Below are 72,089 nucleotides of genomic sequence, written 5' to 3' on the forward strand. Positions count from 1 at the left end.
AAAAAAACAAAATTCCCGGTTTTTTCCGGTTTTCCCGGTTTTTTCCGATTTTCAGTCGGTCCGGTTCGAACGGTTTAACGGTTCTGGCCAGTTCACTAGTAGCGGTTCAACCGATTTAGATTGAACCGGGCTAAACAACGGTTCCTGATTGAACCGGCCGGTCCGGTCCGATTTTCAAAACAGAGGTTTTTAATCAAATGTTTTGTATGATTGGGGTGGGGTCGCCTAGTACAATGAGAGGGGGACTAAGTGTTAATAATAATTTTTTAATAGTTTGAAGTGATTATAAGTAAGTAAGAATTTGTTCAGTATTTATTTTAGTTTATGATAACGTGTACACACGTTACAAATATAATTGTTCAAATATGAATCTTTTAAAGAGAATAATATTCTCTAATAATCAACAATGTTCTCAATTATTTAACGATGATCACTCATACATCGATGTAGACATCGTATATGAACTTAGAACCTCAAGAGGTAACGATATTCTCTTAACCACTAAAACGCTTGGTTCATAATTTTTTTTTTTTAACAATAAACTTATGATCTATAAACTAATACGATGATGACTTTATATTTTAACCCAAAACAAATTTATGTAATTTGATTGTGGCCCCAAAAGATTTTTTTAGCTTCACTCTATATAATCACATGTGATGTTTATTTTTTTAACCAACTAAAATATATATTACCAACACCATTTTCCTCTAATTTTATTTATTTATTTTCTTTTCAATCTACATCAATGGAGGCAAAAATAAAGTTTGTTATCTTTTTTACAATATATTTTTATATAAAAGATAATTATCACGTTTATGCTTTCCACTAAACTAGGGTGAGGCAACTAAAAAGATTATCTTTCTTTTCTGTTTCCTCCTTGGTAAAGTTCATCATGGAAAGAAAATGATGAAGTAAAAGTTGTATATATTAAGGGTAAACTACATCATAGTCACAGATTTATTATTGTTTTTCTATTTTGATCATCATATTATTTGTTTTGACAAAGTCATTACTAATACTATGTTTTTTTATTTTAATCATCGATCGTTAAAAAATGAACAACAATTCTAGAGTGGATTTAATTATTTACTCATGCTTTTGACTATCCATGTCGTTAATTGAACTAAACTTAATAAATATTTTCGGACTTAAAAATACATTAAATTTATTTGTTTAGGAAGTTTGAGTATCGAAATTATAAATAATCAATAAATATGAGTCGATGAGGAGAATATATATTTAGTGGCGGAGTCAATTTGTGTAATATTTCTACCTTAAATTTCGAATTTTCTCTTTACAATTATATGTTTTCTTTTTCTATTATACTTGCTCTGAAATTTTATTTAAGTGCACCCCACATATAAAATTTATGTGGGTCGATGAGGAGAATATATATTTAGTGGCGGAGTCAATTTGTGTAATATTTCTACCTTAAATTTTGAATTTTCTCTTTACAATTATATGTTTTCTTTTTCTATTATACTTGCTCTGAAATTTTATTTAAGTACACCCCACATATAAAATTTATGTGTTGTTAATATATGTATGTTCATCCTAAAAACATAATTATTTATGGATCTGCTATTCTCTCTCTCTCTCTTTTTGTATATATATATATATATATATCTTTTTGCACGAACCAATCGACTTCGATGGTAAAAGAATTGTTATAATTCCTTGAGGTTCCAAATTTGAGCACCATGAATGATAGAGATGTGAGCGTTCAAGGTCAAATGATTGAGAGTTATCTTTAAATAGATATTGTCTTGTACTTACTCAAATTAATAATATATATATATATATATATATATATATGTATGTCTTTGTATGCATTTGGATGAAAACAATACATTACGTGCTAAATGATTACTATCATTTTTTAATAATTATCATTCCTCTTATAGGAAAGTCCCAACCACAACACACAAACTTTTTAGGGCAAGGTTTCTTTCTTTCATCAAGTTATACACTTGTCCTATTCTCTTCTTGTAATGCAAATTATATAGATAATTATTTGATAAGTTGGTGATGATTTTTTTATTTCGTAAGTGATTTTTAATTAACCGGTATGTATTTTATTTATTAATTAAAAGCATGTCACGATAAATTAAAATTACTTATAAAAATAAAAAAATACTATTAATATATTGAATGATAATTATATATATGTAAAAAAAATTACGTATATATAAATGGGAAAAAAGTAATATTATCTTTGTAATCGGCGACAACATCAATCTTAGTGTTGATCAATATTCATTATTTTTCTTTATTTTATTATATTATATATTTGTTTTGTTTCTCATTTTTTTAATTTTTAATAACACTGTCTTTGCGGCATGTTTTCCTTTGTCATTTGGCACGTTTTCGGTGGTTTGGTCATTATTTTCGTTTATCGTTTTTTTCAGAGCTAGATTTGACATCGCCACGACTGATCAAGATGGTACTTATTTGTTATCATGTTGATCTTCCCTGCTTTTGATCCTCATATTATATTTGGATATGCGATTTGCGTTTGTGGATAGTTTTCTCACGTCATTCGGTTCTGATTTACGATTTTTCTGTGGCTTTTCAATAATTTGATCCATTTTGTGGTTCATTTGCCGATGCAATCAGATCTATTCGTATCTATCTTTTATTCGAGTTTATTTGGTTAGATTTTTAACTTTTTCCTTATATAGTTCTTGTGTGATCTTAAATGGCTAGTTTCTTGTATTAATAATTATAGGAAAATGTTTTTATTATGTATTTTAGTTTACGGTGTAAACTTTCATTCTAATTTAGATATTTTTTTTATTTTTAATAACACTGACTACTTCTATTTTATAAAAAAAAAAGGGAAAATAGATGCATACACCCTTACTACCCTATTTCAAAGGTAAATTCTGATTAATTTTCCATTAAAATATGAACACCCTCCATCTCAGAATTAATCACATTTATTCATGTGGCACCAAATCTAAATCAATTTTAGCAAAAACTAAAACATGGATCTATCTATATTACAACATTTGAAGGAGAATCTAAAAAATTTGTCAATCAACCTATATTTGAAAATGGTATTTATTCTAGCAGAGTATCGATTCATAATTTTTTTTAGCTAATTGACAATGGACGTACACACATCTTGTAAAAACAACTACTTGAACATGTGATCTTTAAAGAGAACACTTATTTTTACTACTGAAGTCCCTTTTTAACACTCCCTTTTAAATTTGAGTTTTGTAAATAAAATAAATTGTATCGGAAGAACTTTATTTGTGTCCAAAAGTTTGATCTGAGTCAACTTTGAATATAATCAGAATTCATATGATTATCAAAAATCGATAATGTTTAACGAAAACAAATATTTTTCTCATTTTGATCATTGGCGTCCAAAATTAGTTCAATAGAAACTTAAGCTAAATTGTACTCCTTTAGACCAACATTTGAGCCACCAGATAATGATAGAGGGTATACATATACTAAATTTGTTGGCATATTTCCAATGATTAACGTAACCCAACTTTATTACGAATTTGGCTACAATTATACTACGGCCACGATCTTAATTACAATACTTGATTTTTCATTTTTGGTTTATAATTAGCATTCATCGATGTAGATATATAATATGCTGAGATGTCAACATTTTGGCTAATTGTAATATGAATTATGAATGAAAGTAACTGCTTATCTAACATTAATTAATTAGGATGAGTCTAAACATGTTTCACAAGGAGGAATAGACAAAGCTGTTTCATGCACAAGTAGGGATTGGTCCAAAAAAGGACCGAGTCTTGGCTTATTTCGATATTTGTGATTGTCCCTTCTTATAATATCGTCTCTAAGATCCGAATATGAGTTCTCTCCTCGAGAATACAAAACCTACAACTTAGGTTTGCTTATGAAAGGAAAATGTGAAGAAATTAAGAATGAAATGCTTGTGATGGAAGAAAAAGGGGGGGGGAGGGTGAGTCTTGGTTTATTTCAGTATCTTCTATCCATATTCGTTTTACGATTCGTGTTCTGTATTTATAATTGTTCATTCTAATAATATCGTCTGTAAAATTTGAATATGAGTTCTCTCTTCGAGAATACAAAACCTACAACTTATGTTTGCTTGTGAAAGAAAAAGTAAAGAAATTAAGAATGGGATGCTTGTGATGGAAGAAAAAGGACCAAAGGAGATTCTTGACTTAATTGTTGCATGTGCAACCATTAATAGCCATAGCCTCGTTTGCTTTATTTGTTGGGAAAACTTTATTTTCTTTATATTTTCCTCAGAACTCACTGAGCCATCAAAACGAAGTACACTTGAAAGAATGACTGTAATTCTTTGTCCTTTCTTTCAAGAGAATTGATTTTTGGTATGGGTCTTTTTCATTCAATATTAAAGGATTATTACATTTTAACTTCAACCCACGAAAAAGGGTCTTTGCCTTCGTCTCCGAACTAGAATAGTTTAACCGTGTTAACTATTTGAACTAACCGATGACATTATAAAATAAAGTGTTCGAACTATGGCAAATTAAAAGTGTGAGGACTAAATCTTGAAAACCAACATAATAGAGGGACCGTAGAATCATAATTTGAATTAAAATGACAGTAAATTTAGAAATTAGGGGATTTTAGAGAGGTACCAATATCCTATTCCATACTAAAAATGCCCCAAAACCCATGAGAAATGGAGTGTAGATCTTTAGAGTAAATTATAAACTTGTCAACCAAATTTAACTCTTCCTCTTTGTTGTATTCTATTTTCTTTTCTTTTTTTCCTTTTAACATTTCTTTTTTCACTAATAAAACTATTTGATCTTCAATTGGAGTAAACTTACTCTATAAATAGATAGAAGAAGATCCTAAATTAATGAAAATAATAGGACTCGCTCCCTTAAATATGCCAAGATAAAGGGTAATGAACTTAGCTAACTTGTTCATAAATAACAACTTGATTAGTCCTATATAAAGGTTGGAGAGGATGAGAGTTTGCAAAATGTGAAAGAGATTCTCTTTTATACCTATCTAAAAGTAAAAAAAAATACCATCCATGCAAACTAGGTTAAGTTCGAACATATTATAATGGTATTGTTCGAGTTCGGAATTTGAAACTATCATCTCTAAAATCCAGAGACTTGATTTTCGCACAAGGAAGATAATATCGTTAACAAGATAACAATAAAGATTATAAGAGTTCATGTTATGACATTTATTGACATGTAATGTGGGGAATTATGCAAGAAAAATAGGAAGGCTATTAAGACCCCACCAACCCCCACACTGCCTTCCTTCTCTTCATGGCAACCCACCATGAGAGAAAGTCCGCTCGTTTACTCAAATTTGAAGAAACCTAATTTCCCTTTTACATGTTCCCTTTGCTTTTTCTCTATTCCGGTCCTTAATTAAATCGAGAGGTGTTAAATCATGATTTAAAATTATTTTAATATTTTTATTCAAGTTTGAGTATAGAAAAATAATTATAAATGTTAAATTTTAATTTTTAATTTTTTATTTTTTTATTGTATATATCTTTCAGAATATTGTATAAGGAACGGAGTAAACAATTCATATATTTTAAGTCATGGGAGAAAGGGGAGCGATGGAGGTGATGTGTGTGGTCCTATTGAAAATGAGCTTGAATAACGGACCATGGTTTTCACGTGTATTAAGCTTGCAAGCAAATGACTATAATTTTCTTTTAATGATTATAGTGATGGCAATTAACTTCTATTATTTTAATCTCTATCACTAATCAAACGATTTCGGTGGTAAATGAATTATTGTCATTCTCTGATGTTCCGAGTTCGAGCATCATGAATACCATAGATGTAAGCGTTCAATCTCATATGATTGAGAGTTATCCTTGAACAGATATTACCTTCTATTAATCCCAAATTAATCAAAAATTAATTTAATATCTAGAGCAAGTGATTAAAAGCTTTTAGTTGACATATTTTCTCACATCTGTTGTGAGTTCAATATCTATTAGGAGCAAAATTTCTCTTTCCCTACACCTAGATACGAACTGTTAAAAAAATTATTTTTTAATAGCAAACATATTTGACCGATTGATTAATCTACTCATCTTTGTTCATGGATTCTAGACCCACAAGGAGTATTCCCCTTCCTCTCCCCTCTAGGTAGGATTAGATTTAGATTTTTTTTTTAAATCATGTCTTAAAATTATGAATAGATATATTATCTTATAATTTCTCTAGATTATTCAAAAATAAAAATATTTTTCTCTTATCTTATTTATTTAAAAAAAAAAGAGGAATAAGAATATATAGCTTAATTGTTACTAATGGTGTAATTCATGAAGTCTAATGATAAATCAATATATAAAGACAAACGTAAAATTTCATATAAATAATCTGTATTTTTCTCAATTTATACTAGAAATATAAATGCGTACGATTAAATTATTAATAAAAATATATAAATTATATGAAAATTTAATTTTAAAAAAATCATTTGGAGTATTTCACCAGCACTCCTCTCCTCCATCCCTAGCACTGTATATAAAATAAAGTATTTGTTCTTAAAGGTGTTTGCTTTAATTTTGTTTGTTCATTAAAATAGAATAAAGTGGTTAGCTTTTATTGATTGTTGAGAGGAAGGATCAATTAGATTGGTTGAAAGTATGTTTCAAAATCAGTGGTGAGAAAATAAATAAAACTCTTTTTAGCTTTTGAAGATGGTCGGAACTTTCCAACATTCGCCGGAGTTATTGGTATTTGGACCTAAACTAAAGTGTTGCCTTTTAGACTCAAAAGATTCCATCAATATATTCTAGGAAACGACACGTTTAAATCTTAAACTATTTTTTTTTCTCGTTTTGGTATCTAAAATTTAGTTTTTTAAACAATCATACATAATGTTTAGTTTAGGTTTTATTTTGATGCTCGATTTTAAAAACTTAATGGTGATGTTAGCATGTTATCATAAGATAATATCACATCATTATCAAAAAAAAAATTTAAAAATATCACGTCAACAGTTCTATTAATTTTTTAATGGCGGGTACCAAATTGAAACCTAAAATAAAAGTTAGACATGATTTTGAAAAAAATAAAGTTTGAGTATCAAAATGGAATAAAAATAATAATTTAGATACTAAACGTGTAGTTTACTCTATATTGCAATGATCGGATTAGCAATTGAATCCATCATATCCAATTAATAATATGGTAAAATTGCTCTTCGACCCCTTATTTAATAAAATTGTTCTTTTGATCCTTACAGTTTAAAAGTCTTCGATCGATAAAACAATTAAGCTACTCTTTAAACCTTAAAAAAATTAAATTCAATCTCTAATAAGAACAAGAAATCACAATATGTATCCAAAAACAGTGAATAATAACATGCTTCATGCTTATACGTAGGAATATGCATAGGATTTTTTTTGTTAGGATACGACCTTATAAAATTTTAAAAAATAAAAAATAATTTTAATATAAAATATTAAATTATAAAAAAATTAAAATTTTCAAGAAGAAAACGATCGTCCTGCTCATCAACCCCCTCTATCTGTCAATAAGAACAAGAGCAATCGTTTGAGAAGGTGAATGCAATATATATCGATGATACTTAAAGCCCACTCAAATGGCATATGGATCCTTAAAAGTCCATGGATCACACTGTACTGGACATACAAATTCAATTTTTGGCCCGACTGTGTAGCAAAACATCATGTGAGTTTCTGGACATACACATGGGTATAATTTATGGGCTTTCTGACCCATTACGCCATGTACCGTTTTAGTGTTTCAATGGTGAATCCCATCCTTCCACGTCATCAGCAAAATCTAACATTCAAAGACGGCGCAAGTAGATAAACATGAAAAGCTCCCGTTTTGAAACATTGTAAGATCAAATGTCTGATCCTTCAACAAAAAAAAAAAGATCAAATGTCTGAACCAAAACATAATCCGACAGAGACATCCTCAGGTACTATGATCTGGTCTTAATAATTTCTTCTCTTTTCTTTTTCATTTCTCCTCTATGCCCGATTGTTGGACTTTGCCAAAATTGTGTGAATTTATACTTTTGATCCGTGAAGATTCATCCTTTTTTGTTCTGATAGAAAAAATCTTAGCTTTCTGGGGTTTTTTCTTGCATGATTGAGGGTTGTTCATTCTAGTTTTGGAGGTAATTTGAACTGACAATTTGATATATATATATATATATATATATATATATATATATATATATATATATATATATATATATATATATATATATATATATATATATATATATGTTACTTTTGATATGGAAGAAAAAGATGTTAAAGCACCTAATGTGTTTGAGAGAGCTAAGGAAGAAATTGAGGCACTAGTTCACCACCATGATGATGAAAAGCCACACCATCATAGAGAAACGCATGGAAGGAGCAAGGATATCGACGAGGACACCTCCGTCGATGATGTTAAAGCCCCTAATGTGTTTGAAAGAGTGAAGGAAGAAGTGGAGGCCATTGTTGGAGCAATTCATCCCAAGAAAGAATCTAAAGGCTCATAGAGTCATCTTCATCGATACGAGGTGTGTTTAGTATTCTACTTCGAGGATCGTATCGAATTAAGTTAGAATCTTTGTATGATGTTCCATTGCCTTTAATTTGCTCGTTTGAATGAGATGATATGAGATGTTCCTTGTTTGCATTGTGGAATCTGGTTCTTGTGCTGCTTTATCTTGGAAATGCTTTATCTTGGTTTTGCTTGAATGTTATTTGACAGAGTCCATTTGGTGCAATTATATGTACCAATCAGCAGCATCTAACTTTTTGTCCTACTAAAGAATCGCAGATTTAGTTGAAACCTTAATAGATTTCTCGAACCCCGATCTCGTGAGACCTTCATTACGGTCTCGCATTCATGGTTGTTCCACTCTACCTACCCCACTCGTTAATACGACGGTCAAGGAATTGTTTTGAAAAATACTACATGACAGTCGTTACTTTCTCTTAAAAGACATGTCTGAGTGTCTTATGAAATAGTCTGTCGATGTCTTGTTCGGAACGGTTGTTCGTCATACGAAATAAGGTTTGCAGAAATAGTACTTAGAGATCAAAATGTCTAAGAAACTTGATCAGATCCTTATTTCTCTGATAAATTTTATTTAACAGTTTAGGATATTTGTGTTTTATCTATGTGTATATGACTATAGGGGCACTGATAACATCTACAGATCAGTTCTTCATCTGTTCAATATGCATAAGTTCATCCATAGATCAGGGGTAGTTCTCTGTGCGGACGCCTAACCTAAGGTTAATTTACAGTGGCTTTTAACCTTAAAAGTTATACAATTGATGTCATACCCTATCTGTATCGGATCTGTTCAATTTGTATAAGTTATTATAATAATTTAATTTTCAACTATGATGCTAAGGGTCTATTCTAGTTGATAATAGAAACTTACCCCTTGGCCTAAATGGAAGATCAAATAAGGCTATATATGTTATGGTATTAAAATTGATTTGAGGCTTAAAATGAGTAATAAAGTAAATTAGATAGTACAAAATATTTTTCTCGTTTTAATAAATACTAGTCAAATATTTATATATTATTCTTTTAAGCAATAATTTAAAATAAAATAAATATTATTGAGCAATCCATCGAAACTAATAATATTTTGTTTTCTAGTTTTTTTTTGTTATCAGGAGGTGGTTACACGGTAATATATATTCAAAAGATTTTTAATCATTTGATGATAAACGTTTAAATATTTCATTAGACATTGTGTACGAACTTGGGATCATCAGGATAACATTTATTCCTTTAATTACTTAGGTCGTTTAATTTGTGTTCGTTTTCTTGGTTGTTAAGAAATATGGGTCTGTAAATGTACCAAATGAACACAAATGAGAATATGTTAATGTTTGTTCGTTTAACTTTAACCGGATAAATAAATGAACACAAATAACTAAACGAACAAAATTTTATCTCCGTGTTCATTCATTAAGGAATGTAGTTTGTTCGTATTCGTTCATGTTCGTTCATTAAAATGACAAACGAATATAAATGAACACATACGAACAAAATTAATGAACATAAAATGTAACTTTCTTTTAAATCAAACAAAATTTCTTAAAAGAATACAAATAAACGAAAAAATATATAAATTTTGATTAAATAAATAAATATAAACAATGAATTATTAAACGTAAACGAACATAAATGAACGGATTGTTGTACACAAACAAATGAATTATCGAACATTAATTAACGAAAATGAACGGACGAATATTTTGCTCGTGTTCATTCAATTAATTAAACAAAAAAAATTTATTCATGTTCGTTCGTTTAATAAATAAACAAACATAAATAATTTTTTGTTAAACGGGTTATAAATGATTTTTTGAATGTTCGATTCATTTACGGGCCAAATAAAATCTATAGAGGAATAAGAAGGGGAAAAACTTAAAGAGAGACAAATAAAAGGAAATAAAAGAAAAGTATACACTAACAAACCTTTTATAATTGTTTCTTCGTAGTTAAGTTTTTCAAATGAGTTTTTTTTTTATTAATTTAGAATAAATATAAGATAATATTTGTTTAAAAATAATTCATCATCATCATTCAAATGTGTTTCTTGATATGTTCGAAGATGAATGTTTCTCAATAAGTATTGTGTGATTCGGTTAGACTATTTCAATACTCGATTCTTTATTTTTTTTATTTAAAATTAAATTATTATTATTATCATTATTATTATTATTATTATTATTTCAATAAAAAAATATTTATTGTATTCTTAAATTATTGTATTCATATTTCTAAGATATTACGTTTGGTAATGTAATTTAAACTTTTAAAATTTTAAAATTGTCCTTTTTTAATTTATTTAAAAATTCAAAGAAAAAATTAAAATTAAAATTGATATTAGATATTTTGTTATCTTAACTAAAGAATAATTCAGGTTTTACAGGAAAATTCTAGAATGGATGTCAAATATTGATATTCACCATTAATTTTATAAGGTAAAATTTATAAATGGACATTAAACTATATCAAAACGATAATCATAGACACCAAACTTTCAAAAGTTATATAATGGGCAAACTTTAGATTTTGTTATAAAATGGACACAATACTATTATCTATCATTAAAGATGTGATATAGCATGCTAAATTAATAGAAAATATCTCATTTGACCCTTTAATTGTAACTAAAATTTCATTTTACTAATAATTTTTATTATGTTTCTTAAATTGAAAACAAAATTGATATAAATAAATTAAATATTACTTTTTAGTGTCATATTACAAATATTGAATTTATACCATATAAATTACTTGATACATTATTAAAAGTTAAAGATTGGTTGGATTATTTTTATTTAATTTTGGACCTATTTTTCTTATTAATGTGATACTATAATTTTATGGATGTATTTTTAAAATTGTGTTTAAACTTCTTAAACAAAAGATTTAATAAAAAACAATTACATTGTTTGAAAATTCAATTTTTGGATTTCAAAAATTATAAATTTTTAATTTTACAAATACAATCATGATTAATAAATAATTAGTTATCAAATAATTTGATGAATGAATAAATTTCAAAAAATTATAATTTTTAATTTTAAAAATAAATTGTTTTCATATATTTTAAAAAATACTAAATTTTTTAATTTTCTTTTGAAATTATTACCTAAAAATATCAAAAAATCTATCAAAATGAAATTTTAGTTATAATTGAGAGGCCAAATGAGATATTTCCTATTAATTTAGCATGTCATGTCATCCCCTTAACAATATTTCACGATCACGCCCTATTTTTAAATAAAACCTGAAGTTTAATGTTTATTTTATAACTTTTAAAAATCTAATAATAAATTTAATGATCACTTATGAATTTTACCATATTTTTATATTAATAATGCATACCGGTGCATATCATCGATCTAAAATCGTCGTTACAGCTGTCCCAATCCCTAAATTCTCAGTACCCAAATCTTTAACTCTAATCTGTAAACTTTAAAATTACTTCCGATAAGCCAAAGTTTTTTGTTCTTCCATCATTCGTGGATGTTGAAAAATAAAAATGGACAAAATGTGGTTCATGTCTCCACCATTCGTGGATGCAAAGAGCAAAAATGGGGCAAGAAAAACTGCAAGAAACGCAACAAGAAAAGATGTCGTGCTGCAAAAATGATTTGGTGTTTTTTTCTTTGAAATTTTAGAAAATTTTGGGGTTCTTTTGAAAAATAATAAAAATAATATTTTTTAAAAAAAATAAAAATTTCAAAAAATTTATAAATTGGTCTCGTGCCACATTTTGAGTTGTTGACTGTATTTTTTTAACTGTTATTACAGCACATACGCTTGAAATGATAATGTTTGTAATGTTAGACATTTGGGTTGATTGAAAAAAATTTAGTCACTTAAATGAGAAAAATTATATAGTTTGAGCACTTTTTTTATATTAAGCCTTTTAAATTTTAAGTGACGTTTGGGATAGTTTACCCAAAATGGAAACCTTTTGTTTTATTTTTTTAAACACTTAAACATAATTTTTTTCCGAAAAACAGAAATATAAATAAAGGCAGTGCCAGTGAAAACTTGAAAGAGTAAAAAAAAAAATTCATAGACTAACAAAACGTATTTGCGGCAATGGTATGTGACACCGGGAATTGCCGTCATTGCCTCAAAGATCGAAACTTTTTCTATCTTTGAAGCCTAAAACCCTGCCCACTCTCTAGATTTACTCCATTAATTATAATTAACAAAAATGATAATTAATTAAACAAAATCTTCCCCTTCCTTAAGTGATCAGCTAAACACATTTGGCTACTCTTTCTGGAACGGCTCTTTTGCAAATGGAGTTGCTTGTTCATTTCCGTATTGAAGGAACCAGCTTCCAGATTCAAGGTACCTTTTTTTTCTTTTCCCTTTCATAATTATTGCTTCGGGGTTACGTTTTTAGAGGTTTTGTGTATCTGGTTCCTTTCATTTTGGGTTAAATACCAATGAATTTTCAAAGCTTTAGCTGTGCCATTGTCTCCTTTGTTCTTTCATTTTTGTTTTCATTTAGGTGAAAAGTGAAACTGGGTATGTGATTCCCCCCCCCCCCCACAACTATCTAAATTTGATATTTTTACGTTGGGAATGGTCGTATGGAGTATATTTTTTTGTATTAACAGTTTCTTAGGATCTGTTCTTTGAAGGGTCAAATTTGTAAGCTTTCACCAATGTGGATTTGTTCTCATTGGTGTCTTAAGTTATCTATTATTCCTTGACTTCCATAGCTCATAAGACTTTCAAATCTGGGTTATGCAAGAATATTGAATGTACTCTAAATATAACATGTTTTTTCTTCTGAATGTTTGTGCTTTTTGAAGTTTTATTTTCAATTCGTAAATGTTAGTTATGTACTGATATTTAATTTCCACTTGTGTTTGTGAAATCAGGACTTAAAGCTTGGAACCATGAATGACTGGCTGCATTAATGTCCAGCAGTGAAGACTAGATTTGGTGATTCCCTTCGTTTGGCACTTGTCTACTGTTTTTTCTTGAAAGGTTGATTCTCAGAGATGACACGGGGTGGGATTCAAGCAAAGCTTAGGCTGAGTAACCTCTATACATTCACATGTCTTAGGCCAAGAGCTACTGAAGAAGGGGCACATTCTTTTGACGGGCCTGGATACTCGAGAATTGTGCTTTGCAACCAACCTCTTATGCACAAGAAAAAACCTTTTAAATATCGATCAAATTATGTATCCACAACCAAGTATAATGTTTTCACTTTCTTACCAAAAGCTTTGTATGAACAATTCCACCGAGTTGCCAATTTGTATTTCCTTGGAGCTGCAATTGTTTCTGTTTCACCGCTCTCATCATTTTCTCCTGTGAGCATGATTTCTCCCTTGGTTTTTGTTGTAGGGCTTAGCATGGGAAAGGAAACTTTAGAGGATTGGCAAAGGTTTATGCAAGATATAAAAGATAATAATCGGAAGGTAAAATTTCATAATGGGGAAGGTGATTTTGGTAATAGGTCATGGAAGAAGCTTCGGGTTGGAGATGTGGTGAAAGTGGAGAAAGATCAGTTTTTCCCTGCAGATTTGCTACTTCTGTTGTCAAGTTATGAGGATGAGATTTGCTATGTTGAAACTATGAATTTAGATGGTGAAACAAACTTGAAGATGAAGAGAGCTTTGGAGGTTACATTACCTTTGAATGAGGATGAGGCTTTCAAGAACTTCACAGGAACAATTAAATGTGAAGATCCCAACCCTAGCCTTTACACCTTTATTGGTAATTTTGAATATGGTAATGAGGTTTATGCCCTTGACCCTAACCAAATTCTTCTTAGAGATTCAAAGCTGCGTAATACACCTTTTGTATATAGGATCGTGATTTTCACTGGTCATGATAGCAAAGTCATGAAGAATGCTACAAAGACCCCTTAAAAAATGAGCAAAATAGAAAGGAAAATGGATTATATAATATATGTTCTTTTCAGCATTCTCCTGGTGATCTCATTTATCAGCTCTATTGGTTTTGAGTGAAAACAAAGTTTGAGATGCCACACTGGTGGTATCTGCAACCTAAGAATACGGATGATTATTATAATCCTAAAAGGCCTGTATTATCAGGGGTTGGCCATCTTATAACTTCCCTCATGCTTTATGGGTACTTAATACCTATTTCGCTTTATGTTTCAATTGAGGTGGTGAAGGTTTTGCTAGCAACTTATATTAATAAGGACATACAAATGTATGATGAAGAAACTGGGAATCCTGCTCAAGCACGGACATCGAATTTAAATGAGGAGTTGGGCCAGGTAGATACAATCCTTTCAGATAAAACGGGCACTTTGACCTGCAATCAAATGGATTTTCTCAAATGTTCCATCGCCGGTACTTCATATGGTGTGCGCTCTAGTGAAGTTGAACTTGCTGCTGCACAGCAGATGGCTACTGACCTCAAGGATCAAGATGTAGAAAGATCAACTGATTTCAGGCAAAAGGGAAAACAACAAGAAATTGAACTTGAAATTATTATTTCCAAAGATGAAATGGTTCTTCAACCTCCCATAAAAGGGTTTAGCTTTCAGGACAACTGCCTAACGGAAGGGAACTGGTTGAACGAGCCTAATGCAGATGCCATTATGTTATTTTTTCGAATATTAGCAATTTGTCACACTGCTGTACCTGAGCTGAATGAAGAAACCAGCAGTTATACATATGAATCAGAGCCACCTGATGAAGGAGCCTTTCTTGCTGCAGCCAAAGAATTTGGTTTTGAGTTTTTTAAAAGAACTCAATCAAGTGTGTTTGTCCATGAAAGATATTCAGCTTCAGGGCAAGCAATTGACTGGTGGGAAACCTATGCACAATGTTTTTGCTCTTTGCTAATCTCTTCTGAATTCCTATGTTTTAGCATCTTAATGGTCCTCTGGGGCATCTTGTAGGGAGTTCAAAATTCTAAATATGTTGGAATTTACTAGCAAAAGAAAGCGAATGACAGTAATTGTAAGGGATGAAGAGGGGAAGATTCTTCTTCTGTGTAAAGGTGCTGACAGGTTAGTCTCTCTGTTGCCCCTTTGACCCGTTCAAGGTATTAATAGATGCACAAGGTACCCTAGACCAGTTTGTATCTTTAATGAGGTGATGATTTGTGTTTGGCTGATTTATCGTTACTCTGTTTGGTGCAGTATTATTTTTGACAGACTATCAAAGAATGGAAGATTGTATGAGGAAGATACCAGTCGGCATTTGAATGAGTATGCAGAAGCTGGATTGCGAACATTGGCACTGGCTTATAAAAAGCTCGGGGAGTCTGAGTACTCTGCTTGGAACAATGAATTTCAGAAAGCAAAAACTTCAATTGGGGCAGATAGGGAGAAAATGCTTGAAAACGTTGCAGAGATGGAAGACAAATTGCAAAAGGGGGTATGTGTTATTCCTGCTTGCTTTCTCTAGGAAACTTAATTTTTTGGTTTACATCAACCTGATTCAACTTCTCTTCATTTCAGGTACCCCAATGTATAGATAAACTTGCACAGGCTGGTCTGAAGATCTGGGTTTTGACAAGGGACAAGGTGGAAGCTGCTATAAATATAGGGTCTGTCTATTTCCATTCAATATTAGGCTTTCTTCTACCTTTTCTAATCAGAACCTGAAATTGGACTTTTTTAATTGAAAGATGCTCTATGAAAGCAATTTAGTGGAAGTTTATTTTTGTGATGCAGATATGCTTGCAGTCTGCTTAGGCAAGGCATGAAGTAGATCTCTATTACAGCCACTAGTTCAGATGCTAGAGATGTAACACCCCTAACCCATACCCGACCCGGATATGAGTCAGAGATACTACATTGACTTTAAAACACAACTCTTAATAAATAATAGTAAAATATTTGATCTTATATTAAGAAAATACCATAATATACATACTGTAATATAAGTTTACCAAAATATTCAGAGCATACACAACTTAACCCTTTAATTACATGCCAACTGTCATTTACATAACAAAATGACCTACTGATTAAGTTGCTTCTGATCTGATGGTTGCAGGAGTAATACTGTCAAGCTGCTTCACCTGTCTCTTCTATTTTTCCTCGGATCCTACGTGTGAAACACTCACACGCTAAGTCATCGACTTAGTGAGGCAACAATCATAAGGCAATGTAATGTAATGAAAATGTCAGGATCATATGAGATGAGATGCAAACATGTAACTAATCAATGTAGTATACTTCATCAATATCCATACCTGTAAGCGTATGACTGTAACATTCATTATTCTGTATTAATAAGTTTATTGGCCCATGATAGCATATTGAGAACCTAAGGTATTTGAGTAATGTGAGGTTGTGCACTATGCTATCACCACAGCTCGTATAAATGCACCGAAGTGCCCCGTAGAATTACACCGAAGTGCCCGTAGAATTGCACCGAAGTGCCCGTAGAATTATGTCCATAAGGACCACGTAGAATTCCTTAAGAATCATATACATATACTATGGATCAAGTATGTGTCTTTCAAGACTTCACACAGGTTCCAAAGGATATACATATGTCCTAAAGAACCGAGTATACCCTACCCTTGGCATGCCAACTATACCTATAGTTCTCATCTACATAACATGGGCTTATACATTTCCCGTAGTTCATATCGCGTAGACATAGTATTTCCATACCTTTAACACATAGGCATATCATTTACATACCTTTATCACATAGTGCATATAACTTTTTCTGCATATTCATGTCATGTAATACATATAATATGAATTCATGTCATGTAATACATTTAATACAAATTCATGTCATGTATCATAATATGGAATGTAATCATATGTCAAAATATGGAATCTAGACTTATCACAAGTCTAGAACTGAATATACTACTATATTCATGCTATACATATGCACTCACCTATACTTCTTTGCCTTTTCCTCGATCGATCCTACTTGTAGATTGTTCCCGAACTCGAGTAGGCTCGGTATCTACATAAACATAATTTTTAAGATGATCATCAGATGTCTATGTCTTGCAATTAAGCTTTAATAGCTTACTAATTTAAAGAATTTATAGCTTAGTCTTGCTTTCTTTTCTTTCTTCTTCTTTTTCTCATGGGGGAATCGGTTCCCCCTGGGGGTATCGATTCCTCTCAAGCAATCTGGAATTTCATATACGATGAGGGGGTATCGGTTCCCCCCTGGGGTACCGATTCCCCTCTAGCATTCTGGAAATTCATTTCGTTGAGGGGGTATCGGTTCCCCTTGAATGGGTACCGATTCCCCTAACCCAGAAATCCTAATTTGAGCTCGGAAATCATCCCATTTCAGCTCAAACATACATATTTCAATCCCTTTACTACTCTTAGCTCTCATACACTTACTTAAACTAATTATTATCCATTAAATACCTCTAAAACCTAGAAATCCAATTCTCCATGTAGAATTTAAGAATCCAACCCAATTCCAATATGTTCTAATTTGAATTCTAACCCCTCATACTTCTTAATTAGCTTATTGACAAGTCAAAAATCTGATTCAAACATCAAAAACTCATCCATATCAAAATTTCATCTAAAACTCATTTTCCAAATCTATCTCTAAAACACTAATCTTGTTGTTTTAATGTCATATAAGCTTTCCTTTAGCCTATATAACATACAAACTTTCATTTCCAATCTTAACAATCAAAGAAACTACCAAGTTCAGTTTCTTACCTTTAATTGCAAGCCACACGTTGAGAGAAGGAAGAGAAGAAAATGAGGAAGAAGAAGAAGAAATGGGAGGTTCTGGAACCTAAAATCACACGTGGTTCTCATATACCCCATAACATTTTATTTTAATTAGAAATTCCTTGCAAATGACCATTTGGTCCTTACCCCATCTCATATTTACTAACCATACTATTTAAACTATATAATTATTCTACTTTAATCACCAAATGTTGAAACTTTGCAAATTAATCACTAACCCGACATGGAGGATGTTACAAATCTCTCCCCCTTAAGAAAAATTCGTCCTCGAATTTTTCATTGCACGAACAAATGAGGGTATTGATGTCGCATATCCTCTTCACGCTCCCACGTTGCTTCTTCTACTCTGTGATTTCTCCACAATACTTTGACCAAAGGAATAATCTTGTTCCTCAATTGCTTAACTTCATGTGCTAAAATTTGAATCGGTTCTTCCTCATAAGTCAAGTCAGGACGAACCTCAATCTCTTCTGGTGTCACGATATGAGAAGGGTCAGATCTATATCTTCGAAGCATTGAAACGTGAAAAACATCATGTATCTTTTCCATCTCATGTGGTAAAGTTAGCTGATATGCTACAGGTCCTACTCTCTTTACAATCTCATATGGTCCAATAAATCGAGGACTCAATTTTCCTTTCCGACCAAATCTCAACACCTTCTTCCATGGAGACACTTTTAAAAACACCTTATCTCCAACTTGAAATTCAATTTCTTTCCTTTTAAGATCAGAATAGGACTTTTGCCGATCAGAGGCCACTTTGAGGTTATGCTGAATTTCTCGAACTTTCTGTTCTACATCTTGAATTAAATCCGGACCAAGAACACTTCGGTCTTTGAGTTCATACCAATTTAATGGAGTACGACATTTTCTTCCATATAATGCTTCATAGGGGGCCATCTTTATACTAGACTGATAACTATTGTTGTAAGCGAACTCTGCCAGCGGTAAATACTTTTCCCATGATCCTTTAAATTCCATTACGCACGCTCTCAACATATCTTCCAATATCTGAATAGTTCTCTCTGATTGCCCATCAGTCTGAGGATGAAAAGCCGTACTAAAGTTTAAACGAGTCCCCAACGCTCCATGCAAAGATTTCCAGAATCTAGAAGTGATCGAGGGTCTCGATCAGAGACTATGGAAACAGGTACTCCATGCAATCTAATAACTTCTCTAATATACAGCTCTGCATACTTTTCCATAGAGAAATCCGTTCTAACAGGGAGAAAATGCGCGGATTTAGTTAATCGATCAACAATTACCCAGATTGATTCTCTTTTGTTCGGAGTCAAGGGTAACCCCGAAACAAAATCCATCGTAACATTTTCCCATTTCCATTGAGGAATGAACAGCGGTTGCAATAATCCGGAGGGAACTTGATGCTCGGCTTTGACTTGTTGACATATCAAACACTTAGACACAAATTCTGTGATGCTTCGCTTCATCCCTGACCACCAAAATCGATCCTTCAAATCCATATACATCTTGGTTCCACCCAGGTGCATCGTTAACGGACTGCAATGAGCCTCTGTTAATATTTCTTTCTTCAAGTCGTCATTGTCGGGTATTACAATTCTTCCTTTACAATATAGATTTCCATCTGACTTAATCTCAAAGTCTTTAATCTCTTTGTTCTTTACTTGCTCAATTCTTTTCAAACACATTTCATCTTTACCTTGCAATTCTCCTATTCGTTCCAACCATGCTGGTTTAAGGGTTAATTCTGCACAAAGACCATCATCTCCCGTTAAAGATAATCTTGCATCCATAGCTCGTAAAGCTGCAAACGTCTTTCTACTCAGAGCATCTGCTACCACATTAGCCTTTCCGGGATGATAGTCAATTATCACATCATAATCCTTTAAGAACTCTACCCATCTACGTTGTCTCAAATTCAATTCTTTTTGAGTCATCAGGTACTTCAGGCTCTTATGATCCGTATATAAGTAACAACGCTCCCCATAAAGATAATGACGCCAAATCCTGAGAGCGAATACTACAGCAGCCATTTCTAGATCATGTGTGGGGTAATTCCTTTCATGTGGTTTCAACTGTCTCGATGCGTACGCTACCACTTTTCCTTCTTGCATTAGTACACACCCCAACCCGTTATGGGATGCGTCACTGTATACTACAAAATTCTTGCCAGATTCCGGTTGAACCAATATCGGAGTTTCCGTCAGAATTCTCTTTAAAGCTTCGAAGCTTTCTTGACATTCAGAAGTCCAAACAAATGGTACGTTCTTTCTCATTAGCTTTGTTAGAGGCAGCACAATCATCGAAAAATTCTTAACGAATCTTCGATAGTAACCGGCAAGTCCCAGAAAACTCCGAACTTCAGACACATTCTTAGGAACTTCCCAATCCATTATAGCTTTAACTTTCTGATGGTCTACTCTAATCCCAACTGCCGAGATCACATGCCCCAGGAAAATTACTTCCTTTAACCAGAACTCACATTTGGACAATTTGGCATACAACTTTTTATCTCTCAAAATTTGCAAGACGATCCTCAGATGTGTGATATGCTCTTCATGGGATTTCGAGTACACCAGTATGTCATCAATAAAGACAACAACAAACTGGTCCAAGTAGGGCTGAAAAATCCTGTTCATAAGATCCATGAAAGCAGCAGGTGCATTCGTTACTCCGAATGGCATTACGATGAATTCATAATGACCATATCTCGTTCTTAAAGCTGTCTTCGGAATATCTTTCTCCTGGATCTTTAATTGATGATAACCCGAACGTAGATCAATCTTCGAAAATACCGAAGCTCCTTTTAGTTGATCAAACAAATCATCAATGCGCGGAAGGGGATACTTGTTCTTGATGGTCACCTTATTGAGCTGTCGATAGTCAATGCAAAGACGCATTGATCCATCATTCTTTTTAACAAATAACACCGGAGCTCCCCAAGGCGATACACTTGGTCGGATAAATCCCTTCTCTAGCAATTCTTGTAATTGATTTTTTAACTCTTGCAATTCTTTAGGAGCCATTCGATAAGGTGCCATTGCTATCGGAGCTGTTCCCGGCATTATTTCTATTTGAAATTCTACCTCTCTATCCGGAGGTAATCCTGGCAATTCAGCAGGAAAAACATCAGGGAACTCTCGAACTATTGGAATTTCCTCTAACCTTTTCTCTTGAGCTCTTGAATCAATCACATTTGCAAGAAAACTCTGACATCCTTGTAGCAATAATTTCTTGGCAGACATCACTGATATTACATTTGCTAAAGGATTAAACTTTTCACTGCTCACACTTATCTCTATTCCGTCTGGACTTTTCAGAGTTACCTTTTTCAATCTGCAACTAACATCTCCATAATACCGGAACAACCAATCCATTCCCAGAATCACTTCAAACTCGTCAAAGGGTAATTCCATCAGATTAGCAGGGAATTCAATTCCCTGAATCTTTATGGGATACCCCTTACAAACTTTATTCACCCTGACACTTTGGCCTAACGGAGTCGTTACTATAATCTCATTACTCGTAGCTTCTAAGGGAATCCCCAACTCCTTTACTAACTTACTTGTAATATAAGAATAATTAGAACCCGGATCAATCAGTACCAGTACTAATTTATCATACAACTGAAAAGTACCTGCTATAATATCAGGGTCATCACGGTCTTCACTTGTCTTTAGGTTGTATACTCGAGCAGTGGATCGAACTTCAGGTTGAGCAGAGAATTCAGACGGGTTCCTTCCTCTGCCTCTTCCTCGTCCTTTTTGTGAGAAAGAACCAGCTCTTCCAGATGGTGCCGGCTCACCAACAATCAAGGGATAATCCCGGACAAAATGTCCGGCCTCTCCGCATCGAAAACAAGTCCCAGCTGCCATACGACAATCCCCATAATGGTTTTTCCCGCAGTGCTCACACTGTTTCCTTTGACCCGGAGTAGATCTCCCAGCACCAGATTCCACTGACTGCGTCTGTCTAGTTCTTGCCTGACTTGCTCCCCTAGCAGACGATGCAACTGATTCTGATCTAGTTTGTGATCGAAATCCCGAGTCTCTTCCCCTTTTTGTTGGTGTTGAACCAGAATAAGTAGTCGTCCTCTTTGATGTCTGAACTCTCGAGTCCCCAAATCTTTCATTCTGAGCCCTTTCAAGAGCTTTTGCACGATTGATCACCTCCTGGAACGAGGACAAGTTTAATACTATCAACATTTCTTTAAGTCTAGGGCGCAAGCCCTCACGAACCACTCGCAAGCATCTTTTTCAGTAGGCACAAGTTCAGCTGCAAACCTGCTCAGCTTATTAAACTCACATTCGTACTCATATACAGAGCGGCTCATCTGCTTCAAATTCATAAACTCCTGCTTCATTTGTCGGATAAACTGATCTCCAATATACTTGCTTTTAAATTCTTCTAAAAACAAAGACCAAGTCAACTGGTCGGTTGACATCCTCATGGTGACGTTCGTCCACCATATCCTAGCCTGACCCCTTAATAAAGACACAGCTCCATCTAATTTCTCCACTTCGGAACAGTGGAGACCATCTAACATGATTTTCAAATCATTCAACCAAAGATCCGCTGACACCGGACCTTCCTCAGCTTCTCCCTTAAATTCGGGAGCTCCTAAACTTCTCAACTCTTTTGCTACATTAATTCTTGGAGTTAGTGGAACAGGAGGTTGAAGACGCGTCAGAATAGCGTCTAACGTTCTGAAGAACGTATCTTGATCTTGTACAGGCACTCCTTGAGATGCCTGTTCTTCACCTTGTCTGGCCAGGGCAGGTGAATTACTGCTTTCAGCATGCCTATCTTCTCCCGCTTCACTTCGGGAGCTATTATGTCCGGACATCTAATAAGAATAAACACATTATCCTATTAGCAAAACAACATACTCATACTATACCAGATCAGAAGTTCTCACTATTTGTTGGCATGTATTCCATTTAAAGACTCCATAGACTCTGGTTTATGCCTAGAATCGGCTAAACCATAGCTCTGATACCATTAAATGTAACACCCCTAACCCATACCCGACCCGGATATGAGTCAGAGATACTACATTGACTTTAAAACACAACTCTTAATAAATAATAGTAAAATATTTGATCTTATATTAAGAAAATACCATAATATACATACTGTAATATAAGTTTACCAAAATATTCAGAGCATACACAACTTAACCCTTTAATTACATGCCAACTGTCATTTACATAACAAAATGACCTACTGATTAAGTTGCTTCTGATCTGATGGTTGCAGGAGTAATACTGTCAAGCTGCTTCACATGTCTCTTCTATTTTTCCTCGGATCCTACGTGTGAAACACTCACACGCTAAGTCATCAACTTAGTGAGGCAACAATCATAAGGCAATGTAATGTAATGAAAATGTCAGGATCATATGAGATGAGATGCAAACATGTAACTAATCAATGTAGTATACTTCATCAATATCCATACCTGTAAGCGTATGACTGTAACATTCATTATTCTGTATTAATAAGTTTATTGGCCCATGATAGCATATTGAGAACCTAAGGTATTTGAGTAATGTGAGGTTGTGCACTATGCTGTCACCACAGCTCGTATAAATGCACCGAAGTGCCCCGTAGAATTGCACCGAAGTGCCCGTAGAATTATGTCCATAAGGACCACGTAGAATTCCTTAAGAATCATATACATATACTATGGATCAAGTATGTGTCTTTCAAGACTTCACACAGGTTCCAAAGGATATACATATGTCCTAAAGAACCGAGTATACCCTCTACCCTTGGCATGCCAACTATACCTATAGTTCTCATCTACATAACATGGGCTTATACATTTCCCGTAGTTCATATCGCGTAGACATAGTATTTCCATACCTTTAACACATAAACATATCATTTACATACCTTTATCACATAGTGCATATAACTTTTTCTGCATATTCATGTCATGTAATACATATAATATGAATTCATGTCATGTAATACATTTAATACAAATTCATGTCATGTATCATAATATGGAATGTAATCATATGTCAAAATATGGAATCTAGACTTATCACAAGTCTAGAATTGAATATACTACTATATTCATGCTATGCATATGCACTCACCTATACTTCTTTGTCTTTTCCTCGATCGATCCTACTTGTAGATTGTTCCCGAACTCGAGTAGGCTCGGTATCTACATAAACATAATTTTTAAGATGATCATCAGATGTCTATGTCTTGCAATTAAGCTTTAATAGCTTACTAATTTAAAGAATTTATAGCTTAGTCTTGCTTTCTTTTCTTTCTTCTTCTTTTTCTCATGGGGGAATCGGTTCCCCCCTGGGGGTATCGATTCCTCTCAAGCAATCTGGAATTTCATATACGATGAGGGGGTATCGGTTCCCCCCCTGGGGGTACCGATTCCCCTCTAGCATTCTGGAAATTCATTTCGTTGAGGGGGTATCGGTTCCCCTTGAATGGGTACCGATTCCCCTAACCCAGAAATCCTAATTTGAGCTCGGAAATCATCCCATTTCAGCTCAAACATACATATTTCAATCCCTTTACTACTCTTAGCTCTCATACACTTACTTAAACTAATTATTATCCATTAAATACCTCTAAAACCTAGAAATCCAATTCTCCATGTAGAATTTAAGAATCCAACCCAATTCCAATATGTTCTAATTTGAATTCTAACCCCTCATACTTCTTAATTAGCTTATTGACAAGTCAAAAATCTGATTCAAACATCAAAAACTCATCCATATCAAAATTTCATCTAAAAACTCATTTTCCAAATCTATCTCTAAAACACTAATCTTGTTGTTTTAATGTCATATAAGCTTTCCTTTAGCCTATATAACATAAAAACTTTCATTTCCAATCTTAAAAATCAAAGAAACTACCAAGTTCAGTTTCTTACCTTTAATTGCAAGCCACACGTTGAGAGAAGGAAGAGAAGAAAATGAGGAAGAAGGAAGAAGAAATGGGAGGTTCTGGAACCTAAAATCACACGTGGTTCTCATATACCCTATAACATTTTATTTTAATTAGAAATTCCTTGCAAATGACCATTTGGTCCTTACCCCATCTCATATTTACTAACCATACTATTTAAACTATATAATTATTCTACTTTAATCACCAAATGTTGAAACTTTGCAAATTAATCACTAACCCGACATGGAGGATGTTACAAGAGAGGTATGTAATATGTATGTTTTCTCTTGAAAGACAATTTTTTCTTCAGGAAATTGTTTTCATTGATGTCAGACTTCCACTTCGTTATTGGTTAGGTAGTTAAGGAGGACATACTGTTGCAAATTAGCAATGCTTTGCAAATGATCAAACTCGAAAAAGATTCACATGCTGCATTTGCTTTGATCGTTGATGGGAAGACTCTTGCATTTTTCCTTGGAGGATGATATGAAACATCACTTCTTATTGTTAGCTGTTCAGTGTGTCTGTCATATGCTGTCGTGTGTCTCCCAAGCAGAAGGCTCTAGTAAGATATCTTTTTTCCTTTCCTCCCAACCTGTTTCTAAGTTTCTACGGAATCAAATCAGATGATATGGCTGATGCCTGATGGTGGAGATCTTATCATATCTTCGCTTTATTTAGGTAATTTATTTGGTACCAGGTAACAAGATTAGTAAAAGAAGGAACTGGGAAAACCACCTTAGCTATTGGTGATGGTGCAAATGATGTCGGAATGATTAAAGAAGCTGACATTGAAGTTGGCATCAGTGGTGTGGAAGGTATGTGGGTTGGTAACATATCTCACTCTTCTTACAGTTACAATACATTCCTGTAATGCTAGTAGCAAATGAATCTTTTGCGTAGTATTATATTAAGGATATTTATATTTGTGAATTAGTTGTAGTCAAAATTTTGAGCTTCATCATTGTTGTCAGTTGCTCTTCTGTTCAGTTAGTAATAGATATGAACCGTAGCTGTTTATGTGCTTCCATCCTCATTTGGAGATGAAGTTATTGTTAGGGTTCTTTGGACTCTTTTTATTAATGTTTAGGAGCAATGACTTGCAAAAATGTTCGGCATTTGCTTGTCAACTGCTGATAAATGTTTCCTTCCCTATCTTGTAAGATATATTTAATGATTTTTATTTCAGTATTATACTTAGGCTTTTGCTGTTTTTGTCTTCCACATGATGCTTTTTAAGACAACATATTTTTGAATGTTAGTGAATTACCTAACTCGTTCCATTTTTGCAGGCTGTAATGGCCGGTGACTTCTCCATTGCCCAATTTCGTTTCTTGGAAAGACTTCTTGTTGTCCATGGACACTGGTGTTATAAGAGGATCACACAGATGGTAATAATGAGGTATTACCTGCATTTTTCATTTTCTTGCACTCTTTATGCTTGGTCGACCTCTAATTCCGTACCACTTTGACCTTCAGGTATGCTATTTCTTCTACAAGAACATAGCATTTGGCCTCACCCTCTTCTACTTTGAGGCATTTGCAGGATTTTCTGGACAATCAGTTTACGATGACTGGTACATGTTATTATTCAATGTTGTTCTTACATCATTGCCTGTAATCTCACTCGGAGCTTTTGAGCAAGATGTCTCTTCTGAGATCTGCTTAACGGTAAGTCTGTAAGACAAGTTTAACAAAATTCATCCGTACGATTAGTGATTTCATTATAACATTTTGTATGCCTATCTGTGTTGCAGTTTCCTGCATTATATCAGCAAGGACCTAAAAATTTGTTTTTCGACTGGTATAAGATACTTGGGTGGATAGGCAGTGGTCTATATTCCTCTCATTATTTTCTTCCTCAATATTATCATCTTCTACGATCAAGCTTTCCGTGCTGGAGGTCAGACTGCTGATATGGATGCCTTGGGGACAACAATGTTCACTTGCATCATTTGGGCGCTCAATTGCCAGATTGTGTTTACGATGAGCCACTTCACATGGATCCAACACCTCTTCATATGGGGCAGCATCCCCATGTGGTATATGTTTCTCTTTGTTTATGGCATGCTATCACCCACTATGTCTGGTAACGCCTACCAACTTCTAGTGGAAGCTCTCGCTCTGGCACCCATGTATTGGATGGCCACCCTCTTAGTAACCATCACTTGTAATCTCCCGTACTGGGCCCATATATCTTACCAAAGATGTTTCCGCCCATTGGACCATCATATCATCCAAGAGATCAGGTAATACAAGAAAGACATCGAGGATCAACACATGTGGACTAGGGAGCGATCAAAGGCAAGAGAAAAGACCATGATCGGGTTCACAGCAAGGGTAGATGCAAAGATCAGGCAGTTAAAAGTGAAGTTGCAGAGAAAGCAACCGTCTTCCGAAATTCATAGTCCAGCCCGTTCATCATAACAACGCTCATTCAGTCTAGTTTTCTTTTTGAAGTAAGTTTAGGGTTCTTTTTTTCCCGGCCATTTGCATCATCACTTTGTGGCCTCGTTTCTATTATCGGTTAACTATTCATTAGTTGATTACACAAATGTAAAGCTGTGGCCTGTGAAAGTAGTCAGAAGAAACTTTGTAGATGTAAAGGAAAAAGGTAGGATTTGAAGCAACTCCAATCTTTGTCCTTTTTCTACTATTGTGATCCAAATGAGTGTTAGATATGGTACATGTCTAAAACGATAACACCAGCTTGACCTCTGACCTCCGGTCCGTTAGGTGGTGGCAGTTCAGAAGCTATGAATCAAATTTTTTTTTTCTAGTAACAATATGGTTGCCATCAATACTATGTTGGCCTATGAATCAGCAGCTTCTGTGGTAAGCTCAAATATCAGTCAAACTGGACATCAATGCCTGTTTAGGTAAGAATAGGCATCACACTGAGAGATTGCCCACAATTGTTTGTTTTAGCTTGTTCCGAAAGCCTTTTGAAGTGATTAACGCTTCTTGGACGCTTGGTCATGATTTTAAAGAAGCATCAGGAATCACACCCTAATCAACGTCGATGGAGCCTTTTGTATGCCTAACGGAGAAGCGGCTATTGACTTTGTTGCAAGGGACCATTATGGTATGTTCGTGGGCGGGGTTGCTCGGAAGCTTGAAGGACCAGACTTGGCTGAAACACTCGAAGCTCATGCCTTTATTGAAGGACAGAGAATGACTGCTGAAAATGGTTGGCAACACACGATAGTGGAAAGAGATGCATTGTCCGTTGTGAACGGGCTAAATAGCCCACTCTTTGCTCAAATCGAGTGGCACATACGCTTGCCCATTGGGTTTTGTCAAAGATCAATCTTTTCTTTTTTTGGCTTGACGAATTGGAATGTATAAAAAAATTGTAATTTTCAATATATTGGCATATGAATGAATTCGTATTATCTTTTAAAAAAATAGCTTGTAAAAATATATTATTACCTCAAAGGAGATCACATGATTCGGCTGCAAGTGAACTCGGCAGTTGGTGGTGATCCAATTTACTGCATTAGTTGATGGCAGGATTATTATGAAATGAACCCGACGTTTAATCTAGTGTATAATTATGTTTAAAATATGATATTAATGTAATTTTTACTAGATCAGTAGCAATCTAAGAAATCAAAATGTGCATGAATTTTGCCTAAGACCTTATTGTACCAAGAAACACCATTGTCTAAATTCCATAGTTTATGAAAATATTAGATCCAAGATTATTAAATAGAAGGCAAACTCCCCCCCTAGATCTCTAATTCTCCATCATTCACCACATGCTAAGGCACAAACCTCAACCAAAACAAAAACACAAAAGAGAAAGAAACCAAGAGATTGTCCATGGCCATGAATCACTGGCAACCATAGACAGCTTGGGTGTAGGTGTCCTTGATCCACCTGAAACTCTTCCTGAAAGACCCTTTCATCTTGCCTTCAACTGCATAAACCTTTTAGCTAGCAACCCTTTTCTTCCTCTGCAGCTCAGGATCAGTAAAAGTCCAGCTTTTTGAAGAAGACCAATTCCCTTAATCTCTTTTCCAAGCTGGCTTTGTTGAGCAGAATTTGCAGAACTTGCACTGTAAGATCTCAGGTCTTGCATGCTCCTTGTGCCTCCTACATTTCCCTTACTTCCACTGTAACTTTCCATATGCATTTCTTCACCATCCTTGTATGATTTGGATCTAAACTGCTCCATCAAAGTAAATAAAAGAAAATGTATGAAATTGTAGACAAAGATTGTTCAAGGATGAAGGGTTTGGCAGTGGAGGAGAAATAAATTTGTTTAGTTGTTGATTATTGTGAAGAGATGAATGAGTGACATGTAACAGTTTCTACTTAAAGAATCACACTATAAGACAGTTGAGGTCGCAAATTACGGGGCAGTTAAAAGCCAACTTTGAACGTTCATTGATAGGTATTTGCCACGTGGAATGGCTTATATTTGACTATGTGAATGAATGGGGAAAAAAATTGTCTAAACTTTACAGCATTTGATTTTGTGAATTTTAAGGAACTGTTGAATGATAGCTTTTGACAGCAAAATTGTATAGCTGTTGTGGGGTCCTATATCTGCATAACTGAAAATTCATCAACTTTTTGTAAGAATTACAAGTATACTTTCATTGTTGTATTGGATATATAATATAAACTTGGGTGAAGATTTGCAGAGAATAAGGAGGATTTCATAATTTTTATATAACTAAAAGAAAGACGCACAACTAAAAAAACCCTAACTGCTGCAAAAAAGCTTGATATAGCATATTAAACCCACCACAAAGGAGTGGGAAAAACTGGACAATCTTTATGGAGCGATTGTGCAGGACCCATGCCATTAAATGGTCAGATATGTTTAAGAACAACATTAACTTAGGACACTAGATAAGCAAAAAGAAAAAGAAAGGGGGCAAGCTAAATAGGACTTGCCGAAACAACAAAACCACCTTGCCGGAACAATCTTCAAAATGGGTAATCTCTCTTCAAAGGAGATCAGCAACGTTTGATGGAAGCTCCTCGATGATCACATTGTAGAATTTCTGGATGTCGAACAGCATTCTCTCATCATCTGTAGTCACAAAGTTGATGGCCACACCTTTTCTTCCGAACCTTCCACTTCGTCCGATACGATGGAGGTAGTTTTCTGGTTGAGTTGGCAGATCGTAGTTTATTACTAGAGAGACTTGCTGCACATCAATACCACGAGCCAGGAGATCAGTGGTGATGAGAACACGAGAAGAACCAGAGCGGAATTCACGCATAATGATGTCACGAGTATTCTGGTCCATGTCTCCATGGGTGGCAGAAACGGTGTGGTCACGACTTCGCATCTTGTCAGTTAACCAGTCGACCTTGCGCCTTGTGTTCACGAAAATGACACTCTGAGTAATGGCCAGGGTCTCATACAGATCACACAGTGTTTCAAGCTTCCATTCTTCCTTTTCAACATTCACATAGAACTGCTTGATACCCTCAAGGGTTAACTCATCACGCTTAACCAAAATTCTAACAGGTTTATTCATGAATTTCCTAGTAATATCGAGGGCTTCAGGTGGCATTGTAGCAGAAAACACTCCAACCTGAATCTTGGATGGAAGCAACTGGAAGATATCATAGATCTGAAAGACATAACAAACATTATTATAGCAAAAAAAGGATCAAAACCTAAGCTCTTAAAACTTGATATTATTCAAAAGGGAAAATAACATGATGAAATAAATAACCTGGTCCTTAAAACCACGGGAAAGCATCTCATCAGCCTCATCCAAGACAAACATCTTAATGTAATCAGGACGAAGAGACTGCCTTCTCAACATGTCAAAGACACGACCAGGAGTACCAACAACAACATGAACGCCACTTTGAAGTATGCGCTGATCCTCGCGAACACTTGTCCCGCCAACACAAGCATGGACTTTAACACCGAGGTAATCACCAAGTGCTCGCATCACTTTCTCAATCTGTTGTGCCAACTCCCTAGTGGGTGCCAAAACCAGAGCCTGGCATTGGACTACAGCATAGTCAAGTTGCTGGAGAATTCCAGAGCAGAAAGTTGCTGTCTTCCCAGTTCCAGATTGTGCCTGCTGAATCACATCAAGACCTTTACAGAATGGAACAATTCCTCTTTGCTGGATGGCAGAAGGCTTCTCAAAACCTAAATTATTATTTTGGACAAGGGAACAGGGTTTTTTCAGCATAAATTTGCAACAACAGAACATAAATAATTCTGTAATTATGAAAGCAGAATACAGAACTTTTATTTGATGTACAACATACCATATGCATAGATACCCCTCAGAAGGTTCTCTAGAAGTCCCATCGCATCAAAACTGTCATAAACTTCATCATAACTTGTGAAAAAATCATCTCCATCAGTCTGGAGCCTGTAAGTTCCGACCACACAAGTATCGGCAAATGGTAAAGCAAATAGAATTATGTATATGCATGTATAAAGTAAAAAAGAAAGGCATTGGCAAAGAAAAACATCTGTGATCTACAAACAAGAAAATTTACAAGTCACTCATTTTCTGATCATATTGACGAGCATCAAATTGGGATCCTTCTGGTGCCAAACCTGCCATGACTGCAGAGGCAAGAAGAATAAAGCAATTAAACACAGTTCAGCTCACAAAATAAAACTTCCAGTTTAAGAATATAACAAATACCAATAAACAGATCAAGATGTTGCCTACTATACAAGCACCAAAAGATATAATATCAACAATGAAAACATTTAATGCAATTAAGATTTATGCCTCTCCATATTGAGAAAGATGTACAAGAGCCAAACTTGCACTCCATGAGAAGCACAGCACAAGCATTAACTTCTGATTTAATATCTGGAGAAGATGTAAAAGAGGTGATGGCTATCTGATATTTTCATCACAGTCCTGTATCAGATAGCATATTGCCCACCTCTACAATATTCTAACCACAGCCAAACACCTATAAAGCAAACTCTTAACACATTCTTATCACCACTCTTTAAACATCACCACACATGACACATACTGAAGACACTTTTTGGGAACACGTGATCATCACTCTTCAATTAATTACACGTCAACTGATCATAATACAGGTTTATGTTAATTAAACAAGTCACAAGTGTTAACTTAGCCTTTATGGAGAAGGTGTCAACCCTCTCATTTAGAGAAAGATGTAAAAGAATTACCAAACTTGCACTCCATGATAAGTGGTGCACAAGCATTAAATTCTGACTTAATGTCTGGAGAAGAGACGAAGAGGCAGATGGCTATCTGATATTTTGATCACAATCCTCTACCAGACACCACATTGCCCACTTCTCCAACATTCCACCCTGGAACATGCACTAAAATGGAAAACCATTTAACACATTCTTATCTCCAATATACCGAAGATACTTCTAGGGAACACATAATCATCACTCATCAGTTAATTATACATCCATTCTAACGTTAATAGTTTAATACAGTTTATGTTAATTACACAAGTATTAACTTAGCCTGCCTGAAGGTTATGCACAAAAAAAAAACTGTGTTAGATAATCCTGATGCAAGGCAACATGTCAGTCTTAAGCTAATTGTCAGGTTTCAATCCGAAAGCAAAAAAACAGATTACTTGGAAATTTCAATGATATAACTGTTATTTAAAGAACAGAAGCTTGGGTTACTATAAACTTCCCAAGATCCTTCGTTTCCTATCCAAAATCCAACATTTTTTTGTTTACTTTCGATAAACAAATATAGAAAAGCTAGTCTAGCCGAGACTCAACCCGGCTAATCTATCAAATCTCAAACTACAAAGGAAAAAGGAAAGAAAACCCAGAAATCGTGCGCATAAACTGATAAATCTCAAAACAAAACAAAAAACTCATAAACAGAAAGCAGATCAAACCCAAATCCCATACACTAAAACAAATCCAATAAACAACAAACCAAAACCAAAACCAAAAAACATAGATTCAACAGGAAACCAATAAAACACAAACACCCAAACCAAAAGGCAATAAATATAAGAAGTGAGGCAAGGAAAAAGAGCAACCTCGAAGCAGATGAAGTGAGTAAGAGCAAAGGGTAAACTTTTGATCGAGAATCGGATACTCCTCGAATCTGCGCCGTGGAGTTGAAAAGAGGCGGAGCAAAGAGAGAGATGGCGAAGACAAAAACAACAAGGACAAGAACAACAAATCTAAAGTGCTGGGAATTGGCTTCTCTCTTAGGTTTTTATAATATGGGTTATTCAGCTTTTTCGACTAACCCTTGGCCTACTAGTCTTACATCCCATCAAAAAACCTTTCTTTGCTCTTCTTCTTTTACTTATTTACCCTTGCTTTTTTGCAATAATTCCTTTTTAGACATTACTTAGGGTGTCCAATGTCCATAGTTGAGTTGGATTGGCTCACTTTCTGTAATAAATTGGATTTGTTCCAATAGACCCCAATTCTATTTTTATTTGCCAAAAGAAAATAGTTATATTTATTTTAAATTAGTATATTTTAATTTATTTCAAAAATAAATACTTAAAATATATCAATTTTATCTAAATATTTAATTTTTTTAAAAAAATTGGTATTTAAAATATAATTTTTAAATATGTATCTAGAGTATTTTTTGTTAAAATACACATAAAATATATCATCTTTTCCATCTTAATATCTAAAAATCGACGTGTCATATTGATTGAAAAATATTGTAGGTACCTATATAAAAATATGGTATACTTTAGGTGTTAATTGTTTGTAATCCAATTGGATTAGCTTAATTTCTATAATAAATTGTATTTGTTCCAATGGTCTCAAATTTTTTTTAATTTAAAAAATATATTTTATTTTAATAATATTTATATTTTAAAATAATTTAAAAATAAGTATTTAAATTATATTTTTTAAGTACAAAAACTTGGAAAATCATTTTTAAAAACTTGCAAAATGGTTTTTGCACCCTTTACACACAATGAAATAGGTAATTAGAGTATTTATATTTTAATAATTTAGAAAATTTGTTTTAAAATATTTTTCAATTTAATCGGACTTGTTTAAAATCAATCGAGGTCATCTTTTTCTCTTAAAAGTTATTTTTTTTATGATTCAAGATAAAAAGATCGATTCGTTTTCAAAAGAATCGATTTATTCAATTATAGTAGCTAAATGATTTCTCCCTATAAAAATGATTGATTCCTTTCCTGGGAACACTAAAAGGATATCTCTTCTCTTGAATGACCAATCAATTGACCGGTAATAATCAAAATTTTAAAAATGAATCGATTTTTCATACCATAGATATTGTATTTCTTTCTAAGTAGTGACTATTTTACATCTCTAACGTCTCCAAACGATTAATAATCACAGAGAGAATATGAAAACAAACTTAAAATATCTTAACAATCAAAGAGAAACATTATTGAGAATATATATCGACATATAAGAGTTCTTGAGTACTTAATTGTTTTATTATTGTTGTAAGAAAATTTGTGAACTATCATTGTTTGTTTGCTAAGTGTTCAAATTGATCGAGTTTATCTTTACAAATGTTCATTATTGTGAGGATTATTTTCATATTATTTTATTTATACTTTCTCTTTGATAGTGATCTTTAAGGTTTTGATATATAACCTTAAGAGATTATTTAAGGTTACATTTTATCCTCAGAAGTAAATAAATATAGTATATGAGAAAATTCTTAGTACGAATAATTAAGATATTGAACGTAAACTCGATTAAATAGTTGAATCACTCTAAATCGATGTGTAAATTATTCATTGTTCTACCTAGCTAATAAAAATATTAAGGGCACAATTGAAATGATAAACAAATGTTGAGAGACTTTTTTTTTCATTTATACATTTTTGTCACAATTGATTATAATTTTATATAGTATTTAAATAAAATAATTAAAATTCAGTACTTAATAATCAAACATAAAATTAATATATCTATATAAAAATTATTTACCACATCACTCGTTATGAGTGAATAATTATTTATTTGTGATCTAAATACAAATTTCTTTTAATTGTGTAATAATAATGGACGGAGTTTTGGGGAATTGGGATTGCACAAGAAAGGAGAATTCTTGTAAACGAAGGAAGCCTTCATATATCCATTATTGTTTTATTATTACTATAAAAATACTGCTTTCATCCAAATTTGATTTTGGTCTCACCCACCCACCTTCATATCATTTATGCTTTTTCTTCGATTCTTATATTCTATTTTCTTTTATTCTTTTTTGTGAGGATTTTTTTTTAAATTGGATTGATATAAAAGTAAGTGGCAAAACTATATCGCTTTTTTTCAAATAGGTGTTAAAACACTTTTTGGTTAAACCAGAGCCTAACGTTACAAATGTTACGGCTGTTAAATTATGTTGTCAAAGAACATGTGTCACCTTTATAAAATTTTTAAATTTTATTTAAATTAATAAAACTTAAAATTATAATTTTTAAAAGAAAAAATTCCAAAATTTTATAAACAATAAAAACCTCAAATCATTTAAAACTCTAATTTCAATGCCTTTGTCACCGTCGATTGCTGCCACTACCGTTAATCGACCGACCATTCAATGATGTGTGATCGACCAATTACCCATGACTAAAACACCCTTGTTTCCTAAACTGACGAGTACCCAACGGTGGTATAAATGCAATTTTTACCTGTATCATCAATTTTCATTGCAATTAGAGATTGGAATAAGGGGTTTTGATCGTTAGTTGTTCTTCCAATCATGCGTAATTGAAGTTTTAAATGAAAATTTTTAATTTTTCTAAAATAAAATTTTCAAAATTACCAGCACATGACACAAAATTCCGTATATAGCCCATGCATCTAAAATGAGAATGTTTATAACGTTAATCACTTATATTATCAGGAAAAAATTATCTGCTAAAAAATAATTTGAACACTATTTTATATTAAGCAAGTATAATTTGAATACTATTTTTATATTAAGCCTTTCTGATTTCCATCAAAACCCACTTGATCAAAAAAGCCCCAACTTACACATATCGGGCTTTCTTCTACTTTGATCCACACTAGGCATAATGGGGACAAGTAACATTCTGTCCCTAACTTAGCCAATTTATTCCAACTTAAACCCATAACATTTCTTTTATTCCTATTACTTCTTAAACTTTGAAACTTTGCCAAATTGATCTCCATTTTTTATTCTTGATATCCAGATATAACACAATGCTTTGTCAGTTTAAATGGCAACATAAGGTCTATAACACTGACCAAGGGTTGCCATGATTCAACCTTACAAGTAATCGACATCAATCTTTCCCATAAAAGTTTCCATCAAGTTGTAGAAAAAAAAACGAAACACATGTCAGACCTTCACCATGAGTTCAAATACCAAAACTTATATCAACTCTAGTTCAAAGACGGGAAATATACTCATATCGGACACTCACCACAAGTCAAGAAACCAAAACTAATATTGACTCTTGCTTAGAGACACAAATATATCATCCTCCCTTGGCTTTTACATGGATTGGTTGCATTTGCTGCAAATAATCAAACAGTTCTGGAAATGCATAATAAATGCATAAATAAACATAACTACTAAATTAACTTGGTGTAGACCATCTTTTGAGATTAATATGCTCGTATAGTCGTATGGTTAATGGTATATAAGTATTTAAGTGTTTATAACTTATAAATAAATTGAGAATTATATTTTGGTGTTTAAGTACTTATAAGTTTTGAATATATGCATTGACACTTTGATATTTAAGTATTTATAAGATAATTTATAAATATTCTGTATTTTTGTGAATTTCGGCCTTTTTGGCGCTTCGTGTGCATAAAACGAGCGCTTTCGCTTAGCGCTTCGGCGTCTAGGACCCTAGGCGCTTTAGGGCGCTTTACGCTTTTTAAAACCAAGTTTAGAAGTAGAGAGTTTGATGTTATCCCTTTTCTTACTAGTGAAAAGTACATATAATGAAAAAAGTTAAACTCAAATAAATTTAAAAAGAACTTCAATCAGGTCAGCTTTGTTATGCATTGTGCCTAGGCGAGCAAAGTGTATGCCTGATCAAATGCACATTGCCTGAAGAGGTTTGAGACACTTTTGTTATCAGAAGTTAAGTCGTAATGCCTACGCACAATCGCACATATGCTTTGACAAAATTGGGACACCATGCAAGGGATGGGATCATCACTTTTGACCATTACCTACTGAGAAACATGCCAGAAAATATGACAATTCTAACCCATACACGACATCATGTCCGGCTATGAAGTTACAACACATGAAATGCAATAAGGAACTCAAACTATGTTCAGCTCATAGTCGAATATCAAATTTTAACTTAGTATTCTTCAGCTAGATCCACTCACATTTCATTTCTTTCTTTCGGAAAATAAGACAGCAACTTAATTTCTACAAAGTTTCACCTACAATTATGCCTAAAAAGGGTTTCCGTGTATACAAAAACATCTGACAAAAGTTAATAACATGAAATCTTTTCCCCTACCACAACAACCATATCACCAACAATACATAAATTACCCAGATAAGGGATGAATGTTGCATACAAGTACATGTCTCAGTCATTTTAAAAGTATTTTCATATGCTCGGAGATCATTTCGAAGTCCGAATATGTGTGTTATCAAACAAAAGTAATTGAAAAACTGAAGAATCCAGTAACAAAGAACAGAATGTCAGAATCAACTAACGATGAGAAATTCCTAATTACCATTTCTCACAATTAAGTAGAGAATGAACAAAGAGAAAACACACGTTTGGTTGAATACAGATCTATTAACCTCGAACAAAGAAACTTGAGAAAATCATTAAACGTCAGGCACACACCATTATTCATCACATCAATATTACATGAATTTTAATTCCTTCAAAACCTAATATCAATTTTTCCAAGATTTATCCCAGCACTATCAAACCTTTCGACTTAACGAAATATGAACTCACATAAGATTTCAGCTTTTTTTTCTTCGTGTTTTAAACTGGGACATATCTCTTCGAGACTTAATTCCCGGCAACCACGGCTCCAGCCGCCAACCCGCCAAGCGCGCCGGCAACCGCAGCAGACCTCACCGCTCTGGCAGCCCGACAAACAGCTCCTGTCGCAAGACCGCCGCCACGCTACTCCAGACATCATCAGGGTAAGTCACCGCCACGTCCCCACTTTCCATCCCTGCATAAATCAAACCCACAACACGAATTCTATTCTCCCATGATCGACCCGTGTGACCCGAACTATTTAAGATCCGATTGATCTTGAGTTTCAAAGTATCGCCTTGCTCGAAAATCATGAGAGCCGAGAAGAGCCCGACAGCTGCGCCGGATACAGAGCCGCCTAAATAAGCGGAGCCGGTACAAAAAGGTCAAATTTTCGCCCCAGGAACGGCGCTGGTGGAGGGATTCCTCGGCGAGAGGAACTCCGGGGAGGTTGGGAGCTTGTAAAGGTTGTTTATGGGAACCTATAGGTTCAGGTCTTGGTATGTATTGTAGAGGAGAGTGTTTGGTTCCGATTCAGGATCGGAGCCGCCATGATGAGCCATGGGTGTTCGATTTAAGTTCGGGTTTGGTTTTATGCGATTGAACGGAGAGGGAACTTTGGATGTTGCAAACAGAATGAAGGATTATTCTACGTAGGTCATGTGGTTTGATTCTTTATATTTGTCGGTTGGATCGGGAAGCCGGTTCAGCAACACTTCCTTTCCCTAATAAACTTTCAAAAGGTCAAATTTACTATTATTCCCTCTATTATCCATCAATTATAGATTTAATCATTATACTCTAATTTATTAAATTTTAATCTTGTATTTATCGAATTTTAAAATTTCAATCGTGATTAAAATGATACAATGATAAAACGATTTATTCTTATAGGACTATAAGAGGTTGGGATGAGCGTTCGATCGAGTCAAGTAAAAAATTTCAAGTTTATAATCATATACAATGCATATATATATATATTTTGTATTTTTTTCACATGTGATTTACATATACCATACAAAGTCTGTGGATTTGACTCAAACTTAAAAATCAATCTACTAATTACTAAAAACTTCGAGTTATTAGTGTTGTATTGTACAACTCGATTTGAATTTCAAAATTTTTATAGTTGAGTCAAGTTTATGAAATTACAATTCGAAGTCAATTTGAGTTGAGTTTTTTCAAGTCGAGTCGAGTTGAAAAATTGATTTTTCGAATCCAGTCGAGTTTTGCTCCCTCCTAATAAGAGGGATAAAATTGTACTTTAATACACTAATAAAATGACTTGATAAAATAAGAACATCTAAAAACTTACAATAAATATTCGAATGGATTCAAACACTTTAACATTTTATGAAATCTCTAAAATCTTTGACTATAATATGAATATGTTTTCATATGAGTATAACTTTACAATTATCACCAATTCCATTGTAGGATCCTGCTCCAATGTAGCATTTGATTATCTATAATATTTACTAAAATAGATAGACTATCATCAGTTAAAGACTCAACAGATCTATCTTTCTCTTAAATAACACATTAGTTATCTATAGTATGTAAATGATTATTCACAAACTTAATTAATTCAATCAATTTTGAGTTATTAAGGCATGTAACATCAAAATCCAATATTCTAATTGCAATTTATATAGTTCAATCCTAATTAACCCCTCAATCATTAAGTTAAAACTAGTTTATAATATTTCAAAATTCTCATGAATGACTTCAATGGTATGATTCTTATAAATTCATGTCACCAATATTCCAAATCTCATTGTTCTTGTCCATAAACTTAATTAGATCCATAACCATATTGAATAATGTAACCCAATAATCTCTCAAAGCATTGTTTAATCCATTAATATTTTTTTATTGGGTTCATCTAAAATCGGACTTAAATTCATCTATAAGCTTTAAGACGTACCAAAAAATCTCTCAATTTTTTTTTATCAATTTTAAAAAGAAGGAATTAAATATCTTGATTCTTATGGAGATGGATCACAAATTTCTTTATGAAAATGATTTTTTGAGTGATGGTTATCCGGAGAGAGAGAAACTTTATTACTTGAGATTGGGAAAAGGTTCTAGGGTTTGAAAAATATTTTTTAAAAAAATAAGAAAAAATAGTTTTTCTTTAAAAAAAACTAATAAAAATAGGTTAAAAATCATTTATTACATATAAATAATATTTGTACAGTTTTAATTATAATAATTTTCAATTCTGATAATTAGATTTAAAATGATATTGAGGTATCAAAAAAATATTTTTTGCAAGAAAAAAGAAGAAGAAGCGGATGGGTTGGGAATGGATGCAAAACGAAGTTGAGCATTATTGGTGTGGGTGGGTTTATGACTTTTCAGAGGGGATGACACGTGTCCCCCCTCAAAGTTTGTTTTACGGAAGAAGAAAAAAATTCCTATTTGAGTAGTTAGTTGTCTTCATGTAAGCACTGTTCCGTCTTAAAAGCATTCAAAATATGTAAGATAATTACATGTATACGTGTCCCCTAAAGGACTGCATAGTAAATCCCCCCCAAACAAAAAAAAACCCATTTTCCCTTTCTCTCTCCATCTCTTAAGCTTCCCCAACCCAGAAAGAAAAGAAAAAAAACCATGGGGGAAAACAAGGTGGCTTCTTTTACCACTTTCTTTTGGTTTGAGGCCCCAAAGTTTCTTCATTTCATGCCGGTAAGCATCATTTTTTTTACCATTTATTGTAATAATTTTGATGTTTTGATGTGTTCCCATTGTTTTTAAGGACTCAATATCAACTTTTTTTTAGTTTTTTTATAGAGAGATAAATATACAAGTCTAGTAGCTTTGTTTTTGTTGTCGGTTTAACCATCAGGGGTTGGTTTGTTAGTTGGAAGAAGGGAAAGTGAAAGAGACCCTTTGTTTAAGAAAAAAAAGGATGAAATGGATTGCCTTAGATCCAGGAAACCCAACTTGTATGTTGCAAAAAGTTTACCTTTTTAGGGTTCCCCCGTGACAATCTGGGTTTGTTTTGTGCTTTATCCTAGGTTCTTTCTCATGAAAAATTTTGCCTTTTTTCTTCTTTGGGTTGGTTGTAGTTAAAGCCCTTGAATTTGGTGTTCCCATTTGTGTTCTTGTGTGTTTAAAGGGTAGGTGGTGTTGGATATGATTTAATTCTTTTGATTGGTTCTTTCTCGAAAGTTTAGGAATTCGATGCGATGTGGACTTTATGAGAAACTTAGTTTATTTGTAGCTAAGGTTGAATTTCATTAATTATAAAGGTTGATCTGTTGTGCTCCTTTGCCAGATCTGGTTAAAATCACATCTTCGATTTGCATGCATTTAGCTTGTGCACCTCCTGAAAGTTTGGATCTCGGTGTTGTACTATTTTCGTTATGAAAAGCTTCGTTGTTCATTGAGATTCACTGTCATGGGGAAGTTGATAGAATTTGGTGCTGCAAGGTGATAATTAAGATGAATGCTGTTGAATTGTGTCGAATTTTTAGAGATTTGAGTGGTGATCGATTGTAGCATAGTGGGGTGAATTGATGGAAGAGATGTCTCCGGCTGTTGCAGTAACGCTTAGTTTAGGTAAATCTGTGTGTGACAACTCTGGGATTGCAACACACATGGAAATTACGCAGATCAAGCTTGTGTCCGATGCAGCAAACTTGTTGTCTGATCCTGCAAAGGTCTTGTCTCAGGGATCTATTTCTGGTAAAAATGATAAGAATGAAGTTAACAGTGTGTCATTTTCGGAAGTGGGTGGTGGGGAATGTGTTGATTTGTTGAAGATCTTACCTGAGAATGGAAATATATTTATCCCTTCTAATGAACCCATGACTCAGGAAAGTGAGGAAGATGAAATTTTGTCGGTGGATACTAATGGAATTATCAACGAGGGATTGCTGGTTTTAAATGCAGATTCGGATATAAGTTTGCAAAATGGGGAAATCAAAAGTGGTCGTATCCTTGCCAAGGCTATTTTTTGGGAGAACGAGCATTGAGCAAGTGCCTACGGCTGAAGTTCTTCTCACTGCTGTGAGTCCAGATGCAAAGACTTCGGATGGGTTCAATTTAAAGGCCTCTGAAGTGATCATTCAGCTGCCTAGAGAAAAGAATCTAAATAGAGGTGGCCGGAGTGTTTTCGAGTTGGATTGTATACCTCTTTGGGGTTCTGTGTCTATTGTCGGAAAAAGACCAGAAATGGAAGACGCTGTTGCTGCTGTACCTCGTTTTATGAAGATTCCAATCAAGATGCTTATTGGTGATCGTGTTATTGATGGAATCAATCAAAGCCTGACTGACCTTACCGGACATTTTTTCGGTGTTTATGATGGCCATGGTGGCTCCCAGGTAAAACGTTTTTTCCTTCTAAAACTCTGTTTTACATTTTAACTTTGCTTTAAGAAATTGCGAGATCACTGAATCAAATGGTATTTGCTGCATGTATGCTTTTTACGACAATAAGACTCCAAAGTAACATTTTAGTATGGCTTATCGAGACCTCGTGCAGGTGGCAAACTATTGTCGTGATCGATTCCATGTGGCTTTGGCAGAAGAAATCGGGAGCATTAAAGGGAATTTATGTGATGGCACTAGTATGGAGAGCCGAAAAATGCAATGGGAGAAGACATTTGCCAGTTGCTTTTTAAAGGTTGATGATGAGATCGGAGGAAAGGTTAGCAGAGGCATGACAGGAGGCAATGATGAATCTTCCGATGCTAGATTTGAACCTATTGCCCCTGAAACCGTCGGGTCTACAGCTGTGGTGGCCTTGGTTTGTTCGTCGCATATTGTTGTTGCAAACTGTGGCGATTCAAGAGCAGTCTTGTGCCGTGGCAAAGAAGCCATGGCATTGTCAATCGATCACAAGGTACGACATTTAAAAGTCTCTGGTTTCCTACTTTTGAAAACGAAGTGCAGAAACCAACATTTTTCCTTTTTTTGTTTTGCAGCCTAACAGAGAAGATGAGTATGCAAGGATCGAAGCATCTGGAGGCAAAGTTATACAGTGGAATGGACATCGTGTATTCGGCGTTCTCGCAATGTCAAGGTCTCTTGGTATGTTTATTTCTGCTCGAAACAAAAAAAGCCCGGATGTCTATAAATAGAATCCGGAACTAAGATTTAGTGCTGTCACAAGTGCCATAAATGACTAGCATATTTTGACATCCTCGATAAATAAGTGACGGAAGTCAAGTCTAGAGTTGTGCTTACTCTTTTTGTTTACGACACCTCACAGGCGACAGATATTTGAAACCATGGATTATTCCGGACCCAGAAGTCATGTTCATTCCTCGAGCTAGAGAAGACGAATGTCTGATTCTGGCCAGTGATGGGTTATGGGACGTCATATCAAACGAGGAGGCTTGCGAGGTGGCTCGAAGGAGAATCCTTCTCTGGCACAAGAAGAACGGTGTTCCATCACTCGTGGAAAGAGGCAAGGGAATCGACCCTGCGGCGCAAGCTGCGGCCGAATACCTCTCTATGCTCGCCATGCAAAAAGGTAGCACCGACAACATCTCCATAATCGTTATAGACCTGAAAGCTCAAAGGAAGTTCAAGATCAAACCCCATGATCTATAAATCGATAAGTCGATATTATCCAACCATATTAGAGGGAGTATATCTAATGAAAAAAAATACGTAGCTATCGGTCCATTGCTTTTTCTTATGGGCTTTAAATGTGTGTACAAGAATAGAAATTAGTATGTACTTTAAGCTAAAACGAAGGGTATTTGAATACCGTATAGTGTGTGTTTTTGGTATAAGCTTTTTTCTTTTATAATATATAAATTCAAGCTATTGGCATCATAGACGGGGGAAGATTTGAAACCAAAACCCTCCATCTATTGTTTGCGTAGTTGAACTATCTGAGCACCTATGTTTGAGCTTTGTGTTATGTGCCCATGTTGCTCCGATTTTCCTTTTGAGAACTCGTGTTTGATGTATGTTCGAGAATAATGTATGTTGGAGAACTCGTGTTCGACACTTGATTTAATGCATGTTGGAATATGGAGTTTGGCTATATGATCTTCCGAAGATTTTGTTATAATCGTGTTGGATATGATACATGTCCGTGTTGACCAATAAATGGTATTGCAGGGAAGTACTTGCTTGATTGAGTTGCTGGTATTGATAATAACTAGTAACTTTACGTTTAATTTTTTATACATGTATTATATCGAGTTTTGTAATATTATATAAATTTTAATATTTTACAGTCAACTACTTTAGTCATCAGTCCTGGAGACGTTATCTAACCAGGAAAAAATTAAACGAGAAAACGACTAAAAATGTGTTATAAAGACAAAGTAAAATATGTCATAAAGATCTAATTATTAAAAATAATTTTAAAAAATATGTTATATAACAAAGTAAATAATAAATAAAGAATAAATATTGTTGTCAACAAATATTAAAGCTAGTGTTCTCAGTTGACAAATAGGATGAAAAGGAAAAGAATACAATGGAACTTGTAAACTTAACTCGACAATACAAAATTACCTATAATAAATGGTGTTGTCCTTGAAGAAAAATAATCTAAGCAAAATAAATTTAAGATTTATTAATTGACCGAATTATTAATAATATTATTATTATATATATATATATATATATATATATATATATATATATATATATATATCACCTAGCATCTGTTTATCATTTGATTAATTAATGGGGAAGATCAATAAGGTAACGCTGACATCAATAAAAACCCACTGATCAAAGCAAAGAAAATTACTTCTCAACCAAACTTTGATTTGCTTTGCTTTTTATCTTCTGTAAAATTGCGTTTCTTCTCCTCGCTCTCTCGCTTTGGTAGGCAGGTAAGCAAGTTTCACTCTTCATCTTTTTTTTCTTGCAACAGTTTACTGTTTTATAATGGATTTGCTCTGATTTTTATAGGTTTTTATTGCCAAATTACTAATTTTGATCTTGTAGAGTGATTGTTTTGCCTTGTATCTTGGCGGGTTTTTTTTTAGGGTTTTGGGATTTAAGCCTTTCTAGAAATCGATGTTTGAGTGGGATTATTGGTTATGGGGCGTTATTTTGAGGGATTCCACTATTCTTTTCTATGGCCAATGTTGATTAAATAAATTTGATTTTTGCCAAATTAACTTCCTCTTTCATTTCTTTGTTTTTTTAAAGAGAGTCCAGTTGATTGAATGTTCCATATGGATAATTAAATTAATTATTGATTGGTGCTTCTTTGTGTAGCTACAATTTCTTTCAAGTAAAAGGGTAATGGGTTGGTTGAGTTTTTCTTGAAATTTGGTTCTGTGATATTCTTCTTTTAGTGGATTAGAACCATGTATCAGCAGTTTTATAGTTAACATTCAATAATCAGTACCGGGATGTTAGCATCTTTATGAAATGAATCTTTTCCAATGGCTATTGTAGCTGCTAATATTGTTCAGACTTCTCTTGTTCATGACAGAGCGGGCCCTTCAAAGGCAGAGACAGGAGCTGAAATACATGTATGGGTCAAGATACTAGACGTATTCCTCTTCTCCCCCTTCCCTCTGCATATAACTGTTCAGTGTTTTGCCAAAAGAATTCCTTATTAGCTGCAATATTGTATCATTCACCGAGCTATGCCTTTTCCGTATTTTGTGTTAGGCATGTTCATTTACAAATTAATCAACTAATCGATACGAGTTCAAGTAGGATTCTATGCGTTTAGTTTTGCTTAGGGCTTTTATTATTTAAAGGATTTCGTATTTAGTCAGAGATGTTGTTCGAAATAATACTTTACTTGAGAGTTTCAATTATTCTAGTATACTTCGGATGTAGATATGAGTTTAAATATTTTTGGCCGTGAGTCTTCATTTTACAAGGTTTAGTGATTCCCTGTTACTATCATCCCAATATTTTATGTTACTAGATACAAGTTATATAGGGGTGTGGTAGGGAGCCGTCCAATTATAGCTAATTCTAAATTGATTAGAGGTGACTTAGGTGATTAAATCAAGGAGAGCATAGTTTTATTGAACATTCTTTATACATAATTAAGTTTGTTCTTATTTGGTGCTTTTTATATGTTGCTGCAATTTCTTTCAGGTAAAAGGGTGATGGATTGGTTAAATTTTTCGTGAAATTTGGTTTTATAGCATTCTTCTTTTGGGGAATTAGAACCAGGTATTAGCAGCTTCATAGGTCAAAATCAGTATTCTTCAAAGGCAGAGTTAATGGATGAGGCCACCGACTGTTAGCCTTGGATTTTCTGTATACATGGATCAGAGTACTGATCTTATGCCTTCAACAGCTTTTTTTATCCATATAACAGTTCAGTGCTTTGCCCAAAAATTGCTTATGAGCTGTGAAATTGTACCATTCGACAAGCTTTATGGAATTTTATCTCCTATATCTTCTGTTATGTGTGTATACAAATCAGCTATATAATATTTGCTAAATAGAACCATATCCTTTAAGTACTTTGGCTCTTCTTTAGGTGATTAAATCAGAAGCATATCTAATCTGTTACTAGGGCCCAGGTGTTTTTAAATTTAAAAGTGTTGTCTCATTCGTCTGTTGCCCGCTGGCCGCTGCCGCCGCCCGCCGTCTGCCGCCGCCGTCAGCCGTCCGCCGCCACACTCTGACCACCGTTTGACGCCGCTTTTTCCTAGGATGGTCGTCTGCTCACGGTGAATACAGATCTGGACTTGCATTTGCGAAATACGCTGTCTTTAGTCGCAGATCTACACTCGTCCTCTGCAGATTTTCGAAGCCTCCAGCCGTCCGAGTTCGCCTCCGCCACTCAACCCAGCGCAGTGCCTAAACGTGACCTAATCCCGTCTTCTCTTGTGTCGAGCAGTGGTGTACAGCTGAGTATTCACCATGGAACCCCAACCCACGTCTCAACCCAGCCAACTTCGAGGGTTTGACTCAGCTGGTGCGGTGGCTGCTTCCTCCGTGAGGCCTCCTATTGTTCCTCCTTCATCGACTAGGAGTTCTCATCTCCCGCTTGAACCAGACTGCCGTGTTGCAGCTGGTGATTTCCCCTGGAGTCTGCCAAGGAATTAGAAGCGAAAGTGAAGGCTCTTAAAGCATTAGTGGCAGAGTTGAATAAGCGGGTTATTGATTTAAAAATGAAGGAAAATGCAGTTCCACGAGGCAGTCTTCTCAAGAAATCTGGATCCGCTGGTGCAGCCTCTTCATCTTACTCCGGTAAGGACAATCGTAAAATTGAGAATGAAAAGGAGAGGACAAGGTTACGGAAACCGCAAAGAAGAGTTTTTACCAGACGCTTGTTGGCCGGATTGAGACAGTTTGGTAACTTCTCTATTCCACCGAATGCTGCTAAGAACGATGTTTTGGCAGCCTTGGCACGTGAGGCGGGTTGGATAGTTGAGTCCGACGGCACCACTTACAGACACTCTCCTTCAACCCAAAATCAACAAAATTCGGGATCATTTTCGACGAGGTCGGGTGAAAGTCCACTATCATCCAGTCCTTTGAAGAAATGCTCACAAGAAGCGAAACATAGCAACGGAAAGCTGTCTTTTGTTCACGCAACACCAACGCTTCCAGTCGCTAATGTTGATCATGGTGGTGCCAAGGAGATCTATTCGAAAGGGTATTCCGATGCAAAATTTTCCGAAGTGGTGGGAAGAAGAAGAAATGGGTTTTATAATCGATCGAAAGAAGGCCAACCAGATTTTCGTACTGGGTCCAGAAAGGATTGTTACACGATTTTTATCGAAAACCTTCCAGAGAAGATCCATTGGAAGAAACTTGGATCCATATTTGGCTCACATGGTCAAGTTATTGATGCCTTCATTCCCAAAAAAAGAAACTCGAATGGGGTTCGTTTTGGGTTTATTCGCTTTGCTACAATTGAAGAAGCAAGGACATCGATTTCTAAGATGAATGGTTATCATATTTACGGCAACAAAATTAGAGTCTCTTTGGCTAAACATAAACCCCGACAGTCTTACTGGCGAAAGTCCTCGAAAGTTGTTCATAGTAAGTCGGGGCTGGAAGTTTTTCCGACGATTAAACACTGTGAAGTTGAGGGTGTTGTGGACGCAGATAAACTTCATGTGTTGTCTAACTGTCTTGTGGGGTGGTGCAAGAACTTTATCAAGATTGGTAATCTTGCTAACCAAATACAAGCCAAAGGACTAGCGGGTTTCACGCTTATGAGAGCTGCTGGAAACGTAGTTCTAATGGTTTTTGAAGATTCTAATTCGTTGAGATGCGTGAAGGATGAAAAGTTAGAAACTCTTGCAGAATGGTTTTCCAGAGTGGAAACTTGGTCTGAGAGCCTTGTGGTGGAGAGCCGGCGCGTTTGGCTAGTTTGCGAAGGTATTCCTTTTCACGCTTGGAATTGGGATACTTTCAAAAACATAGCTACTAAGTGGGGCAAGTTAATAGCAATCGATAACAGTTGTGAGTTCCCTTCGTCTTTTGATCGGGCTAAAATCCAAATACTCACAAATGCTCAAGTGAGAATTAATGAGTTGTTGGAGTTGAAGGTCGGGGATCATTTATTCAAAATCTTGGTGCATGAAGTTGATCCTTCCTTCAAACCTAATTCTTGGGTTCCTGAAGATTGCGATATTTCTTTAGAACTTGATCCTCCAATTAGGTTGTGATTGTTCGGCTGCTGTATTCAGAGGCGTTTTTAAGTTTGTGGTTGTAATTGTTGGTTTTTTTGTTATGTTATCTTACATCTTGAGGTGATTTAGGGGCTTTTTGGTTGACGATGTAAGATTTCTAGGTGATATGGGTTGTATTGGTGTTTATTCCCGCATGTGGGTTTGGTGTTACCTCATGTACTTAATATTATATTTAATAAAATATGAGGCACTCTTTTCTCCCTTCCTTGTTCTTCAACATACTTCTAAGTATGTGGAAGAATACGAAGGGAGTTTTTAATGAGACCTCCAACTTCTATCAAAAAAATCTGTTACTAGAAGTTCAAAAATATCAATTGTCTTTTTCTGTTTGTAGTAATAACTGTTATTAGGGCTTGAAATTTTGAATATATTATATATGTTCAGGACCAAATAGTTTCACCTCTGCATTTCACTCTAACTTGAAACTCAAGCCATGATATCTGCTATGTTTCTAATTGACATCTCCGTTAGGCTAATGAGATGTGTTCACTTTAGCCTTTTGAGTATAGTTTGTGTAATATGTCCATTCTGATTGCTTTCATGTGGTGAATTAAGGGCACTCAGCAGAATCAGAACACAAAAACGGTGAATATGAACTTATTAGAGATGACGAAGACCCATGTCTGGGAATGTACGATAAACCTCTTCCTTGCTTTGGCTGTGGAATAGGATGGTTTTCGTGAGTTCTTTCGCCTTCAGTCATCTTCCAGCTTCTCCTATTGGTTTGTGGACTCCTTAACTGACATATCTGCTCTCTTTTTTTTTGGCAGTCTTCTGCTAGGTTTTGTTTTCCCATTAATGTGGTACTATGCTACCATTCTCTACTTCAAAAACTACTATCAAAGAGATCCAAGGGAGAGGGCCGGACTTGCTGCCTCTGCAATAGCTGTAAGTGCTAACTTAGAAATTTGAGTTTTCTTGAATTATTGTCAGGACCCTTATTCGTGTCAATTTCTGAACACTCTGAAATGATAAAATCAAAAAGTAATTCAGGAAATTGCAAAAATCATCTCATTGAACTTGCAGTGTTACAGTAATGAAGGATATGCATCCCCTTCAAATGTCATTTATATTTGATTTCTAATTCCGATCATTACTTTTTGCAGGCACTGATATGTACAATTGCTATAATTATCACAATAGCAGTTCTTATCTTCTAGTTCTCGCGTCTGCAGTCTGTATATTTGCCGCTATTTATGGTGCTTCCTCAAACAAAAGGTGAGACAAGAACATTAAACCTGTAATGGGGACTCAAAAAAAGAGTGGGAGAGAAGCTAGAACATGTTAGGAATCTCAAGAATCTTTGAAAGTTGAGTTGTCAATGATGTAGTCCCCTCTAGGCTTGTACAAAACTGGAAGTCTATATTGCGAGAATGGAACTGTTATAATATCCTTGATAGGGGAGTCTTGTGAACTAGTTACAATAACTATGAAAATATGAAATTACTGATATATGACTTAACATCTTTGAAATGCTTGCGGAATATGAATTACCGTGTCCTGGTTTTTAAAAGAATTGTAGCTGCATTTCTCATTCAAAGTTTCGGGAAAACTGGCTAATGCTAAATTATTGCGTATGTGTGTGGAGGGGGGTCATTGTTATGCTGTGATTATGATACTGGGATAGGGCCATGGTGTTGATGTTATTGAATGTAATGGTGATTTGAGAATCTAGGGTAGCTGGTGGTCTCCACTCACCAGGAACAAAAAAGGGTTGGTCAACAACTTTATTAGGAAGTAATTGCATTTATATATATAGAAGTGTATAGTTTAATGGTAATTACAGATGAAGATATCAGCTTTATTGTTCATTCAGTTATCAGTGGATTAATTAATTTTATATGATGTAGGTTGTCGGATGCTGAATTCAATTTCATTGTCATGAGTTTGACAGCAATTAATATGTCAATTAGCAGAATTTAATTGCTAAATTCTTGTGCTCCTCTAATTTCAGATTTTGGACCTGATGATATAGTAATTTTGAATGAATTGGGACAACAATCCATCGGACCATAATGCCACCATCAATTGAACACCCCCATCTCTTGATTATTACATCTCTTAACTAAACTACAACCTCTAAAATTTTATATCAACCAACATTTTTCATTTAATTTCTCGAAAGGACCCTAACAAAATGGGTTTTCTCGCCCATATAAGGTTGTGGGAAAAATAATTTTCTCATATAAGATATTTATCATATTATTTCCCGAACTAGGTCTTTTTATTGGTCTAAAGGCGTATATTCTTGGAGTCTTCTCAATTTACCTGAGGACGTCATGCAGTTATGAAGTATTCTTCATTTACCTGAAAACGTCATATAGTAGTGGAGTTTTTATATTTAACTTGAAGACGTGTGGAACACCTATTGTCTTTAGTTTGATACTGTTTAATTCACCGTATTGTTCAATTCACCACAGATAGAAAATAATTTCTAAAATAGACTATATTAAAAAAATTAAAAAATCTTACGCCATTTCTCCAACAAAATGGATAACGCGTTTTTGCTACAAATTGTGTAAGGTTTCTTGATTTCATTGCTGTTTGTCGTTTTCCTTAATTAAAACCTATGCAAACACGTCACTCCAAAATTCTAATCTTTAATTCATTTAGTTTTGGTAACATTAGACACCCCCACTTTGCAATTTTATCTTTTTAAACTGAATTAAAACGTGACCAATTTTACAATGCCCCCTTGATTATTTAAAATTTATGATAAACTTTATTTTATAATTGTAAATTATATTGTTTTGTTGGAGTAGTGAACTTGAACCGTGTTATTTAATTTTATGAAATTTAATTACTTTAATTAACGTGTTTAGACTTTAGATTTAACACGGTGGGTTGCTTTGCATGTATCCACTATAAAATATAAATACAAGTGCTATACTAAAAATTATTACAACCTTGAAAAAATTTGCAAAGTCCAACCTCGAAAAGCTATACTAAAAAACTAGTAATAAAAAATGGAGTAAAGAAAGATGAAAAAGCAATTAGTGTGGCGAATTAAGGCTAAACTTTTCTGGTTAATTGCAAGTGAGGAACGCACTTTATTCTTTGCTTTAGGCTGTCATTCTTACAAAGACGGGACAAGTTACATGTGAACGCATCCTCTATCTATCCACATTGAAAATATATATTATAAGACATTTTTTAAAAGTTAAAGTTGAATTTTATAGGTCATAGTTTTGGTATAATATTTGTTGTATTTATTGATTAAAAATACCAACATTATTAACAAGACTTGCAAATTTTCAATTCAAAATTAAATAGTAACAATAATCTATTCAAAATAATAAAATGATTGCATGTCTTGTCAACTACTGCATCCATTAATTTTATAAGCAAAAGGCATTACCCAAAACCAAAAGGCAAGAATCACTCAAGCAAGCGAGAAAACAAAAAACTTTCCTTAAATCTCTCAAAACATGGAGGATTTCGATGAAGACGTAACCCCATTTTGGCTTCAAACCACCAACAACGGCCGCCGTCGCCAATACCTCTTCTTCAACATCGGTATCCTCGTCATCTTGTTGTTAGCCGTTGCTTTTGTCTTCATCATCATCCCTTCGTTTCTGTCCTTCACTTCCAACATATTCAAGCCCCAAGTCGTTAAAAAATCGTGGGCTTCCCTCAACTTAGTCCTCGTGCTCTTCGCCGTAATCTGTGCTTTCCTGAGCAAAAACAACGGCGGCAGTGATACCAATGAGACGCCGAGGTCTTACAGAGATTACAAATTCTCTTCGACGCCGAAACATGTTGTCGATGACGATGATCGTGGCCGAAGATCGAATCCGGCGACTTCGGGTCAATGGTACTATGATCCATCGCCGTCATCAGATCGGACGGCGTATAATTCTTTGCCGAGGATGAGGAGCAGCAGTTCGTATCCGGATCTGCGTCAGGAATCCATTTGGGTGATGAACGGTGATGATCGGTGGAGATTTCATGATGATACCGGGTTGTATAATTACCGGAGTAAGTCGAGGCGAGAGCGTGATGAAGAACAAGTTTACTTTAGTAATTCAAAGGATATAGCTGTTGATACTGTTCGTACTACACCGCCGCCGCATCCAGCAACAGTTCCGCCACCTTTAGTAGCAGAAACAGAAGACTCGGCTCCGCCAGCACCTGAGTCGCCTCCGTCGCAGCCTACTAAGGTTGTTAGAAGGAAACCTAAGAGGACTTATGAAGATGTTCCACCTAGGGAGAGAAGTGAACGTAAGGAAATCGTGTACAATGAGATGAAAACCAAGCATTCTCTTCCATCACCTCCATTGCCACCGCCGCCAATAGCTGAGCCGGAGAAGAGAAGTAAGAAGAGTGAGAAAAAGAGAGGCAGAGTAACTAAAGAATTATTAACTTCGTTAAGAAGAAAAAAGAAGCACCAAAGGCAAAGAAGCGTGGAAAACCTTGATGAATTCTTTAACCTCGAAACGCTTCCTTTATACCCACCGCTGTCACCTCCTCCTCCGCCGCCCCCACCACCACTACCGTCATTTTACAACATCTTTTCTTCCAAGAAAAACAAATCCAGAAGGCATCATCACATAATCCCTCCACCTCCACCGCCACCACCATCATTGGAGGCGCGTGCATCGAAAAGAGAACACAATAAACCACCCGTAAGGATCAAGAAACCTCCATTACCAGTCAAGATAAGAAACGTCAACAATGTGGAGGAAAGCATCGAAAGTGGCAATGATTCGCCGTTCAATTCAGTCCCTCCGCCGCCTCCGCCTCCACCATTTAACATGCCGGCGTGGAAGTTCGAAGTGCACGGTGATTTCGTTAGATTGAAAAGCATCAACAGCTCTCGAAGCGGATCACCTGATTTGGATGACCCATTGAGCCGTGAAGCGAGTCCATCGGATGGAAATAAAAGCGGCGGCATCGACGGCGGAGAATCGACGGCAGCAGGGCCATTGTTTTGTCCAAGCCCAGATGTTAATACCAAAGCTGATAATTTCATTGCAAGGTTCAGGGCTGGCTTGAAGCTGGAGAAGATAAACTCCGTCAAAGGAAGGTCTAATCTCGGCCTTGATCCAGGCCCAAGCACTGTGTAAGAAGCAAAACTATGAAGGCTGCTATTTTCCCTCCCTCGAAATTTGATTTTTTTCTATAAGCTTCAATCATTACTTGATTCATTTGAATTGTTGTTTCATTTTCAAAGTCAGAGACCTAACAGTTGGATTACAAGATAGCATTTTTCCCTTTATTTTCAGAAGCTGGATTACAATGTAGGTATTTCTTCAATTTTTTATAGCTGAATTCTGATATCGGTCAAGACCTGTTGAAAATCTATTTAATGAAATCATTGATGTTGTTCGATGTAGTTTTAGGAGGGAAAACTTCAATAGACTTGATAGTACTAATCTTAACCTATGTAATGCTTGGGGCTTATAGTTCTACCAATCATTGATTTGTTTAGTTGTACATAGTTTCTTTTTTGTTTTGATTGGTTGATTGATTCTAACAAAACTTTGCTATTTTGGATAATAAAATTCTTACTTATCCAAAAAAAAAAATTGGTGTTTTATGATTGTTAGATATTATTAAAAAATTGGGATTTTCTTCTTTTTGTGAAATATAAAGCAATCATATAACGTGTTTTTTTTTCCAACTATTTTTTTACCAATATTAGATTTTATTATTATAATATCGAATCAATTTCGAATCAACCAGAAACAAACTCCATCTAGTTGTCTATCAATGTCGGGCAGGGACGGATGTATGTTAGACATTCATGAGGTTCAATTGCATATCTATTATTTTAGAAAACTATTAAACCTAATTTAATATATTAAGTGTGTTGAAACATTTTGATATTTCGATATAACAAATTAAGTTAAATGAATTTTAAGATTTTCCAAATGATTTTCTAAGTATATTCGATATAACTATTCGAATATCAAAACATTACTCCAAATATTTCAAAAATCATTTTTAATCCTTACTTAAGTGTAAAATTAAGTTTTAATCATAAAACAATTTCAAAATAATCTTACAAAGTATTTCGAACCAATTCAAAGCAAAAAATTACAGATTGCTCAGAGGGAACCGATTCCCCCCCATAGGAGGAACCGATTCCCCCCTAAATGGTTTTGGCCCCGAGATTTCCAGAATGCTCGGAGGGAACCGATTCCCCCCATAGGAGGAACCGATTCCCCCTAAACAGTTTTGCTCCGAGAATTCCAGTATGCTCGGAGGGAACCGATCCCCCCCAAGGGGGTACCGATTCCCCCCTTATACAACGGTCGAAATATTTGAATTTTACACTTAGGAACCGATTCCCTTCAAGGGGGAACCGATTCCCCCCACGCTCCAAGCTGTTTTATTAAATGTTTTCACACTAAAACGGCTATAATATATTCTCTAATCATCCCCAACATTCAGAAGTGATCCAAGGTGTATTTAAGCAAGCTTAGAAGCCATTGATCAAATATAAGAAACATCAAGCAACTATAATCAAGAGAGAATCAAAGAGAAAGCATCAAACCTCAAGTTTGAGCATTTCAAGCCTATTTTCATTCAATATTCATTTTGCTTTCAAGAACACTTTTTGTGCTCAATTGTATTCATCTTTGAGTGTTCTTTTCTTTGTTGTAGAATTGTGCAAACATCTTACCTTGTAAGGTTTTCTTGTAAGTTTGCAAATTTGTAATCTTCTCTTTGAGAAAAGAGTGTTCTCAAGAGTTGGGGTATACTCTTGAGGGAATTGTAAGGTTATCTCTTTGGCCTCAAAAGAAAGAACAAATTAGTGAATTTGTTGGAAAATCCTTAGTGTGGATAGCTAAGGTAGTGGACGTAGACTTTGTTTGAGAAAGTCGAACCACTGTAAATCGCTGTGCAATTACTTTCAATTTTCTGCAAAAGCTTCCACAAAATTTTTATTGCCAATTCACCCCCCTCTTGGCCAATTTCGTCATTCGATTAACTAAACAATTGGCATCAGAGCCTAGCTCATTTGAAGGTTTAATCGCCTCTTGAGTCGATCCGGGAAGAGTTACATCGATTACCAAGTCATCAATGGCCTCCACTTCAAATTACGACTCCAGTCTCGATTCGATGCCCGTCAACAAGCCTCCTTTCTTCAATGGAGCTAACTACGCCTATTGGAAGAATAGAATGATGTACTTCATTCAAGCAAGTGACATGGGAGCATGGAATGTCGTAGAAGAAGGATACATTAAGCCTATCACTCATCCAAGGTTGTGGAGTGAAGGAGATACAAAAATGTTCCAGCTCAACTCCAAAGCCATCCATATTATCTTTTGTGCTCTTGGACCAGATGAATACGGAAGAGTTTCATCGTGTACAACCGCCAAAGAAATATGGGACAAGCTTCAAGTCACACATGAAGGTACCGATGAGGTAAAGAAATCAAAAATTAGTATTCTAACGCATAGCTATGAAAATTTCAGGATGAAACCAAATGAAGACATCAAAGCTATGACGGATAGATTTTCAACGATTGTCAATGGTCTCAAATCATATGGAGAGATCATCTCAAATGAAAAGCTTGTGAGGAAGTTAGTCTACTCCCTCCCAAAATCATGGCAATCAAAGAAGACGGCAATCATCGAGTCTAAGGACCTATCGTCCTTAACTCTTGAAGAACTTATCGGTTCACTCCTCACTCATGAGATGATGCTTAAAGATGAGGTGGACCTTGATAAAGTTGAAGAGACACCAAAGGAGAATGAGAAGAAGAAAAACATTGGAGTTGCTCTCAAATCCACAAAAGATGAGAGTGATTCTAATGATGATGATGATGACGAGGAAATGGCATTGTTTGCCAAACGGTTCAGAAAAATGATGAGACCTTACCGAGGAAGAAAATTCAAACGAAATGAAGGCCTCAAAGATGAACCAAAAGAGAAGGACCCGATCATTTGCTATGAATGCAAAAAGCCAGGGCATGTCAAATATGATTGCCCACAATTGAAGAAGAAGGGTCAATCAAAGAATAAGCACAAGGCTCATGTGGCTACATGGAGCGATGAAGAAGGTTCCGATGAAGAAGAACAAGAAGTAGCAAACTTGTGCTTAATGGCATTTGGGGAAGATTCTAAGGTAACCTCTAACTCATCTGATTTTGATGATTTATCTTATGATGAGCTATTAGAGGAATATAATGGGTTGGCTTCGGATTATGAGAAATTATTTTTTAAAATATAAAAATGATGCTTCAAAGTTGAAAAATGAAAATAAACTCATATCCAAAACCAACAATGATCTTGAAAGTAAAATCAAAGATTTGCAAATCAAACTAGAAGAGTTTGAAAAGAAAAATTTAGATTTGCAAAATTTACTTTCAAAGGTCAATAATGATCATCAAAGAAAATTGATGATCTTAAAACTTCTTTGATAAAGTTGGAACAAAACGTTTTGAAAAAGGAGAAAATTCAAAATCCAACTTTGTTAGAAAGATTTTAGAAACTACAATCATAGAAATCCTCAACGAACCTTAAATGGTAAAATCTTTAAAAGTATATGGGTTCCTAAAGGACTCATTACTACTAAAGATAAAGATATCCTACACAAATTGATACCTAAGGGGACTAGGATTTTGGAAACTAATGAATATGGACCCAAAAGAATTTGGGTACCAAAAATCAAAAATTAATCTATGTTTGTAGGGAAAGGAGCATTGCTACAAGGCACGAGAAACAAATTCAAATTCATGGTACCTTGATAGTGGATGCTCAAGACACATGACCGGAGACAAAAGCCGGTTCATAGAGCTTAACGTCAAAAATGGAGGAGAAGTAACTTTTGGTGATAATTCAAAAGGTCACATTGAATGTATTGGTACAATAGGTAATACCTCTTCCATACAAATTAAAAATGTTTTATATGTGAATGGATTAAAGCATAATCTATTGAGTATTAGTCAATTATGCGATAAGGGATTCAATGTCTTGTTTGAAATTAATGGTTGTAAAGTTATTGACATTGCATCTAATCGGATTATGCTTGTTGGTCATAGAATAGGAAACATTTACATGGTGTATTTAGATTCTATTGATATGACTAAATTGTGCCTAGTTGCTAAGGATGAACATGATAGTTGGTTATGGCATAGGAGACTAGGACATGCTAGTATGAGTGTTTTGCAACGGCTAATTCAAGGTGATTTAGTTCGAGGGTTGCCTAAGCTTAAATTTGATAATGATAAAATCTGTGATGCTTGTGCTAAAGGAAAACAAAAGCGCGTTTCTTTTAAATCCATTAATGACGTATCAACTAGTAGAGTATTACAATTGATCCATGTAGATCTTTTTGGGCCAACTAGGACTACTAGCTTGGGTGGAAAACAATATGCATTTGTCTTGGTAGATGATTATTCTAGATATACTTGGGTTCTATTTTTAAGTACTAAAAATGAAGCATTAGAACAGTTCATCACATTTTCAAAAATAATCCAAAATGAAAAAGGTTACTCTATAACTAGTGTTAGGAGTGATCATGGCACTGAATTTGAAAATCTTGGATTTATTGATTTTTGTAATTCTAATGGTATTAGCCACAATTTTTCAGCACCTAGAACCCTCAACAAAATGGAGTTGTTGAGAGGAAAATCGAACTTTAGAAGAAATGGCTAGAACCATGCTTTGTGAAAATAATTTGCCAAATATTTTTGGGCGGAAGCCACAAATACTGCTTGTTATGTTGTAAATCGAGTAATGATTAGGCCAATTTTAAAGAAAACTCCATATGAAATTCTCAAAAATAAAAAGCCTAACATTAGCTATTTTCATCCTTTTGGATGTAAATGTTTTGTTTTAAACAACGGTAAAGAAAACCTTGGCAAATTTGATGCTAAAAGTGATGAAGGAATTTTTCTGGGTTATTCCTTAAATTCTAAAGCTTATCGATTATTTAATAAAAGAACTTTAGTTGTAGAAGAGTCTATACATGTTGTTTTCGATGATAATCCCCTTCCGAGGAAGGATTCTTGTGTGAATGATGATGTAGGTGTTATAAATTCAAATGACGCTAGACATAAAGTTGGAGAACCATCATCAAAGGAAGAAACGAAAAATGAGGAAACTCATGATCCTCTGAGAATCCAACCATTGAAGAAAGGGAAGTATCTTATCCAAGAGAGTACAACTATGTCAAGGTGGTGAGATTATAGGTGATCCATCCAAAGGGGTAACAACTCGATCTTCTCTTAGAAATATTTGTGATTGTTGCATTTATTTCATACATAGAGCCTAAGAATATTAAAGAAGCATTAAATGATGAACATTGGATTATGGCTATGCAAGAAGAATTAAATCAATTTGAGAGAAGTAAAGTATGGACATTAGTTGAAAGGCCTTGTAATAAATCTACTGTAGGTACTAGATGGGTGTTTAGGAATAAGCTTGATGAAAGTGGTAATATAGTGAGAAACAAGGCTAGACTTGTTGCTCAAGGGTATACTCAAGAAGAGGGCATAGACTACGATGAAACATACGCTCCCGTAGCTAGGATGGAAGCAATTAGAATGTTATTAGCATTTGTATGTTTTCATGAATTTAAATTATATCAGATGGATGTTAAAAGTGCATTTTTAAATGGTTTTATAAAGGAAGAAATGTATGTGGAACAACCTCCAGGTTTTGAAGATTCAAAATTTCCGGATCATGTTCTTAAATTGACAAAAGCTCTTTATGGTTTAAAACAAGCTCCTAGAGCTTGGTATGAAAGATTGTCAAATTTTTTAATTGAAAAAGTTTTTTCAAAAGGGAAGGTTGACACTACATTGTTTTTAAAGCATAAAGGTAAAGATTTATTAGTAGTTCAAATTTATGTTGATGATATAATATTTGGTTCTACTAATGATATTCTTTGCCAAGAATTTTCTAAGCTAATGCAAAGTGAGTTTGAGATGAGCATTATGGGGGAGCTCTCATTTTTCTTGGGACTCCAAATCAAGCAAAGAAAAGATGGCATCTTCATTAATCAAGCTAAGTACGTCAAAGATATGCTCAAGAAGTTTGGACTGGAAAATGGGAAACCTCATGACACTCCAATGAGCTCTTCAACAAAGCTTGAGATGAAGGAGGTAAATGTGTAGATGTTAAATTATATAGGTCAATGATTGGCTCTTTGCTTTATCTAACTGCAAGTAGACCGGACATTATGTTTAGTGTTTGCTTATGTGCTAGATTTCAATCATGTCCTAAGGAATCACATTTACTAGCTGTTAAGAGAATCTTTAGATACCTTAAGGACACTCCTAGTTTAGGACTTTGGTATCCTAGAGACTCTAGCTTTAGTTTGCATGCTTTTTCTGATGCGGATTATGGAGGATGCAAATTAGATAGGAAAAGCACCTCCGGTACTTGCCAATTCCTTGGAAATATGCTGATTTCTTGGTTTTCAAAGAAACAAAATTGTGTTGCATTATCTACCACTGAAGCCGAATACATTTCAGCTGGTAGTTGTTGTGCACAAGTTTTATGGATGAAACAACAACTTTTTGATTATGGAATTGAAGTAGGTATCATTCCTATCAAGTGTGACAATACTAGTGCTATTTGTCTCACTAAAAATCCCATCCAACACTCTAGAACTAAACACATTGAAATAAGACATCACTTCATTAGAGACCATGTCACTAAGGAAGATGTAGTTCTAGAATTTGTTGATACTTTGCACCAATTAGCGGATATCTTTACAAAACCCTTAGACAAGGAAAGATTTTGGACACTTAGGAGAGAATTAGGTTTGACCAACCTATTTTCACTTAGTGTTTAAAATAATTTTAGCACTTTTAATAAATCTTGAAAAATGCTTATAATAATAATTTTGATTGCATTCTTGCTATTAGTTAGGGGGAGTTTGTGATTCTTAGTGAAATTAATTTTATGTTCAAAAATCGATTAAAGATTAATTTAATTGTTTGAACATAATTAATTTTTGATATATGAGTTGCCAATACCACTAGAAAAGATTAATTTAGCATTTTGTGTTTAAAAATCGGATTTTAGCATTTTGGTGCAGAGGGAATCGATCCCCCCCCTGAGGGAACCGATTCCCCCTTTGAATGGGAACCGATTCCCCCCACAGGGGAATCGATACCCCCCTGGGGTTCTGTTAAAATCGGGCAGAACACCCAAAAACACAAAAACCCTCATTTCCTCTCTTCTTTCGCCGTTCCTCTCCTCTAGATAACCCAAATCTCCATTTTTGTCTCAAATCAACGATATTAATCGGAATTTGCTTCAAATATCATCTTCTAAACCTGTTGAAATCATTAAAATCGTGCAAACAACATTTAAATCCCTCAATCTTCATCTTTCAAGGTAATTTTTCTAAACTCTCTATTTCATTATTTTTGAACATAGGATTAGTTGTAATTAGTTCTAGGTTGAAATAGTAATCGGGCATTGATTGTTTAGTGATTAGAAACTAGATGTTACAACTAATTTCATCAAAAACACAAGAATTTTCCAAAAATTATTAATTTTCGAAATATAAAAAAAAAATTTGTGTTTTGATTAAATTATGTTGTTGTTATAAAAACTATACATATATTGTTTCTCAAAACCATATTTTTCAAAAGTTTTTCAAAACTTTGCCCATTAGGATTGATTTAAAGAACCTTGAAATATTGAGGACTCAATTGAGTTTTGGGATTAATTGAATTGCATACATTTGTTTTAAAATTGCAGGTTTTTCGATATATTCCGATTTCCTTCACCATGTCCAATCCTAAACGTCCTAGGTCTTCATCTAGTCGTTCTAGTCGTCAACCAAATCCTCCTCCAAATCCTCCTTCTATTCCAATTTCTAATCCCAATCCCTCTGATCCTAACTTGACTATTCAAAATTCGTGTTTCAATCATCCTGGGTCTAGAAATCACCGATTTTGGTATTATCAATATTTCGATTCTTACAAAATCCGGGAAGAACGTATTCCTTCTCGTCAAGCTATGTTAGCTATCGATTTTAAATATCTTCCCATTTTACAAGAATGGAAATTTGATAAACTATTTGATCTTGAACCCATCGTTTACCATCAACTTGTTCGTATATTCTACTCTAATGTCGTTTGTGTTAAAAAATCAAGATGAAACCGAAACCATAGGAATTCGTTCCTACCTCCTATGACAATTCTTATATATTGACCCGACATATATAGCCAATACATTTAGATTAGATAATGATGGTATTTCGAATGAAAAACAAATTTTAGGTTCTCGTTATAAAAGAAGATATAGTGCGAGTGTCTTAGACCTACATGAGCGTTTTCTTTATCTAATGATTTCTTGGTGGTTTCGACCATCCGGAGGTCGTTATTATACTCTTAGAGCTTTGGATCTTTGGTGGTTACATTGTTTCAAAAACCGTATTAAAATTAACCTACCTCAGATTATTTTTGCTGAAATTGTTGAAACCGTAAATCTTGTTCCTAACAAGAAACTCTGTTCATCTCTAGTTTACGGTTGCTTTTTGAGTAATCTGTTTTCCAAAGCTGGGCTTAGAGTCGGTCTAGATGCCGTTTTTCCTCTTAAGAAACAAATCAATCTTCTTTTCCTTAACGAGAGCGGGATGGGTAAAGAACAAAGAAACCGGTGAATGGGATCGATCTTCTACACATACTCCGGGAGCTAGTTCTTCACAAGCTCCACCTGAAATTGACGAAGATCCCGAGCTTGAGCAATTAATGCAAGATATCGATGAAGCCGAAGATGAGCCTGATCAGCCCGAAGAGCAGCCCGAGGAGCAAGCACAACAAACGCATCAAATGCCTCCATATTTTCAATCCTTTATGGAGACATTCGATTTCCGATACGCTACCATGGACTCGCGCTTTTCCTCTATAGAGTCTCATTTATCCACAATGGGAGCTCAACAATTAGAGATTCTTCGGGAGATGCGTGCAAACAATGAATCAACCAACGCTCGTATCAATGAACTCACTCACGAAATGGCCGCTATGCGAGCCCGTTTTCCTCCTCCCGATACGGATGTTTGATTATGTGTTTAGTTTAAAACTTTATTGTTTCAACATTATATTTTGGATTGTTTGATTTTGTGGATTGTGGATTTATAGATGTTGTGAACTTATATGTGTAGTGTGTTTTATTCGTTATTGCATCATCATTAGCATATGACCAATTTTGCCATATCACATTTATGAATATTGATTTATGAAACTAATGGCTAACCTCTCTTTTGATTGTGATCTTAGCAGCTTAAGCTTATAATTAATAAATCAATTGGCTAAATGATTTCAAAACCTTGTTTTACAATGTCTTTTTGATTTAACAAAAGGGGGAGAAGAATAGGTGTTAAATGTTTACATAATAAATTGAAGAAGTGTTAAAGTAAGGGGGAGTAATTTCAAAACTTGATTTCAAAATCTTAAAATTACTAAAATGTTTTGTTATATCAAAAAGGGGGAGATTGTTGAAACATTTTGATATTTCGCTATAACAAATTAAGTTAAATGGATTTTAAGATTTTCCAAATGATTTTCTAAGTTATTCGATATAACTATTCGAATATCAAACATTACTCCAAATATTCAAAAATCATTTTAATCCTTACTTAATTGTAAAATTAAGTTTTAATCATAAAACAATTTCAAAATAATCTTACAAAGTATTTCGAACCAATTCAAAGCCAAAAATTACAGATTGCTCAGAGGGAACCGATTCCCCCCCATAGGAGGAACCGATTCCCCCCTAAATGGTTTTGGCCCCGAGATTTCCAGAATGCTCGGAGGGAACCGATTCCCCCCATAGGAGGAACCGATTCCCCCCTAAACAGTTTTGCTCCGAGAATTCCAGTATGCTCGGAGGGAACCGATCCCCCCCAAGGGGGTACCGATTCCCCCCTTGTACAACAGTCGAAATATTTGAATTTTACACTTAGGAACCGATTCCCTTCAAGGGGGAACCGATTCCCCCCACGCTCCAAGCTGTTTTATTAAATGTTTTCACACTAAAACGGCTATAATATCTTCTCTAATCATCCCCAACGTTCAGAAGTGATCCAATGTGTATTTAAGCAAGCTTAGAAGCCATTGATCAAATATAAGAAACATCAAACAACTAGAATCAAGAGAGAATCAAAGAGAAAGTATCAAACCTCAAGTTTGAGCATTTCAAGCCTATTTTCATTCAATATTCATTTTGCTTTCAAGAACACTTTTTGTGCTCAATTGTATTCATCTTTGAGTGTTTTTTTCTTTGTTCTAGAATTGTGCAAACATCTTACCTTGTGAGGTTTTCTTGTAAGTTTGCAAATTGTAATCTTCTCTTGAGAAAAGAGTGTTCTCAAGAGTTGGGGTATACTCTTGAGGGAATTGTAAGGTTATCTCTTTGGCCTCAAAGAAAGAACAAATTAGTGAATTTGTTGAAAAATCCTTAGTGTGGATAGCTAAGGTAGTGGACGTAGACTTTGTTTGAGAAAGTCGAACCACTGTAAATCGCTGTGCAATTACTTTCAATTTTCTGTAAAAGCTTCCACAAAATTTTTATTGCCAATTCACCCCCTTCTTGGCCAATTTCGTCATTCGATTAACTCAACAAAGTGCATACCTATTATTTTAGAAAACTATTAAACATAATTTAATAAAATAAAGAAATTTGCAAACCTATTTTTTCTTAGAAAACATAGAATATTAAATTTTTGAATCCCTATTTTTAATTTTTAAGTCCTAAGTCCGCCACTGATGTCGGTTTAAAGACCGAATTGATAATATTTATATTTAATGCATTAACGATATATAAGTAGGGAAAAAGTTATCCAAGTAAACTGCCATTAAATTCAAATGGTAAATAGCTGCCTTCAAAATGGGCATGTCTTCTCTTCAAAGCTACAATCCTAAGAAGAACGCTCTAATAAGTTGGAAAATAAAACATTGAAATGACAACAACAACAACAACAACGCCTAAACCAAGACATGAGCGAATCTAACCATGCTCATCCCACAAAAATGTGCTTAATGAGGTTTACTTAATAAATACTTTTATTCAAAACATCCATTACTGACACGAAATCGGCATTTACTTGCACAGGAAGGTTCACCCATCGGCTTAATGAGCTTTTCTTGATAAATACTTCTTCAAAACATCCATTACTGACCCGAAATCAGCTCTTACTTGAACCGGAGGATTCGCCAATCGGCAGGCCATGTCCTTAATGTCCTTCGAGTGATAATCGATCTTACTCTGTGTAAATTTCAATCCATGGGCTGTACTCACCACTACTGTTCTATCAGTAGGACCAATAACCCCACTTTTCCTCAACTTATTCAATGCTGTCAATGCCACTCCTGTATGTGGGCAAGTAAACATTCCAGTAGAATCAGCTTCTGCCATGGCATCCATTAACTCTTCCTCCGTAGCTTCCTCAACAATCCCGTTTGAATTCTTCAGAGCATACACCGCTCTATCGATGGAAACCGGATCACCGATCTGGATAGCAGAGGCAAATGTTGTTTTCGCTTTCACCGGACTAAAATCCTTCCAACCAGATTTGAAATACAAATACAACGGATTCGCATTCGAAGCTTGTGCACAAACCAACCTAGGAATCCTATCAACAAGTCCCAACTCTTTGCACATTGAAAACCCTTTGTAAAAAGCATAAATATTCCCAAGATTTCCACCGGGAACAATGACCCAATCCGGACTCCCCAATCGAACTGCTGTAAAATCTCGATGGCAGCCGTCTTCTGTCCTTCGAGCCGCAAACTGTTCAGGGAATTAGCCAAATAAATCGGCAACTCGGCTGTTACTTCCCTGATCAACTCCATACATCCATCGAAATCGGTATCGATACTCAAAACAAACGCACCGTTCGCAATGGGTTGAACAAGTTGAGCAATGGAGATCTTATTAGCAGGTAAAAACACAATAGAAGGAATCCCAGCAGCTGCACAATAAGCAGATAAAGCTGCCGAGGTATCCCCCGTAGAAGCACAGCCAACTCCAACAATGGGTTTATTTATTTTCCTTAATCGATTAACTTGACTAACTAAAACCGTCATGCCCAGATCTTTAAAGCTACCCGTATGGCTAATCCCACAATGTTAACCCACAAATCGTTCATTCCTAAGAATTGTTTACCGTATCTTTCAGCCCAGAAGAGGTTAGAGTTACCTTCAAAAGAGAGACGATGTCATCATCGTCGATTTCGGGTAAGACCCATTCTTTCTTGGACCAAACACCGGACCGTAAGGCCACGTGGTCTTTCCGACGCGGGAGTCGAAGAGGTTCCGCCAGTAAGCACCGTCGAAGTGCTTGAGGGCGGACATGTCGTGCTGGATGTCGAGGAGGGAGCCGGATTGAGATCGGTAGACGGTCTCATCGAGGGAGTAGGATTCATCGGAGGAGGAAGGATCGGAGATGGCGGTGAACGGGACGTATTTGGCGGTGAAGCGAGGGTGGTTAGTGGCTACGGCGGCAGCGTTGTGGAGACGAGCTTCTTCTCGGATGTTGTGCTGGGGCTTCGTCGACGGCGGAGGAGGGGAGGTTTGGGTACGTCTGAAGTGGAGGCCTTGATGAAATGAAGCTTAGATTTAGCTGCAATATGGGCGGAGGGCAATAACGAAAAGGCCGCCATTGGAGAGGAAATGGTTGGTGGGGGGAGTTTGGGAGATCTGTGTGGGTTTTTCTTTCACGAATTTCCGCGTTTTAAATAATGGCAAGCTGCGTTTTAAGGCGGCTTTTAATCAATTATTTGTATATTTTATATGGTAGATAATATAAATTAACCATTTTGTAAATTATTAATTTATTTTAAGTGTACATACACTTCTTTGTAACAATAAAAATCAAATACAAATAAGTATTTCATAAAAAGGTGAATAACCAAATAAGTAAACTTTATACGTATATCAATTTCATGGAAAATCAATTTTAAAAAGGAAAAAATAATGATGTGCAAATGATTTGATATCAATTTTACAGTGAAATACGATTAATAATAGGAGATGATCGATTGTCAAAAAATGTAATGACATAAATTGAAATGTTTAAAAGTTCAGTGAAAAAATTGATATCTTGAAGTTTTTTTTATCGTGTTGACTATCAGTAATCGTAGTTAAGAATGCATCATTTTGACCATGTCATCACAATGACGAAAAGATCTGTCCATATCATCACGCCGTTAAAATTTAAAGAATCAATGATATAATTAAAGTTAAAACAAAGTTTAATGTTATAATTAGATAAATTGAAAGTTCAATGATATAAATAAAAGACAATTTAAAATTTAATGATATAAAATTATAATTATTGTCATGTGTAAAATAATGATATAAAGTCTCATGAAATAGGAGGGGTAAAGTAGTAAAAAGGTGTTGACTGCGAGAAATAAATCTATAACGGACAAAAATGATCGTAACTTTTAATAATCGGATCCTTTTTATTTAAAATATCGTATAAAAAAAAAAAAATCATTTATATTGAAAATTTGATAAAAAAACAAAAATAAAAACATCTAAACACAAAATACATCGCACGTGTTACATGTCGTAGATTCATGTTAACATAAATCAAACAACAATGACAATCCACTTATGTGATTCTTAACTTCAGTCAAATAAGAACAAGTCTAAAAGTCATATATAAACACGAAAAGCATTTATTAGTTATCATGTGAGATATAACTTTTATGTATTATCAACATATTTTTCATTATTAATAAAAATATATTAGAAAATTTATTTGGCTTGTAAACCCTAATTCAGTTCTTTTTAATTATAACTCAATTACTTAAACATGCATGTCATTTCAGTCCTAAATACTTTGGTCAGTTATTCAGCAATATCACCACCAGTCATCCCTTATCTCCTAGCTCAAAACCTAAAACCATTACCTAGGTGTAAAATGATCCCTTGTGGCATCAAGTTATCGATGACGAGTACTTTGCCTTGCTTCACAGTCATACATGGGACCTAATTTCACAATTTATGTAACTCACGATTGATTACAAATGGATATTTTGGGTAAAACATGAATCTGATGATATCGTTAACAAATATAAAATTTGATTTGTTAGAATACATATTAGTGTAACTTTGTGTACATCATATATGACATATCAAGTAGCTTGATGCTAATATTGTTTTTCTTAATGACATGTTGCTTGAAGAGGTGTACTTGGAATAGCTCTTAAGATACATAGATCCTACACATCTGGTATGGTCTTAACAAACACGAGAGTTTGGTACCTTGAAGTATGAATGAATATGGATCAGGTAGGATCAAGTTTAGTCGTTTTGACTTCAACTTAAGAATTTTATACATCAACCTAACACTCGTTCCGACTTGACTTGACTCTAGAGAGTCTCTCTTACCCCGAAACCTGGAGGTGGAAATCCAACCCAATTCTACTCTACTCGACATCACTTCAAAATCCTAAATTATTAAAGTAAAAAGTTAAGATTCTACAAGCACAATAAAAAAAAAAGTTAAACAAAAATGAAACAAACCCTTCAAAACCAGAGAACAAAGAAGAAAAGAAAAAGAAATTAATCTTTTAACATGGCGATTTCTGATGATCGAGGGATGTGTTTGACGATCCCAACAATAGATAGACTTCTTTTAGTGAGGAAAACAATATAATTTTGTTTCGATTCAATTTGACGACACAAAAGGGAAAAAAACCAGAGGAGATGATTGTTTTGTGATTCATTCATAGAAATTAGGGTATTTTTTGGTGGAATGAACACCATATTCGAAAATAGGAGACTTGAAAGTATTTTTTTTAATTAGAGTTCAACAAAAATCGATTACAATTGTTATCGGCTGCTGTCGTCTGTTGTCGATGATGATTTTATGGTTTCTAGAATTTGGGAGTATAGATAATAAGACAATTTTGGGAGGAGAAAGAGTGATGAAGCAAAAAGTGAAGGATTAAACTTAAAATATATTTTTATAATAGTATTCTAGGTCAGATCGGGTTTTTTAAATTTTAAACTTGACTTTGACCTAAATCTGATTATTTCTTTCACATAACTCAATCAATCTCGAACACAGTTTTTAGACAAAAAAAACCTTAATCCTATAAGAATGTTTCAAATCAAACCTATCAAGTTAAAGTTTCATACTCGTTCGTACCTTGAACCCTCACCGTTCCTATTACATTTTGATTTCCCTAAATTCAAGCTTTAAGACGATAATGATTGAGATGAATTTGAAAATGTCTTTAATAAAGCTTGAGTAACTTGTGAATGTATAAATTATATTCATTTGTTCTCCCAAAACACAAGGCTAGACTCGAAAGAATGAATTTACCAATTCCCTGAGAATTGAAGTGAGAGTGATAGGGTGAGTAAGCAAGGCCATAATATCACTGTTTATAAGGTCGGACTTGAACCAGACGAGGCCCACCCTACTTAGGTACTTGGATTGGATTGGATTAGATTAAGTCTGGTTCATTGACCATAACATTCCTCCTACTTCGGCAAATCCTTGTAATATTGTATGTTTATTTTACCCATATTATTTGGCCCGACTTAAGGATGAGCACAAAATTCGAATCGGGTGGATTTTAACTTAATTTTTTATTAGGTTATAGTTTTTTTTTTAAATTTGGGTTTGGGTCTGGCTAGGTGAATTTTTTTTAGATAATAGGTACGAGTCGAGTTGGGTTGGGTTCAGATTTAGAATGAAAACATCATGCCCAACTCAAAAATAATTTAATTATACCTTATATATTAAGGATAATTCTAATAATATCATTCTATATATAATATTATTTAATTAGATTATTACTTTATCGAACAAGATTAAGAACTATATATTTGTAGGGTCAGGTCAAATCAAATACAATTTTTCTCAAAAACTGGATCAGTTTTTGGTTAGGTGAAGTCATCCTAAATCTGGGTTGGGGTCATATTTGAGTGGAAGATATATTTTTACCGGGTCGGGTTTGATTGGCCTAAAACCCAATGAAACTCATGCTCATCCCTAATTTGATCGAGTAAAATATTATTCCTAACCGAGTAAGATGTTAGATCTTTTAAGTAAATATTAAAAGTTTGAATTACTATATTATAAATAAAAAAACAAATTAAATGATTCATTACTATTATAAAATTCAACGAAATTTAATTTAGATTAATAAAAATAAATAGATAAATCAAATATTATGCTACTAAAAATAGAAGGTACGTTAACTTTAATGTATGCCATACAAAACATTGAGCAACGTACAGTAAGGCACACATTGAGACTGTAACTAAAATAATTTTAAGTTCGACAATTTTATGCATGAATTTGTCTGCAATAGATATGTCATCCCTACAAGTTAAGATGCTTCTTAGTAGGTTCATATATCATTTTCTGATGAATAATTACAAATACATTTAATATAAATCGTCCGTTGAATTGTGAATTATGATACTATATTTGTATGAGTCAAATTAGCTTATTTATTTATTTATAAACCACATTTAGTAAAAACCAAAATAAATAAATGAGTTGTTTTATCAAATATTTTTTATAATTTTTATATTCGAGCAATTTCAGATGTATAATGTATACATTATAGATTGATTAAGAAAATTTTAAAATATATAATACACCCTATCATTTAAGACTATAAAAAATTAATTTAATCTGAGTTCTACATAATTATTAAAAAAATATTAAAAATATGTTATGTGTATGAAAAATATTAAATAATTGTTAAAACTTAAAAATATTTAGAATGAATTTTTAGAAATTAAATATAATTTCTCTTTAGTTTCTTTCTCAAAATTTGAATATAAGTTCTTAAAATGTACTAAACTTCTCTCCAATCGCATGTTGCCTTTTTGTGTTGGAGAACGAAAACGCTTAGGACGTAAATGAGACGAGATAGATCGTGAGTTACTTAAGATCAATTTGATTAAGGCTCGATAAATACTCGGATCGAATGAAATCGACTCGAGTTCTTAACGAGTTAAAACGAACTACTTGATATCGACTCGAAAAACTCGTGAGCAGCTCGAAAATATAATATATTAAGATTTTATTTTTAAAAACTTAAATTATTAATAATATTAATATTTTATGTATTGATTTTTTTAAATACAGTAAAATTTTCATGTATTTAAGGTTCATGTTTGAGTTTTAGTTTGAGGCTTCAATCGAGTTAAGTTTAAGATTTTTTTCATTTCGAGCTTTTTCGAGCTGCTCACAAGCTTCAGTTCAAGATTTCGAGTTCAAGTCGAACTTGAAACTTTTAAACTCGTGAGTTTTCGAGTTGAGTCGAGCTCAAAAATACTCGAGCTTGACTCGACTCATTTACACCCCTAAAAACGCTAATCTAAAATACAGAAATAGCCTTTATAGCTTCTATGGATGATCGAAATGTATATATGTTCAAGGGTTCCGTGGTAATTTCGAATTAAAGACCGGTTTAAAATTCGACGGTACCTGCCAGAGAGCATGTGAGAATGGCATAATGTTTCGTCCAAGTAATAGTATTCGTCTATATCTATTTATTCTTTTAAATAAAATTATTTTATAAACCTATTTAATTTATCATTTATTGCAATACCGGGCCTGCGGCTAAGATTGGCGGATTTCCCTATGTCTTGTCGTGAAAGAATACGTTTTTGGAATAAATGTAAATGACCCTCGTGGTTCGTATACTCACGACACTGCCCTTACGTTTAAGCCACATGTTAAAATTTATATTATAATTTTAGAAGCTTCATCTATAAATCGATGTCAAAATTTATTATTATAATTTTATTATTTGAATTTAGTATATATTTATAAAATAATATAAATTTACATTTATGTCATGAAGTTAAGCATAAATATACATAATTTGATTATATAATTACTATTATATAACTTTTGATAATTGCCAAAATAAAATATCTGGTTTATCGCTGACTACAATTATTTTATTTTAAGTTATATTTGAATTTGTACGGATTAAATGATTTTTATAGTAAAATAATTGTTGATATTTCTTAAGGTTTCAATTTTGAATATCATGAATGACAGAAGTGTAACCATTCAATGTCAAAGTATTAAGAGTTATCTTTAAACATATATTGCTATGATTTATCCTAAATTAATAAAAATACATTTGAATTCATATTTTATAGTAATTAATTTTGTTTATAATGATTCGTATTATTATTACTCTTTATTTGCCTCATTATAACTATACGAATGCTTCTAAAAACAATACAAATAAAAAATTTAGGGTAAATTACGCGTTTAATACCTACACTACCAATTTTAGTATGTTTTAGTATTTAAACTTTCATTTTAAATCATACCTAATGTTTAGTTTTGTTTCATTTTAGTACTCCTCCATTAAAAATTTAATGAATAGGCTGACAGGGGCATAGCTCCGGTGGGCAGATGATCAATCCGAACCGTCGACCATGAGAGAATGGAGTCAACCAACATAGTCTAGTTTCAGGCCCATCGGACAGTTGGTGATGGAGATCGGAGGATGAGAAGTCGAAGAGTCCATCATCAA

At 34.4% G+C, this 72,089-nt stretch overlaps 3 protein-coding genes and 4 pseudogenes across 10 annotated transcripts; 4 read left to right on the forward strand and 3 right to left on the reverse strand.

Annotated features, from left to right (window-relative positions):
* Positions 1–12,742: 12,742 nt before the first annotated feature.
* Positions 12,743–27,550, forward strand: LOC120210275 (annotated as a pseudogene).
* A 2,218-nt stretch (positions 27,551–29,768) lies between these two features.
* Positions 29,769–33,296, reverse strand: LOC120210272 (eukaryotic initiation factor 4A-8). The gene is made up of 5 exons (XM_039209036.1): positions 33,112–33,296; positions 31,600–31,669; positions 31,363–31,469; positions 30,810–31,240; positions 29,769–30,704 (listed from the first exon to the last, which is right to left on the reverse strand). The coding sequence occupies exons 2-5, from the start codon at positions 31,665–31,667 to the stop codon at positions 30,069–30,071; spliced, it is 1,242 nt and encodes a 413-aa protein (XP_039064967.1). The 5' UTR covers positions 31,668–31,669; positions 33,112–33,296; the 3' UTR covers positions 29,769–30,068.
* Positions 33,297–37,813: 4,517 nt separating this feature from the next.
* Positions 37,814–38,689, reverse strand: LOC120210273 (annotated as a pseudogene).
* A 1,874-nt stretch (positions 38,690–40,563) lies between these two features.
* Positions 40,564–43,910, forward strand: LOC120210270 (annotated as a pseudogene).
* A 774-nt stretch (positions 43,911–44,684) lies between these two features.
* Positions 44,685–50,150, forward strand: LOC120210274 (60S ribosomal protein L18a-like protein). Of its 8 annotated transcripts, none has more exons than XM_039209040.1 (6): positions 44,685–44,843; positions 45,435–45,515; positions 46,078–46,258; positions 49,194–49,317; positions 49,409–49,526; positions 49,745–50,150. In XM_039209040.1, exons 3-6 carry the CDS (start codon positions 46,210–46,212, stop codon positions 49,796–49,798), a joined length of 345 nt encoding a protein of 114 aa, XP_039064971.1. In that variant the 5' UTR covers positions 44,685–44,843; positions 45,435–45,515; positions 46,078–46,209; the 3' UTR covers positions 49,799–50,150. The 8 variants fall into 8 exon arrangements, with proteins under 8 accessions (XP_039064971.1, XP_039064972.1, XP_039064968.1 ...); XM_039209041.1 differs by having other exon boundaries at positions 45,435–45,494; XM_039209037.1 differs by having other exon boundaries at positions 45,455–45,515.
* Positions 50,151–51,994: 1,844 nt separating this feature from the next.
* Positions 51,995–53,707, forward strand: LOC120210276 (formin-like protein 20). Its single transcript, XM_039209045.1, has one exon. It carries the CDS (start codon positions 52,067–52,069, stop codon positions 53,702–53,704), a length of 1,638 nt encoding a protein of 545 aa, XP_039064976.1. The 5' UTR covers positions 51,995–52,066; the 3' UTR covers positions 53,705–53,707.
* Positions 53,708–64,494: 10,787 nt separating this feature from the next.
* LOC120210277 lies at positions 64,495–66,247 on the reverse strand (annotated as a pseudogene).
* Positions 66,248–72,089: the final 5,842 nt, after the last annotated feature.

The sequence above is a fragment of the Hibiscus syriacus genome, unplaced genomic scaffold (assembly GCF_006381635.1).
Source record: "Hibiscus syriacus cultivar Baekdansim isolate YM2019G1 unplaced genomic scaffold, ASM638163v2 tig00109921_pilon, whole genome shotgun sequence".
NCBI classification, from domain to species: Eukaryota; Viridiplantae; Streptophyta; class Magnoliopsida; order Malvales; family Malvaceae; genus Hibiscus; species Hibiscus syriacus.

What these genes read in the sequence shown, in the direction of transcription:
- LOC120210274 (XM_039209040.1), top strand. Translation starts at nt 46,210, where the DNA reads ATGAGGCCACCGACTGTTAGCCTTGGATTTTCTGTATACATGGATCAG. An exon ending in TGTGGAATAGGATGGTTTTC is followed by an intron (nt 49,318 to 49,408) that starts GTGAGTTCTTTC and finishes TTTTTTTGGCAG; the next exon opens with TCTTCTGCTAGGTTTTGTTT. An exon ending in TTGCTGCCTCTGCAATAGCT is followed by an intron (nt 49,527 to 49,744) that starts GTAAGTGCTAAC and finishes TACTTTTTGCAG; the next exon opens with GCACTGATATGTACAATTGC.
- LOC120210276 (XM_039209045.1), top strand. Translation starts at nt 52,067, where the DNA reads ATGGAGGATTTCGATGAAGACGTAACCCCATTTTGGCTTCAAACCACC.
- LOC120210272 (XM_039209036.1), bottom strand. Translation starts at nt 31,667, where the DNA reads ATGGCAGGTTTGGCACCAGAAGGATCCCAATTTGATGCTCGTCAATAT. An exon ending in GAGGGGTATCTATGCATATG is followed by an intron (nt 31,241 to 31,362) that starts GTATGTTGTACA and finishes ATAATAATTTAG; the next exon opens with GTTTTGAGAAGCCTTCTGCC. An exon ending in CCCGTGGTTTTAAGGACCAG is followed by an intron (nt 30,705 to 30,809) that starts GTTATTTATTTC and finishes TATGTCTTTCAG; the next exon opens with ATCTATGATATCTTCCAGTT.